General features: G+C 38.3%; 4 protein-coding genes across 5 annotated transcripts; 1 reads left to right on the top strand and 3 right to left on the bottom strand.

Annotated features, from left to right (window-relative positions):
* Positions 1-21912: 21912 nt before the first annotated feature.
* On the top strand, positions 21913-28195 carry Fcer1a (Fc fragment of IgE receptor Ia). 2 transcript variants are annotated; one of them, XM_042682029.1, is made up of 5 exons: positions 21913-21984; positions 22377-22397; positions 23679-23839; positions 25797-26057; positions 27734-28195. In XM_042682029.1, exons 1-5 carry the CDS (start codon positions 21947-21949, stop codon positions 27904-27906), a joined length of 654 nt encoding a protein of 217 aa, XP_042537963.1. In that variant the 5' UTR covers positions 21913-21946; the 3' UTR covers positions 27907-28195. The 2 variants fall into 2 exon arrangements, with proteins under 2 accessions (XP_042537963.1, XP_042537962.1); XM_042682028.1 differs by having other exon boundaries at positions 23585-23839.
* A 12752-nt stretch (positions 28196-40947) lies between these two features.
* Positions 40948-41889, bottom strand: LOC122109210 (olfactory receptor 10J3-like). The gene has a single exon (XM_042681463.1). It carries the CDS (start codon positions 41887-41889, stop codon positions 40948-40950), a length of 942 nt encoding a protein of 313 aa, XP_042537397.1.
* Positions 41890-54635: 12746 nt separating this feature from the next.
* Positions 54636-55577, bottom strand: LOC122109209 (olfactory receptor 10J3-like). Its single transcript, XM_042681462.1, has one exon. The coding sequence runs from the start codon at positions 55575-55577 to the stop codon at positions 54636-54638; it is 942 nt and encodes a 313-aa protein (XP_042537396.1).
* An 8059-nt stretch (positions 55578-63636) lies between these two features.
* LOC122109560 (olfactory receptor 10J4-like) lies at positions 63637-64578 on the bottom strand. Its single transcript, XM_042682026.1, has one exon. It carries the CDS (start codon positions 64576-64578, stop codon positions 63637-63639), a length of 942 nt encoding a protein of 313 aa, XP_042537960.1.
* Between the last annotated feature and the right edge of the window lie 7511 nt (positions 64579-72089).

Genomic DNA, 72089 nt, shown 5'->3' with positions numbered 1-72089 from the left:
GAGAGGAGGCATCCCAAAAGTTTATACAGGAATATCATAAGCGTGAGGAAGCTACTCAAAAACTGATACAGGATTTGCGTGAACAACTTGAGAATACTCAAAGAGAAAGGGAGGAATGACTTGAGCAGGCTGAGAACACTCAAAGAGAACTGCAGGAATCCCACGAATGGGAGAAAAGAGAACTGCAGGAATCCCACAAATGGGAGGAAGCTAATCAAAGAGTAATTCAGGAATTGAGAGACCAGATAGAGAACACACAAAGATCACTAAAGGCATTCATGGAATCCATTAACAAAGAGCTGAAGGAAGTCAGGGAGACCACAAAGGGAATGCTGTATGGAACCCAACAGAAGGAATGGGAGTCCAAAGAAACCATAAACAATCAATTAAGTGATTTGAGAACAAACACTGAACACCAAATTAAGGAAGTAAAGAAATTCATACAAGACCTAAAACAGAGCTTCAACAAAGAACTTGAAGCCATCAAAGCTGACCAATTAGAAGGAAAAGAGATAAAAAACAAAGTAGAGAGTCTTGACAGCAGGTTAGATCATGCAGAAGATCGTATCTCAGGGATTGAAGACAGCCTAGATATTATAGAGAAAGAACTTACAACCATCCAAGACAAGTCCAAGAAGTATGATAGATCTATCCAACACCTGGAAGACACCATCAGAAGGCCTAATCTAAGGATAATGGGTGTAGAGGAGCACCTAGAAACAGAAGTTAATGGTCTAGGAAATTTGTTTAACAGGATCCTAGCAAAGAACTTCCCAAACATGCAAAAAGATAGGCCTATTCAGATACAAGAAGCTTTTAAAACCCCAAATAGACCAGACCAGAATAGGACATCCCACCGTCACATTATAATCCACACAGGATCAACTCAGAACAAGGAAAAGATCCTTAAAGCTGTCAAGGAGAAAAGGTTAATCACCTATAAAGGGAAACCAATTAGAATCACCTCAGATTTCTCAGCAGAGACAATCAAAGCAAGAAGAGCCTGGAATGATGTATGCCATGCCCTAAAAACAAACAACTATCAACCAAGAATACTGTGCCCAGCTAAACTCTCCTTCATAACTGAAGGCCAAATAAAAACCTTCCATAGCAAAGAAAAATTGAAACAATACATCTCCACCAAACCAGCCCTACAAAAGGTTCTTATAGATGTCCTACACATAGAAAACCAACAAGACCGCAACAAAGGCCAAGAAACTGCACCCAAACTGAGAATCCAAGAACCATAGGAAGAACCCAGTTCTCGCAGCCCCCAAGAAGGTGGATAACATGGCAGGAACTCCCAAATACCTCTCAGTCCTATCTCTTAACGTTAACGGACTGAACTCTCCAATTAAGCGACATAGACTGTCTAGTTGGATTAAAAAACAAGACCCTTCTATCTGCTGCCTGCAGGAGTCACATCTTGCCCGTAAAAACAAACACATTTTCAATGTTAAAGGCTGGAACAAAATCTACCAAGCAAACGGCCCCCATAAACAGGCGGGAGTTGCAATCTTAATATCAGATAAAATAGACTTCAAATTAAAATTCGTGAGAAGAGATAAAGAAGGTCGCTACATACTAATTAAAGGATCTCTCCTTCAGGAGGATATTACAATTCTAAATATCTATTCGCCAAACAATGGAGCACCCAAATTTATCAAAGAAACACTACTTTCCCTCAAATCCCATATAGATCCAAAGACATTAATTGTTGGGGATTTTAACACACCACTCTCCCCACTAGATAGATCAACTCGGCAAAAACTCAACAGAGAAACCGCAGATCTAAACAGCTGCATAGATCAACTAGACTTAACAGACATCTACCGAACATTTCACCCAGCAGCATCAGAATACACGTTTTTCTCAGCAGCACATGGAACGTTTTCTAAAATAGACCACATTTTAGGCCACAAAGCAAACTTGTCTAAATTCAGAAACATTGAAGTTATACCTTGCATTCTCTCTGACCACAAGGGAATAAAATTAGAACTCAACACCAAAAGCCACCAAAGAAAGTCCGGTATCACATGGAGGCTGAACAGCACACTGCTGAATCAAGAGTGGGTCATGGAAGAGATTAGAAAGGAAATTCAAATGTTCATGCTATTCAACAAAAATGAACACACAAATTACCAGCTCCTCTGGGACACAGCAAAGGCAGTACTCAGAGGCAAGTTTATACTCTGAGCTCCTACATCAACAAATTGGTGAGATCTGAAACTAGCAATTTAATGACACATCTAAACCTCCTTGAAAAAGAGCAGCAAGATAAACCCCAATCCAGTAGACGGAAAGAAATAATCAAAATTAAATCAGAATTAAATGAATTAGAATCCAAAAAAACTATAGAAAGAATCAACAAAACAAAGAGTTGGTTCTTCGAAAAACTTAACAAAATTGACAGATCCTTAGCAAATCTTATCAGAAAAAGAAGAGAACACACCCAAATTAATAAACTCAGAGATGAGAATGGAAACATCACCACGGAGACAACCAAGATTCAGAACATTATAAGGGAATACTTCTCAAAACTTTATGCTAATAAGTTTGAGAACTTGACAGAAATGGACCTCTTCCTAGCAAATATTGACATGCCAAAACTAAACCAAGATGAGTTAAACCAGCTTAACAGGCCCATATCAAGCATTGAAATAGAAACAGCAATAAGAGACCTCCCAGCTAAGAAAAGTCCAGGACCAGATGGTTTTACAGCGGAATTTTACAAGGCCTTCAAAGCAGAGCTCACACCAATACTCCTCCAACTCTTCAATGAAATTGAAAGAGAAAGCTCACTACCGAACACATTCTATGAAGCCATCATAACCCTCATCCCAAAACCAGGCAGGGACTCACCAAAGAAAGAGAACTATAGACACATTTCTTTGATGAATATTGATGCAAAACTTCTCAACAAAATTTTGGCCAATCGACTTCAACAATTCAGCCAAAAAATCATACACCACGATCAAACAGGATTCATTTCAGGGATGCAAAGCTGGTTCAATATACGCAAATCAATTAATATTATTCATCACATCAACAGCAGCAAGAATAAGAACCACATGGTTATCTCAATAGATGCAGAAAAAGCATTCGACAAGATCCAACACCCCTTCATGATGAAGGTTTTGGAAAAATTAGGAATCCATGGAACATTCCTCAATACAATAAAGGCTGTATACGACAAACCTACAGCCAGCATTATACTCAATGGTGAAAAACTAAAGCCATTTCCTCTTAACTCAGGAACAAGACAAGGATGCCCACTCTCTCCACTCCTCTTCAATCTAGTATTAGAATGCCTAGCTACAGCAATAAGACAAGATGCAGACATAAAGGGGATCCAAATAGGGAAAGTAGAAATAAAACTCTCCCTCTTTGCAGATGACATGATCTTGTATTTAAAGAATCCCATAGACTCCACTCCCAAATTACTCAAGCTGATTCAAAACTTTGGCAAAGTAGCAGGTTATAAAATTAACCCCCAAAAATCAATGGCTTTTCTGTATGCCAACAATGAGAAAACTGTGGCTGAAATTAGGAAAGCAACTCCATTTGTAATAGCCCCACAAAAAATAAAATACCTAGGAATTAACTTAACTAAAGAAGTGAAGGACCTATATGATGAAAACTTTAAACTCTTGAAAAAGGAAATCAACACAGAACTTAAAAAATGGCAAAACCTCCCATGCTCCTGGATTGGAAAGATTAACATCGTGAAAATGGCAATACTTCCCAAGGCTATCTACAAATTCAATGCAATACCTATCCAAATTCCAACCTCATTCTTCAAGGAAATAGAAGAGGCAATCCAAAAATTCATATGGAACAATAAAAGACCCCGAATCGCAAAAACGCTCCTGAATGGAAAGAACACTGCTGGAGGAATATCAATACCAAACTTCAAACTCTACTATAAAGCCATAGTAATCAAAACAGCTTGGTATTGGCATAAGAACAGACCTCAGGACCAATGGAATAGAATTGAAAACCCAGAAATGAACCTACAGACCTATAGCCATCTAATCTTCCATAAGAGAGCTAAAACAATAGAATGGAAGAAAGACAGCCTCTTCAGTAAATGGTGCTGGCAAAATTGGTTAACTACATGTAGAAAACTTAAGCTAGATCCTTATATATCACCCTGCACCAGAATCAACTCCAAATGGATCAAAGACCTTGAACTCAAAGCAGACACTCTGAAAACATTACAGGATGGAATAGGAGAAACCCTAGGTCTCCTTGGCTCAGGCCGAAATTTTCTGAATAGAGACCCGGGAACACAACAAATCAAAGAAAGGTTGGACAAATGGGATTGCATAAAGTTGCAGAGCTTCTGCAGGGCAAATGACATAGCTAGCAAGATCAATAGAAAGCCCACGGATTGGGAGAAGATCTTTACTAGCCATACAACGGACAAGGGTCTCATATCTAAAATATACTTGGAACTCAAAAAATTAAACCACCCAACAACAAATCCTCAAAGAAACAACTGCCCAATAAATAAGTGGGCGAAAGACTTAAAGAGAAACTTCTCTGAAGAAGAAAGAAGGATGGCCAATAGACACATGAAGAAATGTTCAACATCCCTAGCCATAAAAGAAATGCAAATCAAAACAACATTGAGATATCACCTCACTCCAGTTAGAACGGCAAAAATCAAGAACTCTAACAAAAACAGATGCTGGAGGGGATGTGGACAGAAAGGAACCTTACTTCATTGTTGGTGGGAATGTAAACTTGTTCAACCACTTTGGAAAGCAGTATGGAGGTTCCTCAAAAGACTTCACATAGAGCTCCCCTATGACCCAGCAATCCCACTTTTGGGCATTTACCCTAATGTTTACAAACAAGACCACACTAAAGCTACCAGCACAACAATGTTTATTGCAGCATTATTTACCATAGCTAAGATATGGAACCACCCAGATGCCCCTCAGTAGATGAATGGATCAAGAAAATGTGGTATATATACACAATGGAATTCTATGCCTCCATCAGAAAGAATGACATTGCCCCATTTGTTAGGAAATGGAAAAACTTGGAAAAAATTATATTAAGTGAAGTAAGCCATGCCCAAAGAAACGTAGGTCCCATGGTTTCCCTTATTTGTAATATCTAGTATATGTATGAGTCAAGCGGAAAAGGTCAGACAATGTGATGTCAGGAAAATGAACCCTTAGATGTGTATTTTAATGTTTTTTTCTTTCATGCATGTGTTTCTAACACATTTATAAGAGTATCTCTTTGTTGCTTTGTATGTCCCTCCCCCACAGTATAACCCCCGCTTTCACTATATTTGATGTCAGTATAACTTGTGGAGGAGATGGGGAAAAACCAGTTGTTTAAGGTTACAGGTGGACCTGTTGCAACAATGAGAAGTACAAGTTGTCATGTCCAAAACGAGCTTTACAACGTTGGTGCGGGCGGGGGGGGGGGGGGGGGGGGGCGGGGGGGGGAAGTAGAAGGATTGGGATTACGGGGGGAGGGGGGAGGCTGGGAAGGGATGTGAAGGGTAAACAAAGGAGGAGGCTGCAATGCTTGGTAAGAAATGTACGCATTATCCTGCCCATGTAACTGTAACTCCTCTGTACAGTATGTTCACAAATAAAATTAAATTAAATTAAATTAAAAAAAAAAACAAAAAAAAATAATAAACACATCAAAATCTAGAACAAAACTGAAATACTTGGTTTTCCTCTAAATCTAGTAATTTCCCAAATATAGTCTTTCTCGGCCTTTGCCATATAATAAGTAGTATTATCACTAACCCGTTTAGTACAGGAGAAAGAGGAGCTATATTTTATACTTCTTCACATTCCAATCTGCTGACATAACTCAAATACATCCACTCTATGCTTTATCTCCTGTACCATCTTTCTAGACCAATCATCCTATTTTATTGTCACTGAAATCTTATTTAAACTATCTCTTGAAGTCTATAGTCCATACACCTGCAGATATACCTCTATATATGTTGGTTCATGTATGTGTGTATAGACATAAAGTATTGGCATATATGTAAAGCCTTCCAACTGCTATAAGCAAGGGGAGATATAGATATATATGAATATATGTGCATGTATACCTAGATACATATTGTAAACATGCACACACATGTGAGTGTGTGTTATGTGTGTTTGTGTGTTCCCTTGCTCTAAATGGTTTTTTGAAAGTGCTTTCCATTATCCCTCAGGAAAAATCTTGACACTGTTTTTCCTGGCCTTCATGATTTTGCCCTTATACACATTTCCATTTTCATTTTAAAATCTTTTGCCCTCTTGCTACCTTAGCTTCAGTCTCAATTCCTAGAGTTTTCCACAGCCACTCTTGCTTGGGAAACTTTGAAATTAGAGTATGTAATTAACCAAAACCTTGCCAACAAGCATTATTCTAATGCTAACTTTAAGGAGATAGTCATTGATAAATCTACAATCATTTCTTCTTTCTTGTAAAGAAAGGTTAGTATTGTGACATTATCGAAATGCAGAGCAAATTGCTCTAGATCCAATTTAGGGAATGAGAATATAATAGAATTTTATATTTAATATTATCTTTCTAATTAACTATAGCTCCTTGGACCATAAGAAGAGAAAATTTCCCTGTAGTCCTTTTCATATTGTGACTACAATATTAGCTATGATTTAAAAAAGTTGGTTGTGTTTGTAAGCGTCTTATACAGTATACTTTAGGATGATTTATTCTTCTCTCCATTTTCTCTCTATGAAATTCCTAGCAACCACATTCACAGGTGCAACAAGATAATTTGACAGTCACAGCTGTGAATTGTTAGCATAAAGGCAAATGTAGGAGCTAAAGGTCTCAAGTTTAGGTTAGGAAAGCCATCAAAATAATCCATAACACTTGGATATTAATTAATTAATTTCATCACCAATACAAATGTACTTTTTTTCTCATTAGTATATTTTCAATTCCCTAATAATGAGAAACAATGGCCTATAAGTTTGTTAACCCAAATATCCTCAGTTTTCTTTCTTTTTTCCCCCTCAGTTTTCTAATAATGCACCTATCTCTTAATACTCAGTCCAATTTTCAAGTCACAAGACAAGCCCTAAGCTGTGATTTTTCATCACAATCTCAATATTCGTTTGTTTTCTTGAACCTCTAATATTCTGTACATGTTGATTGTTGGGGAGAAAGTAAAGGAAAAACTGTAATGAATACTACTGGGAATGGAATTGTCCAGGGCCCTATTCCTCCTTTCTCTGATCCTTTTTTTCTGCTTCAAAATGTAGACTAATAATCATATTCATTTGGTATTATACATGTCTTCACATGCTCTTATTCGAACATTGGTCAATTATGAACTTACCTATAAGTGATGGAGTTACAGAAGTTATCCGTCATGAACCCTCACATGCATGGGCTCCTCCACAGCTCTGAATGAGTCCTCTATTTCTATAAAATTTACAGAAGTAAGATCTGTGTGCTAGTCAGTATTTTGTTACTATCACACAATTACCTGAGACAATCAACTCAAAAAGAGAAAAATAAATTGTTTTGGCTCACAGTTCTGGAGGTCTTGTTCCATGGTAGAGTGGCCCTGTTGTTTTGGTTTAGGGCATATGGTAAGGCAATATAGAACATCATTGCAGGATTGCAACTCCCTAACCTCATAGGGTTAGGGAAACAGGAAGAAGAAAGAGGAGGAGGAGAACAAAGAAGAGAAGGAGGAGGAAGAAAAGGAAAAGAAGTAAAGGGGGAGGAGGAAAGAGAAGCCAGGATCCCAATATTCCTTCCAGGTGCATATCCCAATGACCTGAGACTACCCTGGCCTCAACTCTTGAAGGATCCATCGCTACCACCCCCGTCTCCCCAATCGTACCAAAGGCTAAGTACAAAGCCTCTAACATAAGGCCCTTTGGTGGACACAACTGCATTTGGGTGTCACTACTGCCTTACTTCACTCACACTTCCCTCCTCCATTATATTTTTCTGTCCTATGGGTGGCATAGCTCCAGCTAAGAGGAATTTTAGTTGATCAGTTTCACTCTGGTTTAATGTAATAGATGGAAGTAGTCCACAGTAACTCCTAGGTATGTTAGTCTGCTGCATGCCATCCAAGCATAGGTATGGTTCCAGGAAAACCCCTTCACCAATGAGCCAGCTCTCCTGGCTTTATAAAACCATTGGCAGGTGTGGTTCTAGACAGAGGAATAAATCACAGTATAGTTTAGACTGGGAGCTAAAAGATTAAGGCTTCACCAGTTACCTATTAAAATGTAAATATTCTGGGTTATGCTAAGACCTGAGGTCCTTATCTGCTAATAGCCTAAGGGTTATTTTTCTAAGAGAAGTCCAGTTCCATTTTTTCAACTGCAATTTGGTTAGAAAGCATAAAGTAAACCTAGCCTGTTCTACATTTGACTGGAGGACTAACTGTGGATGGGAATTAGTCACACTAGTGTGAACACATCTTCCAGAGCTGAGCACTGGACACAAAGGCGAACCAAAGATGAAATATCTGTACAGAGAATAGAATAGTCCCATTGTTTTCTTTTCTTTTTTTTTTTTTATTGTAAAGCTACTATACAGAGGGTTACAGTTACATGAGTGAGGTAATGAGTACACTTCCTCTTGAACATTGTTACCCCCTCCATTGTTTTCCCCCTACCATCCCCTCCCTCCCTCCCTTCCCCGAGGTTCTTTTTTTTTTTTTTGATTGTGATTAAATGATTACATAATTTCAAAGTCACAAGTTCATTCTAACTTCCCTGGAGCAAATTGTCTACCACAGTCTGTAATATATAACAGTGTTCACATGTTATATACCATATTTGTGATCAGCAGCATGGGGATATTTAGTAGTGGTTCAACCAGATGAGTGGGAGTTCTTTGTTTCTTAAGTCCTGTTAGTTTTGTCGTATCACCTAACCTTTTGGATTTAGCATCCACTTATCAGGGAGACCATGTACCGTTTGTCTCTTCGTTCTTGGCTTACCTCGCTCAACATGATTCCTTCTAGCTCCATCCATTTCCCTGCAAATGCCATTATTTTGTCATTTCTAATGGCTGCATAATATTCCATTGTGTATAGATACCACAATTTTTGGATCCATTCATCTGTGGTGGGGCATCTAGGTTGTTTCCATATCCTAGCTATTGCAAACAGTGCTGCAATAAACATGGAGGTGCACGTGTCCTTGTATATTGGTTCCTGTTGTTCAGGGTAGATGCCTAGAAGTGGTATGACTGGGTCGTAAGGGAGGTCAATCTTTAGCTTTCTAAGGACCCTCCAGACTGCTTTCCAAAGTGGTTGTATAAGTGTACATTCCCACCAGCAGTGTAATAGGGTTCCTCTTTCTCCACATCCCCTCCAGCATTTGTCGTTGGCTGATTTGTGGATGTGGGACATTCTGACTGGGGTAAGGTGGTATCTCAGGGTTGTCTTTATTTGCATTTCCTTCACCACCAGGGATGATGAACATTTCCTCATGTGTTTCTTTGCCATTTTTATTTCTTCATTTGAGAAGTCCCTCTTTAGTTCCCTTGCCCATTTAGTAATTGGTTTGTTAGGTTTGGGAGGGATTAGTTTCTTGAGTTCCCTGTATATACAGGATGTTAACCCCTTGTCTGATATATTGCTGGTAAATATTTTTTCCCAATTAGTTGGTTGTCTTTCTAGCTTAGTTGCGATAGATTTAGCTGTGCAGAAGCTTTTTATTTTAAGGTAGTCCCATTTGTCGAGTCTCTCTCCAACTTGTTGTGACCCTGGGACTCTGTTCAGGAAGTTCCTTCCTGTGCCTATTAGTTCAAGTGTCTCTCCTACTCTGTCCTGCAGTAGTTTCAGAGATTCAGGTTTAATGTTAAGGTCTTTAATCCATTTTGAGTTAATGTTGGTGCATGGTTATAGGCTGGGGTCCACTTTTAGTTTTCTGCATGTGGCTGCCCAGTTTTCCCAGCACCAGCTGTTGAAGAGGCTGTGTTTCTTCCATTGTATGTCTTTGGCTCCTTTGTCGAATATCAGCTGGCTGTAGGCCTGTGGATTTATATCTGGATCTTCTATTCTGTTCCATTGGTCTTCGGGTCTGTTTTTGTGCCAGTACCATGCTGTCTTTGTGATTATAGCTCTGTAGTAGAGTTTGAAGTTCGGCATGGATAGCCCTCCCATATTGTCTTTATCCCCTAGAATTGTTTTGGCTATTCTAGGTCTTTTGTTGTTCCATATAAATTTTTGGACTGTTTTCTGTATTTCAGTGATGTACGTCATTGGGATTTTAATAGGAATTGCATTGAATTTGTATATTAGTTTTGGAAGTATCACCATCTTTACTATATTAAGTCGGCCTATCCAGGAGCATGGGAGGTCTTTCCATTTCCTAGTGTCTTCTGCAATTTCTTTCTTTAACTTTTTATAGTTCTCATTAAATAGTTCTTTTACATCTTTGGTTAGGTTAATTCCTAAATATTTTATTTTTGGGGAGATTATTGTGAATGGGGTTGCTCCCTTTATTTCCCTCTCTTCCTGTGCGTTATCAGTGTATAGGAAGGCAACTGATTTTTGTGGGTTTATTTTGTATCCTGCTATTTTTGCCGAAGTGACTTATGATTTCTAAAAGTTTGGGGATGGAGTTTTTGGGATCGTGGAGGTATAGTATCATGTCGTCTGCAAAAAGGGATAGTTTAACTTCTTCTTTCCCTATGCGGATCCCTTTAATGTCTTTTTCTTGCCTTATTGCCCTGGCTAAGGGTTCTAGGACTATGTTGAAGAGGAGTGGAGACAGTGGGCATCCTTGCCTTGTTCCTGATTTTAGGAGGATTGGTTGTAGCTTTTCCCCATTAAGTATAATATTGGCTATTGGTCTGTCATAAATGGCTTTTATTCTTTTATTGTTTTTAGAAATGTTCCATCTATTCCTATTTTCTCCAGAGCTTTTAGCATGAATGAATGTTGAATTTTATCAAAGGCCTTTTCTGCATCTGTGGCGATAATCATGTGATTCTTGACCTTGGCTCTGTTGATATGCTGGATTACATTTATTGACTTACGTATGTTAAACCATCCCTGTGTCTCTGGGATGAAGCCTACCTGATCATAGTGTATTATTTCTTTTATGTGTTTCTGGATTCTGTTAGCTAGAATCTTGTTAAGGATCTTTGCATCTGTGTTCATCAAGGAGATTGGCCTGTAATTCTCCTTTTTGGTTGGGTCTTTGCCTGGTTTGGGGATGAGTGTGATATTGGCTTCATAGAATGAGTTTGGGATAGCTCCCTCCTTCTCTGTTTCTCTGAAGAGCTTGAGGAGTATGGGTATTAGTTCTTCTTTAAAGGTCTTATAGAATTCTGCTGTGAATCCATCTGGTCCTGGGCTTTTTTTTTGTTGGAAGACTTTTGATAGCTTCCTGTATCTCATTATAGGATATTGGCTTATTTAATTGGTTAACTTCTTCTTTGCTATCAAAGTAACTTGTATTTTTCTAAAAATGCATCCATTTCCGCCAGATTTTCTTCCTTTAGAGAGTATAGCTTTTGAAAGTAGTCTGTTAGAATTGTTTGGATATCTTGGGTACGTGTTGTGATGTTTCCCGTGGCATCCCTAATCCTATTAATATGGGTTTCCTCTCTTCTTTTTTTAATTAATCTTGCCAACGGGCCATCAATTTTGTTTATTTTTTCAAAGAACCAGCTTTTTGTTTGGTTTATTTTGGTTATGGTTTTCTGATTTTCTAATTGGTTAATCTCTGCTCTCAATTTGGTTATCTGGCTTCGTCTAGTAGCTTTAGGTCCCATTTTTTCTTGTTTTTCTAGCTGTTTTAGTTGCAACATGAGATTATTTACTTGGTCTGTCTCCATTCTCTTGATGTGGGCACTGAGGGCAATAAATTTGCCCCTCAGGACTGCTTTTGCTGTGTCCCACAAGTTTCTTTGTGAGGTGTTTTCATTTTCATTGAGTTCTAGGAAATGCTTTATTTCTTCTCTGATCTCTTCTGTTACCCAGGCCTTGTTAAGGAGTGTGCTGTTCAATTTCCATGTATTAGAGAAATTTCTGCGGTATGCTTTGTTATTGAGAGCTAGCTTGATTCCACTGTGGTCAGATAGGATACAGGGGATTATGTCGATCCATTTGTATTTGCTTAAGTTCCTTGCATGAACTATGATATGGTCTATTTTGGAGAAAGTTCCATGAGCTGCTGAGAAGAATGTGTACTGTGTTGTTTTAGGGTGAAATACTCGGTAGATGTCAGTTAATTCTGCTTGAAGTATGGCCTCACTTAATTCGGTAGCTTCTTTGCCAATCCTCTGGTTGGTAGACCTGTCCTTTGGTGAGAGTGGCGTGTTAAAGTCACCTAGTATCATCGTATTGGGATCTATTTTATTCTGTAAGTTTGAGAGCATTTGTTTAACATATCTGGGTGCACCGATATTTGGGGCATATAAGTTGATGATGGTTATATCCTCCTCTTGGATTGTTCCCTTTATTAATATGTAGTGTCCGTCCTTGTCTTTCTGTACTGATTTTAATGAAAAGTTTATTTTGTCAGATATCAGGATAGCTACACCTGCTTTCTTATTGGGGGAATTTGATTGGTAGATCCTTTTCCACCCCTTCACTCTGAGTTTGTTTGTATGTTTGGCTGAGAGGTGGGTCTCCTGAAGGCAACAGATGGATGGGTCTTGTTTTCTGATCCAGTCCTCAGTTCGTTTTCTTTTAATTGGCGAATTCAGCCCATTTATATTAAGAGAAAGTATAGAGAGATGCATTGTTGTCCCTGCCATTCCGTTTTCCTAAGTTTTTCTTCTTTCCTTTCCTCCTGTGCTTGCTCAGTTAGACTTTGAGTAATGCCTGTTTGGGGCAGGTCCCAGTTCCTGGTTGCTTTCTTCAGGTTGTGTCCCCCCTCTTAGAATTCTTTGTAATGCTGGCTTAATGTTTATGTATTCATTTAGTTTTTCTTTGCTATTAAAAGTTTTCAGTTCTCCATCGAATGTGAATGCTAGCTTTGCCGGGTATATCAGTCTGGGTTGGCAGTTATTGGCTCTCAGGGCTCGTATGGTGCTTTCCCAGGCTTTTCTTGCATTCATTGTTTGTGTGGAGAGATCTGCAGTGATTCTAATTTTTTTCCCGTTGTAGTATAGCTCCTTCTTCATTTTTGCTGCATGCAGGATTGTTTCCTTATTATTCAGATCCATCATTTTTACTATAATGTGTCTAGAAGATCCTGGGATCTTGCTTGTTGGGTGTTCGATAAGCTTTTGTGATGTAGTTAAGATGGTCGTTTTTGAGGTGGGGAAAATTTTCATTGACTATCTTGTTAAATAGGTGTTGCATTCCCTTGCTCTGGAATTCCTCACCTTCGTCCACTCCGATTATGCGAAGGTTAAATTTTTTAGCATTATCTGCTTGCTCTTGAATTTCCCTTTGGTTTAATTTGAGTGATTTTTCCATATCTGTCACTTTTTGGTCCAGTTGGTGTATTCTGTCTTCTGTATCTGACACTCTACCTTCCATTTCATTCACTCTGTTGACCGTGGCTTCTATTGTGGTTTGCATGGTGGAAATGGATCCCTTTATGGATTCAATGTTGGTTCTCAGAGTACTGATCTCACCTCTCAATGAGGTGAGATCAGTATGCATTATCTCTAATTTGGCGTTTATCTCACTTCTTTCTGAGGTTTGTGCAGCTTCTATTTTTGCATCCAACTTTTGTTTGATATCCTGTATATCTTTTGATAGTTCTTCCTTGTGCTCTTTCAATTTCTGATCCATTTCTCGCTTTATTTCTTGAGTCATTGCCTCCAGCAACCCTTGGATGTAGCTTTTGTCTTCCATTCCTGCTTTGCTCCCACTGGGGCTCTCCCCTGCGTGGCTGCTGGCTTTTGAGGTGAGCTTGCTGTCCTGGGTAGTGGTAAACCTTGTGATTTTTCTCTGTGATTTTCGCATGGGGGTTCAGGAGACTGCTCCTCAATCTTGTTTTGGTGTGTCTGTCTTTGCTTGGTTGCTGATTCTGTATTGGTAGAGAGAGTCTCTGCCTGATCTGGATTCTGTTGGGAGCCTATTTCCAGCTGCTATTCTGACTTACTTAGGATTCTCAGCTCTCTGCTGTAGATTGCTGGCAATTCCCGCCTTTGGAAGGGTTGAGCAGCCTAGACTGCTTGTGTTTGCTCCTGCGGGTGCTCTTGGGAAGATCAGATGCTCTGGATGCACTCTCCCAAATACTGGAGTCTGGTATGGGCTCCTGATGTGTTTTTGTTTGTTTGTTTTGGGCTGGTTGTGGGCTTGAACTCTAGGTTTGGGTGCTGTCCCTCAGCTCTTCAGCTCAAGGCTGGCACCCTACCATTTGAGCCACAGCCCCACTTCTGACCCTTTTTGCTTTGTTCAGGCGCCGGTCCCCGGGCCTGGTTCTGGCCCCAGCCTGGAGCGCTCTTGTTAGGCCTGTGCTAATGTGTATACCACCTAGGTTATGCAGCCTGGAGGACACAGTTCAAATTTCTTCTACTGTTGGTAGTCTTGACCCAGGGGCGCTGTTCCTGGCTTGGGCATTTAAGCTCCCTTCCAGGGGCGCTCTTGCTCTGGCCTGGCCAACAGAGTGTGCTCCACCGGCTGGTGGAGCTCTCGAACAGCTCCCAGTTTTAGTGGGTCCTGTGGTCCGGGTGTTGGGGTAGGGAGTCTAGGTCAGGGTCTGGCGATTCCCTCCAGCTCTGGTTTCCCTTGATGGATTCACTGTCCCCTGTGGGGTACTCACCCTGTAGGTCGTCAGTTGTTGTTGCAATCCGAGTTCAGTTGGGGTGGTTGCGGGCTGGGTTGGGCGGCCCCCCGCCGGGTCGTTGCGATTGCGATTGGGCGGGTGGTCTGCCGACAGGTCCCTTTGTCGCGCTGCTGGTGCCGGGCGGCTTTGGCGGGATGTAGCCTCTCGGCTCCGGTGGAGAGTGAGGGGTGGGGGTGGGATCCTCGTGGAGACTCCCGGCTGGTAGGTTTCTCTGTTCCTGGCGATCCCCTGTTCTGCAATCCGGTACCTGGTGATCTGCAAGCAGCCCCCTGTGTCTCTGTGGCTCCGGCAGCCCCCGCCGGGCCGGCTGGCCGGCGGCTTGGCGCACTGCCGCGCGGCCAGTAAAGGTTGGGGGAGGGGTCTTCGCTCTTCTCTGTTCTGAATTTCTTCTTTTCCTCTCTTTCTTTTTTTGTTATTTTCCACCTCTGGTTTTTCTCTGAGTGTTCGTCTTTTTGTTGTTGTCGGTCTCTTGGGGAGATTAAGCGTTGGAACTCGAACTCTCTTTTTGGTTGGAGAGAGCTGTGGCGTTTCCCTACTGCCCCGTCGCCATCTTGGTCTCCCCTCTCCCATTGTTTTATTTTCAAATCAAGTATATGGAATCTGGTCAATGGAGAGCTTGGATTTTTTTCATGTCAACCAAAAATATAAGGCACCAGGAATCTGTTCAACAATGTTATTCAATAATGTAGAATACAAAATCTAAATTATAAGTGCATGATGTATGAGATTGTAGAGGATATTGCTCACCTCATGGTGTCTAGGAAGAAAGAGAGAGAGAGAGAGAGAGAGAGAGAGAGAGAGGAAAAAACAAATGATTTTGCCTTTTGTGATTGGGATTAGTACTAAAGAAGTCCCATAGCACTATGAGCATGCCTGTGCTTGTAAAGCAGGATTACAAACAATGAGGATATCACATATGAAATGGCATTTAAAAGACATACTGATCAATCATTCCTAGTAGAATGAATTGTATTTCTAGTTTCCCTATCGAGATACAATATTACTCTGATAAACAGATCAAATAGTATGTACAAAGATTTGTAGGAAAAGGAATGGTAGTAAAGTATATGAGTGACAATTGTTTTCTGCATTTCATTTATCTCATCTGTCAGCTTTTGTCCTTTGTAATTTGTTATGATTTATTTTCTAGTTCAAATTAATATAATTTAATTTCTAACCTTTAATGTTTAATTTATAATTTCTTATTGTATTTTATTTTTAAAGAAGAGTCCCTGATTCTGGATCTACCTCTGTGTTACCTACGTAGAAATGTATTTTAAAATCAGTATGACTTGCAGTTTTAATATAAAGAAGCAATAAAGTAAGAAAACTTTACAACAAAAAAATATGAACTTGGTGAGTGCTGCAAGCTAGCCTGATACGAGGCTGACACAGTATGCTGAGTGGTATAGCTACTGGGAATCTGGTTCTTAGAAATAGAAGATTCAAGGATGCTTTTCTAGGAAAAGTGAGGAACAATCTTCCAACAGGCATGACAATATTTCCTGAAAAATCCACTCTATATGAAAATAGTCCCCAATGTACTTCACACTTATTTGTCAAAGTCAGTTACAAGGCTCAAATAATTATAAAATATCTAACTGGACACTCAAACATGTAAAAGGCCAGGATAAATCAGCATACAAAGCAATCCAGGATATTCACAAGCATTTGATTGTCTCATAAATCCATCTTTGAGACAAGCAACCTCCAACACACACACACACACACACACACACACACACACACACACACACACACTTCCACAAATGGTAACACCCTTCGGGAGTATGATGATCAGAAAGATTCAGAGCAAAGCTGGGTGTAGATGACTCAGGGTGTAGCTACTCAGGAGGCTGATATCTGAGGATCATTGTTCAAAGCCAGCCCTGGCAAGAAAGTCCATGAGACTCCAATTAACCACCAGAAAACTGAAAGTGGAGCTGTGGCTCAAAGTGGTAGAATGTCAGCCTTGACCAAAAAAGCTGAGGGACAGCACCTAGGACTGAAGCTCACATCCACTTCCTTCTACTCCTTAGAAACACATCACAGTATAGTTTAGACTGGGAGCTAAAAGATTAAGGCTTCACCAGTTACCTATTAAAATGTAAATATTCTGGGTTATGCTAAGACCTGAGGTCCTTATCTGCTAATAGCCTAAGGGTTATTTTTCTAAGAGAAGTCCAGTTCCATTTTTTCAACTGCAATTTGGTTAGAAAGCATAAAGTAAACCTAGCCTGTTCTACATTTGACTGGAGGACTAACTGTAAAACTAGAATTCCTCTGTCTAGAACCACACCTGCCAATGAATTTCTGACTCTCTACCCTTACCCCTGCAGGCATGTGCATGTGAGGAGGGATCTTTCTCACTGGCAGGAATAGACACAGAAACGGTCTCCTCTGTTACTTAGAAGTTTTAGAAAAGCTCCTTAGAAACCAATTACTATCGTAGTAATTGCTAATGTAGACAGTATGTCCAATCTGCCCTGCTTTGTTCTAAGAGCGTCACTAGATAAACTTAAGCTTAAAGCGAGTTCCATTGCTATCTCCCTTTTACAGGTAAGCAGACTGAGGCAAAGAGAAATTCATTACCTCATCCAATGAGAGATCGAAGCTGAGAAACAAACGTAAGACCCTGTTGATAGCCTGGACTCCTAATCAATCTTACACTGAATTTCTTTGAAATATGCCTGGATAATGATTGTTTTCCTTTTAATTTTTGCAATTTAATTATAATACTCTAGCATTTAAAAGTACCTCTCCTACCAACACAACCTTTGAGAATCTTCCTCAGTAGGGTCATCAAGCAGTTCTTCCTGTATGTCTTTAAGTCTATTAGACTGCATGAAGGCAGGCCTGAAGCCCATTGGATCCTTTGACTTGAATATGGTGTTTATAAGGCTAGGGTCATGGTCAATTTCTTTGAGAATACATTATGTTCAGATTCCTTCATAAACTACAAGATGACACAAGATCACTCATCTACAAAGTGTGAGTAGTTGATCACACATCCTGAAGTTAAACAACTTGATTTGATGGATGTTCACACCTACACAAGAACTGACTGTGATGTGAAATCAATTATGCTCAGTTGTCCTGAGGAAAAAAGTCTAGGGAGTTTATAGAAGAATTGTCTCTATATTTAGTAGTTTAGAAGGTTACCCAAGAACTGTAACACTAGTTTGGAAAGCTTTTCCCAATTTATTGGATTTTCATGTCCATGAAGATACACCTGAATGGTTTGGTTTCATTGACAATATTCAATTGCTAACTCTGATAGGATCTGCCTATAAAGTCTTCACTACATTGGTGCCTGCTAAATATATCTGTAACACCAAAGTAGTATGTTCACTTTTAGATTTGAGTGACAATATCATTTTTTATTTAAAAAAGAAATCATGTGCTAGCAGTGTGTTTTGTAGATGATCTCCATTCAAATACAATTTCTGGGGAAGGAAGGTCCATCTGATTCTCCTTTTGTGTTAGGAGAGAAATTAGTCTCCAAAAATGGAAGGGAAAGGATCATTCTTGGCAGTATTTCTTGAAGTCTCATTTTTCTTCTCCTGAGGGAAGAATCTCTACATATACCCAAGGCTACAACTGTGTAATCCCTGTCTTCATTTCTTTCTGAGTGGCATTTACTTTGGCAGTCCTGGGAGTTTCTATTTATTTCGTTCAGATTTATTATTATTTTTTGACCTAAAATGAAAGCAACCATTCATGTCAAGACAATAAGTAAAAAGTATTAAAGCCATTGCATTTAATATGAAAATCCACCAGAAAATCAGCACCTACTACTGTGAGCTCTTTCTTCAGCAGATTCCTCTTGCTAACAGTAGAGGGAAGATGACCAGGTGGCTACCTTTTGGCTCTAGAGGGGGGTTGGGAAGGCAAGGATTTCCCTGTCTTCATTTAGAAATGGTTGCAAAATGCACTCAGTAACGGCAGCATCAACCCCACAACTGTGGATTGAGAAGGACTTGGTGACTGTTAATTAAATGGACATCTCCTTAAGCTGATAAAAGGAACTTATAACACAAGAATTAGAATTAACTAAATTAAGATTTCTACATTTGTAGATAGTAGACTCCTGGGAATCCAAAAAGGTTTTGAATGAGTATTGTGAGTCCACATGAACTTCAATCACAATGAATAAAAATACCTTAGATGCCCACTTTGGCCTCACATATACTAAAACTAGTATTCAATATATATGTCAGTTGTATGGGCCTGGGTGCTGTCCCTCAGCTCTTCAGCTCAAGGTGAGCGCTCTAACACTTGAGCCACAGCACCACTTCCATCTTTTTCTGCTTATGTGGTGCTGAGGAATCAAACCCAGGGCCCCATGAATGCAAGACAAGCACTCTACCACTGAGCCACCTTCCCAGCCCTATTCCATATATTTTTAAGCCTTATGTATCTGTCTAATATCTACTCACAAGTGTGAACTCTTTAGCCAGATTGCCTGGATACGAATTTTAGTGCTTTGCTTAACAGCTACAAGTTTTCAAACAGGTGCTTATCCTCTTCTTGATTTGGTTTCCTCATTCCTCACCCTACAGATAGATAAGACACAAATAGATAAGACACAAGGCATACTTAGCTTTATCCCTATTCCGCAGGGAGATACCTTAGGGAGAGATTTATTAGGTATATACCATGAACAGATAGACATTTTGTTCTTTCAATATTTCATGCCTAATATTACTCTAATTGTATAGAACTTAGAGAACAAAGAATCATAAGGTTGGCTCTTCTGCTTCCCTGTTTTGAAGGAGGTTACAAAGACCAAAGCATTTATATAAACTGAGTTTGGATGCCTTCTCTTTCAGATATATCCCAAAACACAAACATTCCTGTCAAAAGCTTCTCACTCTGAATCCATCTGCAAAGACACCTCTTAGTCTACATGTCCATGTTTGTGCATGGTCATTTGAGTTTAATTTCATCACTGGTCATAGAGATGCTGTGATGCATTGGGCACATGTGTACCTGGATTCAAAACTTAGAAATGAGTTAAAGACGTAGCCTATTGATTTCACTAACCTCATAGTAATTTTCTTTCTTTCTTTTTTTTTTTTTTTGCTGGTCCTGGGGCTGGACCACAGTGCCTGGGTGCTCTCTGGGCTTTTCTTCTCTACCACTTGAGCCACAGCTCCACTTTCCAGCACTTTGGAAATAAATTGGAATGAACTCATATTCTTGATGTAAGCAAGGTAAGTAGAAGAAGTGAGAAGATTCTATCCATATAGTAGTTATAAAACTTGGAAGACATAAAACTTATGTTTTAGGAATTCCACATAAAACTTGTAGAATTTAACCAGTTTGTCAATCCATTCTGTTAGGGCAGTGTGGAGCTCTTGTTTAGTCTTAGTGTTTATGTGTTCCTTTATATTTGTGTTTTGTTCCTGTGTACCTATAGTTATTTATACAGTTTGGAAACCATATATTATTCTTTCTGAGCTTCATGTAGTTGGCCATTGTTTTTAGATGATTTCTTTTCAGGGTTGGACAAATAAGTGATAGGGCTTGTTTTTTTGAATTGTTTTTTAGTGATTGCTTTTGTGGAACTTGTGAAGTCTTTGGTGTCACTGTTACCAAAACATTCTCCTCATTTCAATGCTAAACGCTTCTGCAAAAGCTTTAGAATGGTAAAGCAAATGAAAGTAATCTCTAAAGCATATTCTTCCCACCAGAACTAGTACCTGTTTATGCGCTCTCTCCAGTTTTCACCCAAGTAGGAACTACTTGGACAGTGTGAAGACTTTAAGGGAAGCCTATGAGTCAGCTATTTGAGCCATAGTAAAGCGACAGTCTCTGAAGGACAATTTGGTTTTATCTTGAAAGCTTAACGTACTTAATATGTATACACTTTGTTTTTATTTTTAAGTAGCCATCCAAAAGGCTTCCATTCAACATATCAATTTATATGTATAATGCATCTTCGTCAATGTCAGTCTCTGAAAGACATTTCACTGTAGGTTCACTGTCCTAGCAAGAAGGAAATTCAAACATCTCTGGACAAATCCTCAACCAAGTGGTAAAATAGGATCTATCTCTGTGTCTAGGATCTCTCCAGGGTCTAGGGATTCAAATGTCACTCAGACAGCAGCTCAAACCCATATCCTCTCAATTCTTTCAACTCTCCTCCAATCCATTTGGACTTTTGTGTTCTGCCCTTCCCTGATCCTGCTGTTTTCTTCCAGACTATGGAGAAGATTGAAATTGCTTAATTTGGCTACACAAGGTAACTAGTGCAAATACCAGCTATTGGATAAAATATCATATGGTGATTTCTGATTACCTTTAGAAGATAAAATTCATATTTCTCCTGAATGTCTTTCATAATACTAATAAAGAAGATATGTTTACTAATCATCTTTTGGCCCTGAGTTTAAGTTCCAGTACCAGCAGAAACACACGAAAGAAGGTACAGTAGAGGAAGAGTCTAGGAAAATATCTCCAGTTTAACCAGTCAGATAGTGTATCATTAGTCAGTCAGATGAAAATTTGTGGATTTGTAAACCAAATAGGTCAGCAGGAAATTGAGTAACAAGAGCATTGTTACTTAAAATTAGATGAGTAAAATTCCAATGGCATTTTACTGATGTTTGGCCACAATGAGACATGCATAAACAGTATACCAGAATGGGAAAAAGATTGACATGGGCTAGATCTTATGAATTTGAATATCAAGTTTTCATGTGCCAGATGGTAACAAGTTCATGACCCTTTCTAAGACACAGTTTTCTTATCTGTAAAATATAGTGATAACACTTAATTTACAAAAAAATTTTTTGTGAGAAATGTCAGTTCAATTTAACATTAGTGCCTGTCTTGTGCTAAGGTATTCAGTCATTAGATTTTGTTCTGTTCTTACTTGTATCACTTTTCCAAGTTGCAAATTAAACAATTATTCAATGATTGACATTGTAATGCAACCCTGTGGGAGTGCCTAGAACCATACCCCTTTCCTTACCAGGTTCCGGGTATAGGTGAGGAGAAAGTGAAGGGAGTCAATAGAAAATTGCTCAGTTTTGTACAACCCTGAATATTGTCTCTGGAGAAAGAACCACAGCTGATGAGTTAGCCAGATATGAATCAAAAAAATATTTCCTTCTCCTTTTTGCTTTCAAGCCTATTTTTGGAGCCATAGATCACTCTAGCCCAACTGGCACCAAAGTCAGAGAGGAGATGGCTACTGCCAGGGTATGGCCTGCACTTCTGTGGATGGCTTTGCTGCTCTTCTGTAAGTAGAGTTTAGTTAACTATCCTGGAAAAACCAAATGGATTGGGAAAACAGGCCAGGGGGAACTAGGAGAGTTTTGGTGTTGACTTTTTTGACTATATATGCAAACCATGGGTCATTTCTAGGGACTCTGGGGAAAGAGAAGAAATGGGAATGCACAACATATAGTGGGGAAGCTAGACTAAGAACTTGGTTCTTTGCAATCCTCTGGCGCTCCCAGAGTGCAAACTCTGCTAAAGAAGGAGTATCAAGACAAGACAGGAACTCCTTCTTCTCTATACCAGTTTGTTTAAGAAGATATTTAGTCTTTTAAACTCCATGGAGATGGATTCGTACTCTGGAGTCTCAGAAGACTGCAGAGACGCTAACTTATCCTCTCTGGAATTTTGCAGCTCCAGATGGCATGCTGGCAGGTGAGTCCTCTGTCCTTGTTCCCTCAGCATTTTCCTCAGCATTCTTCTCTCCTCACTACATTCCTTCATCCCATCACTTCTGCTCCTCCCTGTCCAGCTCGCTTTTCATTTCCACCTGCAGTCTTTCTTCTTTCCTCCTGTTCAAGAGTTTCTCATAAACCATTGGACCCCCTCAGGTCATCTTCCTTTTCTGTTTAAGGCAACAGCATCTCAGCTGTACACTTACATGACTTAACATCTCTTTCAAGTTTCATACACTCATTCAAGTTCACATTATTATTATTATTATCATCAATTATTGCTCTATTACAGCAGGGTGCAAAAACATTAAATGTCTTGATGGAGTGACATAGAAAACAAAAAGGTAGACTCAAGCATAATAAGATCTTCAGATCTAAATACATTTCTCCTTTAACTATATCACCATTTTGCCATCTCATCTGTTCACATTCAACTCACATCCTTTTGCTCTATTTCAGACTGGGTCTCGTGGTGCCTTTTACTACCTTCCAGAATGGCCACAAATTTTATATTCTATGTGCACTTCCAATTAAAGAGCCATAAAAAATTAGATCTTAGAAATGTACATCTTTCAACTAGTCTAATTTATTTGTTATCCACTATTTCTGCATCCATTTTCCTCAATATGTTTTGTTTTTATTGTGAAAATACTGTACATAGGGGTTACAATTACATGGGCAAGATAATGAGAACATTTCTTATCAAGCATTGTAGCCTCCTCCTTTGTTTCCCCTTCCCATCTCTTCCCATCCTCCCCCCCATATGTTTTTAATGAACACTTACCATGATCTGCCATTGTACTGAGCAATAATCAAGTGTGACAACTTTTTCTACCTGCAAAGAGATTTCAATTCTTGCTTATGCATACTAACATTGAAATGAAGAAAAATACAATGTATCTCAAGTCATTTAGTAAATTAATTTGTGTTCTCTCCCCTGAGGTTGGGAGCCCTCTAGAGACACAACACTATGGCCTCTATTTTTAATGCCTTCCCTAGAAATTAAGACAGTATCCTATATCTTATCATTCTCATTGTAAGGGGACACCGACCATTAGTTGGCTATTGGCATGTTTGTACTTGTGAGCCTAGATGCTTTACAATACTTTTTATTTTTGCTTCTTTATTTTGCTTCTTTGTCTCTTTCCATAATTTATCTTCTTTAAGCCACTCAGAAATCTATAGTGACTTTGAATCCACCATGGAACAGAATATTTAAACGAGACAGTGTAACTCTTTTATGTCATGGGAACAACTCTAGTAAAGCCGGCCCCACTGAGTGGATCCACAATGGCACCATTTCCAAAGTGACAACTTCACATTGGGACATCGTGAATGCCAGCTTTGAAGACAGTGGGACATACAAATGTAAGACCAATGGACTTTATCAAAGTGAATCTGTGCACCTGCAAGTGTTCAGTGGTAAGTTTGTTGGGATTTGGAAATGTCTGTTTTCCATGAGAGGAATGGCTCATCTGAAGATGGAGAGAAAGGAAGTTATTCAGAGACTGAGAGCACCGGGGGAAACTGGGAACTTCTCATTTAAGTATCTTCCTCTCTCTTTCTCTTCTTCCTCTTTTCTTGTTCTCATCATCCTCTTTCTTTTTGTTGCTCTCCTCTTCCTTCTTTGTTTGTTTGTTTGTCAGGCAGCATTTTGCTATGTAGTGTAGAAGGGCCTCAAACTCAAGATCCTCCTGCTAAGAGCCTTATATATGCTACAATTACAGGTTTGCACCACCATGTCCAACTTCTTCTCTCTTCTAGAACCCACACCTTTAAAATCCACTTTCAATACTCCAGTCATCTTTCAATGTCTCTCTGCCATTTTCCTCCATCTTTTCTGCTTAGATGTAGATGTAGGTTATGTTGACAGATGATATGATGGATCGGTGGATATTGCAGAGAGATGTGATTCTAGAATATGATAAAAAGATCTGATTCAAAGATTTGTTCTGAACAATCCACATGCTATGACCTGAATATTACGTTTATTAGGAAAGCTATCCATTATTTCCTCTTGTTATCTACTGTTAATGAAACTGATTCTAAGAATGTATGTATCATCTTTATTATTCTTCCTCTTGCCAACAATTAGCACAATATACTTAGGTGTAGGGGAGGGTTAATTTGTAAATGTTGAAGGAGCAAACTAATGATTTCTTTTGGGTAAAAAAGCCATAGATATATTTTATAGTGTCCTCTCAAGCAAAAGGAAGTGTTTCAACACCCATACACAAGTTGCAAGTACAAATTAAAGCAATGTTGAATAGTTTATTTTCCTGCAATAGGTTCAAAAGAAGACCTCAAAGGTGTCTCCTAAATCAAGGTGCTTGCACAAATCAACCATGATGTCCCTGTCTGAAATTCTCCTATCATGAATATTTTACAATTCTTACTACAACCTTAGCCTTAGAACCTGACTCTTACCTTTTACTGACTCATTACTGACAAATTGCTGAAAATTATTTGTTGAGTATCTGTGTAGTCTTGGGCATCATATCTGCCATTGAAGGTATAATAACAAGACATTATCACCAACTTCCTGAAAGAAGAAGAGGAAACTGAATAAAGAACTAGACAAGCTGGGCACTGGTGGCTCATGCCTGTTATCCTAGCTACTCAGGAGGCTGAGATCTGAGGATTGAGGTTCAAAGCCAGCCCGTGCAGGAAAGTCCCTGAGACTCCTATCTCCAATAAATCACTAGAAAACTGGAAGTGGTGCTATGGCTCAAGTGGTAGAGTTCTTGCCTTGAGCTGAAGAGCTGAGGGACAGTGCCCAAGCCCAGAGTTCAAGCCCTATGACTGACAAAAAAAAAAAAAAAAGAATTAAATAATTGATTAAAGTTGCTATGCATGTTTTAAGAAAGTATTGAGGCCAATAGCAGAGCTAAGAAGCCTCCATAAGCTATGAGAAAACAAAACAGATTCTCCTAAATTATAACTTTCAGTTTTGTGAATAGAGCCAACAGTAATAAATCTGAAGGAAATTCTGGGCTGGGGGCCTTTCATTCATAGGCTCAGAAGAAACATGTGAGAGACTTCATGGCTCCAGACTAACTTTTCAGGAAAGAATATTCATTAGTACAGAAGATAGATTCTAAACCATATTTTTGCTCATTGTTACTGGCGTTATGAGTCAAGAAATAAATTAATGATAATCTTTGATTTCTGGCATTTCAAGCATAACCTCATATATATGTATATATGTACGTATGTATGCATCTATCTATATCTATCTAGATATATCTATCTAGATAGATATAGATAGATAGATAGATCTATCTATCTATCTATCTATGTATCATTTTATCCATATTTCCTCCCTATCTTCCCTCCTTCCATCTATTGTTAAATTAATAACATAACAAATGCTCTTTAGATTGGCTACTCCTTCAGGCCTCTGCTGAGATGGTGATCGAGGGTGAGCCCCTCATCATCAGGTGTCATGGCTGGAATAACCGTAATGTGTACATGGTGATCTACTACAAAGATGGCACAGCTTTCAAGTATGTGTACTACAGTTCAAACATCACGATCACAACAAGTGCCTCACTTAATGACAGTGGCACCTATCACTGTGATGGCAAAGTTCAGAGGTGGAGACGTCACTCAGAGGGCCTAAAAATTACTGTGATAAAAGGTGAGTTTGTATGTGTGTAATCCTAGCTACTCAAGAGGCTGAGATCTGGTAATCTCAGTATATCTGCCAGCCTGTGCAGGAAAGTCCCTAAGACTCTTAGCTGTTTCCCAGAAAAAATCTGGTTAATTGAGCTGTGGCTCAAATAGAAGAACACCATTCCTCAGCAAAAAAATCTAAAGAATAGAACCCAGGCCATGAGTTCAACCTCCAGGACTGGCACAAATAAAGAGAAATAGTTAAGGAAAAATGGTTCATGGTGGGGAAGGCAGAGAGAACATCTGTGTTTGCAGCTATTAGAATGGAACCATCTGGGCTATGCTACTAGCGTGGAGATGCTACCAGACTTGCAATGAAGAGGCCTAGGTGCTAGTGTCTGTCTCAATTGTAAATTCCTTGTTTGTTAAATGCTAATAGTAATACTGCCCACACGATGGAATTTTATGAAGATTAATGAGGTAATTTTGTTAAGTGGCTTTGTAAACTATTAAGCACTGTCCAGGCATAATAGATTGTGATTACTGCTTTGATCTCAAACTTAACTATTGTCCCTGAGGTGAGCACTCCTATTTATCAAATTGAAAGTGAGTTTCAAAGTTGAAGTTACAAGGTATGTGCAAAGCTTGAAGATTCCATTCTAGGTTAGGGGGCTGGGGAAGGAAACCAAATAGTCAGTAAGCTGCATGTTTGATCAGAAGAGGGCAGGCAGGTAAGCTGCCTCCTATGGCTTAAAAGAGAAAGAACTACTCTATTCAAACTTCATGTAAGAGGGAGAGCCTTTATAACACTTGCTTTGCAAGGAAAAAGTTAGATGTATCTTGGCCTTGTTTGCAATATTCTCTGAAATAGCACTTAACCAAAAGCCAGAATTAAGCTCTGATGGCAAGTCTCAAATTATTGAGGCCAAACTGCTAGTTAATTGCCTCTGATCTTCCAATATCTCTCTATATAAATTAAAGGAAGAAGTTATTCTAGATCCTACTACAATCATCTAAGGGACTTCAAAAGATATTAATGTCTATGGTTCAGCTCTCTAGAGTCTGATTTAAATGGTTCAGGGTGAGACATGGGCATCAGAACCTTGCAAATCTCTTTCAAGTGACAGTAAAGTGAAGCCTGCCTTGGTTAAGAGCCACTGGCTTAGATCATCACTAGGTGACTGAGACATTTTAGCTCTATAATTTTAGAACAATAAGAAAAAAATCACTACTATTTAAATAACAATATCACAACAGAATGGCCCCAAAGCAACAATATCATTGCAATATCATTATTTAACATGGTAACCATGCAAGAGTAATAAGAAATAAGACACTGGTGTCTGACACTACCCTACCCCACATCCTGGCTCTATTGTTTCTATTTCTAGATTGTATATGGATGGTAGTCATTTCAGCTCTAGGAAAGGGGTCATTTTTCCTATGACTTTCCTTGGAAACAATGACTAGACAAACAGCTGAGCAGGAGTTATTGGGGAATACTTAGCTTCAACTTTCCTTAACACTCCAGGAAGGACAGACTGTGAAACTCAGTCTCCTAGGTATTTGCTCTTGGCTCCTAGATGCAGTAGCATGCTAAAATGGGGGACCATGCTTGGCCCCTCTCATAGGAAGATATATTTCTCATTCTTTAATTGTTTATTTGAATTACATTTCTTTTTCATCTATGTTCCTCTCTAGCTTACCAATCCAGGTATTCCTGGCTACAACTTACTGTTCCATTGGTGGTGGTCATGCTGTTTGCTCTGGATACAGGGATATTGTTCTCAATCCAGGAGCAGTTCAAAACAATCTTGAAGATTCGGGAGACTAGAAAAAGTGACCAACTTAAATCCACTCCTCAAAGTAGCTAATGTCTTTGCTAGAGAAACAATGTGCCCTAGAAACACTTTACAGCCTACTCAATAGCTTTGCAAATGTCAAACATAAGTCACACTATACACTGAGAAACCCATATTCAAAGATGTGCAGTGTTTCAAAGATGTGTGTGTTTCATTAAACCACCTGGAACCGGTTAGCAGCTTATAATATAACTCAGTAAACATTGGTAGAATATGTGAAGAAATGAGTAGATTCATGTAAGTGTTTGTAAAATAGATGCATAATTTAAACAAAATAAACATGAAACTGTGTAACAAGATACTTTTAGAGATTCAAAACTTTTTTTTTTTGGCCGGTTGTGGGGCTTGAACTCTGGGTCTGGGTGCTGTCCCGTCAGCTCTTCAGCTCAAGGCTAGTGCTCTACCACTTGAGCCACAGCACCACTTCCAGCTTTTTTCCTTTTGCTTATGTGGTGCTGAGGAATCGAACCCAGGGCCTCATGCATGCAAGGCAAGTGCTCTACCACTGAGCCACCTTCCCAGCCCCAAGATTCAAAACTTTTAATTCAGTTTCTTCTTGAAGAAAAACCAACCAGGATCTAGATTTCAAATGTCATCTCTTGACCGTTATAAGCATGAGCTCAATATGAATAAACACGAGAGGACACTAATTAGAGGGGTAATTCTTTGCTCTATATTCTTACTACAGGCTTTTAGTTCTTGACAGCAATGGGGCTGATCTTGAGCCACAAGATACTAGAGATGAAATTCAGTCCAGGATTTGTGTGTGATTGATTCACTCCTCCAATATCTCTCAAACATATATCTTCTGTCTTAACAGAACCTTGTAAGCATTTTGGAATGTTTTTCAATCAAACAATTGTCATCATCTCTGAGTATAGTGGAAGATTGAATGAGTTGTGGGGCCAAAGGCTAGATACTTATAGTTCGTTTACTTTCCATTTCATCTTATGTCTTTACACTGTTTATTGAAGGCCCAAGTCTCTCTTACACAGTGAATGGAATGAAAAGTTATCTATTAAAGCTGGTCATGCTGGCACGTGGCTGTAAGTCAAAATCTTTGGGAGGCAGAGGTAGGAAGATAACTATCCAATACCAGCCCAGGCAAAATTGCAAACTTTATCTGAAAAATAATGAGAGCAGAAAGGGCTGGGAATATGGCTCAAGTGTTAAAGCACTGTAACACTAAGGGTGAGGCCTTGAGTTATAATCCCTTTACCACAAAAACAAACAGACAACAAAAAACAACCACCATTCCATGGGAAAACCATAACAAATTTGGACTCTTCTACTTTCTAAGATTGTAATTTGAGAATATCTTCTTATAACAACATAGGCCACATACTTCATTTCTCAAAGACAAGTGATGATAGTCATCCTGTCTACCTCTGTTACTACCGCTGTCCATAACTAACTGAACTAGAGACTTAGGAAGTATGTAAGGGAGAGAAGAATGTGTTGTCAGGGATGAGCATCAGTTTCAAGTCCTTACTGACATCAGATGGCCCCTATAACAGTGGGTATCAGGAGAAGGATATCTGGGAAGAAAGATCATAGGGATATATTAGTTTTTCAATTCCAGTTTTTCCAAGGAATGTTGTGAGGAACTAAAAAAAGGGAAAAATTTTTCTTTTTTTCTTATATATATATATTTTTATTGTAAAGATACTGTACAGAGGGCTTATAGTTACATGAGCAAGATAACAAGTCCATTTCCTATCGAGCATTGTTACAACCACCTTTGTTTTTCCCCTACCACCCCTTCCCTCTCCACCTCCCCAACTCCTCCCTCTGCAAAGTTATAAAGTTCGTTTTCAACATACTGTCTTGTGCATCTATCTCATTATTACAAAGGGTCATCTTGAATCCTTTCAGCATTTTGTTATTTCCCTTCTCCTCTCCAAATTAGAAAAATGTATATACAAGAGGCAGGACACCGGAATCAAATACAGTGACAACAGGGATTGTACCATGGGGGAAGAACATACAAAGAAACAAAAAAAATGACATAGTACATAATAAGTACATTAAAAAGAACAGCAACAAAGACAAAACCTCTTGTGTTCCTATTTTGTGGTTCATTTCATTTAGCATCAGGTTATATGGTCATATGTAGTACATAGCTTTAAAGCTCCTCTGCTTGTCCCAGACATATACTAGTTATTGCAGATAAGGGAAACCATGGGACCTATGTTTCTTTGAGTCTGGCTTGCTTCACTTAATATAATTTTTTTCCAAGTCCATTTTCTAACAAATGAGGTGATGTCATTTTTTCTGATGGAGGCATAGAATTCCATTGTGTATATATACCAAATTTTCTTGATCCATTCATCTGCTGAGGGGCATCTGGGTTGGTTCCATATCTTAGCTATGGTGAATAACACTGTGATAAACATAGTTGTGTTGGTAGCTTTAGTATGGCCTTGTTTGTGATCTTTTGGTTAAATGCACACAAGTGAGATTGCTGGTTCATAGGGGAGCACTATGTGGAGTCTTTTGAGGAAACTCCATACTGCTTTTCAGAGTGGCTGAGCAAGTTTAGACTCCCACAAGCAATGCAGTAGAGTTTCCCTCCAGCCACATCCCCTCCAGCATCTGTTATTATTAGAGTTCTTGATTATAGCCATTCCAACTGGGGTGAGTTGGAATCTCAATGTTGTTTTAATTTGCATTTCTTTTATGGCTAGAAAGGTTGAGCATTTCTTCATGTGTCTAATGGCCATTCTTATTTCCTCTTCAGAGAAGTCTCTCTTTAAGTCTTTAGCCCACTTATTAATGGGAGCAGTTGTTTCTTTGAGGATTTGTTGTTGGGGGATTTAATATTTTGAGTTCTAAGTATATTTTAGACATGAGAACCTTGTCCATTGCATGGCTTATGAAGATCTTCTCCCAATCTGTGGGCTTTCTATTGATCATGCCAGCTATGTCCTTTGCCCTGCAGAAGCTCTGCAACTTCATGCAATCCCATTTGTCCAATCTTTCTTTGATTTGTTGTGTTTCTGGGTCTCTCTGAAGAAAATTTCGGTCTGTGTCAAAGAGCCCTAGAGTTTCTCCTATTCCTTCCTGTAATGTTTCAGAACGTCTACTTTGTTTTTGAGGTCTTTGATCCATTTAGTCTTGATTCTGGTGCAGGCTGATATATGGGGATTTATCTTTAGTTTTCTACATGTGTTTAACCAATTTTGCCAGCACCATTTACTGAAAAGGTTGTCTTTCTTCCATCCTATTTTTTTAGCTCCTTTATCAAAGATTAGGTGGCTATAGGTCTGTGGGTTTATTTCTGGGTCTTCAGTTCTATTCCATTGGTTCTCAGGTATGTTCTTGTGCCAGTACCAAGCTGTTTTGATTACTATGGCTTTGTAGTAGAGTTTGAAGTTTGGTATTGATATTCCTCCAGCACTGTTCTTTCTGCTAAGGATTGTTTTTGCTATTTGGGGTCTTTTGTTGTTCCATATGAATTTTTGGGTTGCTTCTTCTATTTCTGAAGAATGAGGTAGGGATATTGATGGGTATCACACTGAATTTGTAGGAAGCCTTTGGAAGTATTGCCATTTTCACGATGTTTATCCTCCTAATCCAGAGTATGGGAGGTTTTTCCACTTCCTTAGTTCTGCTTTAATTTTCTTTTTCAGGATTTTAAAGTTTTCCTCATAGAGGTCCTTCACTTCTTTAGTTAAATCCTATGTATTTTATTTTTTGTGGGGCTATTAGAAAGGAGTTGCTTTCCTATTTCAGCCACGCTCTTCTCATTATTGGCATACAGGAACAACATTGATTTTTGAGGGATAATTTTGTATCCTGCTACTTTGCCAAAGTTTTGAATCAGCTTGAGTAACTTGGGAGTGGAGTCCATGGGGTTCTTTAAATACAAGATTGTGTTAGCTGCAAAGAGGGAGAGTTTTACTTCATCTTTCCCTATTTGGATCCCCTTTATGTTTGCATCTTATTGCTGTAGCTAGGCATTCTAATACTAAATTGGAGAGAAGTGAAGAGAGTGGACATCCTTTTCTTGTTCCTGAATTTAGATGAAATGGCTTTAGCTCTTCGCAATTAAGTATCATGCTGGCTATAGGTTTGTCATACACAGCCCTTATTATATTAAGGAATGTTCCCTGGATTCCTAGTTTTTCCAGAGCTTTCACATAAAGGGGTGTTGGATCTTGTCAAATGCTTTTTCTACATCTATTGAGATAATCATGTGGTCCTTAACCTGCTCTTGTTGATTTGATGAATTATATTAATTGATTTACATATATTGAAGCAGATTTGCATCCCTGAAATGAATTCTGTTTGATCATGGTGTATGATTTTTTTTTGATGAGTTTTAGTTTTTCTTTGCTATGGAAGCTTTTTATTAGAGGTTCTGTTATAAAGGAGAGTTTAGCTGGGTACAGTATTCTTGGTTGATAGTTGTTTGTCTTTAAGGCATGGCATACTTCATTCCAGGCTCTTCTTGATTTAATTGTCTCTGCTGAAAAATCTGAGGTGATTCTAATTGGTTTCCCTTTACAGGTGATTGATCTTTTCTCCTTGACAGCTTAAGAATCCTTTGCTTGGTCTGAATTGATCCTGTGTGAATTATAATGTGACGGTGGGATGTCCTGTTCTGTTCTGGTCTATTTGGGGTTCTAAAGGCTTCTTGCATTTGAATAGGTCTATCTTTTTGCATGTTTTGGAAGCTCTCTTCTAGAATCCTGTTAAATAAATTTCCTAGACCATTAACTTCTGTCTCTAGGTGCTCCTCTACACCCATTATGCTCAAATTAGGCCTTCTGATGGTGTCTTCTAGATGTTGAATAGATCTATCATATTTCTTGGATTTGTCTTGAATAGTTGTCTGTTCTTTCTCTAGGCTGTCTTCAATCCCAGAGATTTGATCCTCTGCATGGTCCAAACTACTGTCAAGACTTTTTACTTTGTTTTTTTTATTTCTTTTCCTTCTAATTGGTCAGATTTGATGGCTTCAAATTCTTCATTGCAGCTTTCTTTTAGATCTTGTATGGACTTCTTTACTTCCTTAATTTGATTTTCAGTGTTCATTCTCAAATCCCTTAGTTGATTGGTTATGGTTTCTCTGGAATCCCTTTCTTTCTGTTGGACTTCATTCAGCATTCCCTTTGTGGCCTCCTTGGATACCTCCAGCTGTCTGTTTGTGGATTCTATGAATTCCTCCATTAATCTTTGTCTATTCTTATCCCACTCATGCAATTTCTCTATTAATCTTAGATTAGCCTTATCATGCTTGTGATATTCCCGTATTAATCTTCGGTTAGCCTCATCATGCTCAAGCATTTCCCTATCATGCTCACATTGAGACCTTTTGCAAGCTTTCAAATTTTTCATTAGCATGTTTACCAGTAGTGTTTGTAGAGCATATTTAGAACTCTCCTCTGAGGGGCTGGGAAGGTGTCTCAGTGGTAGAGCGCTTGCCTTGCATGCCTGAGGCCCTGGGTTCGATTACTCAGCACCACATAAGCAAAAAGAAAACACCAGTAGTGGCGCTGTGGCTCAAGTGGTAGAGCGCTAGCCTTGAGCTGAAGAGCTGAGGGACAGTGCCCAGGCCCAGAGTTCAGGCTCCACTACTGGACCCCCCCCAAAAAAAAAACTCTCCTCTGGGTTATTCATTGTCTGCTCTGTTGCCTGATTGTCATGAATGGGAGTTTAAATACCTGGACTTGTCAATTTTCTTGTGTTTCTGCTTTTTCTGCGCATTTGGGTTTGATATCCAAACCAATTCTGAGCTAGAACACTATTTTAAGACAAGCATCAATCAGAGCCCCATAGTTGCACAGATTGTTTGATCCAGTTAAAATGGGTACAGCTACATCTAGTTCAACAGATACAATCTAGTTCAACAACAACAACTAAGGATCAATAGACTAAGAAAGGTCAAGGAATGGATCAGCAGATTACAAATTAATAGATTTAGGGAGAATTGTGAGGAGAAAATAAGATTGGAGGAATTTAGTGAGGGAAGGTGAGAGAGCAAGTCAGAGAAAGTCAGGGATAAAGAAAAGGAGAAGAAAGATAAAGAAAAAGAAGAAATAAAAAATTAAAAATTAAAATGGAACACTTTTTTTTTTTTTGTCAGTCATGGGGCTTGAACTCTGGGCTTGGGTGCTGTCCCTGCACTCTTCAGCTCAAGGCAAGCGCTCTACTGCTTGAGACACAGCACCACTACCAGTTTTCTAGTGTTTTTTTTTTTATTGGAGATAAGAGTCTCATGGACTTTCCTGCCTGTGATCCTCAGAACACTTAAAAATTATATAAGTATAAAGAAATAATTCTACAATTAATGGAATTAAGGCTGGGAGTTTGTGAATTGCGTAATCAATATTTGAATTAGGTATGCACACAATGAAGCATAAGGTCTAATAATCAAAGGCCGGTATATAGCTGGGGATGAACAGAATAGCAATTAAACAAGGCAAAAAAACCCCTAAAAGGGACAAAAAGAGTATAAAGAAGATATTTGTCGGAGGTAATGACTTGAAAGACCCCATCTGAGTTCCTGTGTGCCGTGAGGGTGCATGCTGGCATGCATTCCTCTGGGGTGGGGGAGGGAGATGCCCCTTCCTCCATGCAGGCTCAGGTGGTGTTTTGCAGGATATGCAATTCGTACTCCTCCTAGTTAACTGTGTAGAACTATGCATCAAGATTACTTTTGTGACTTTCTAAATAGATCTCAACCTGCACCTTGCCTCCTCTTTTGTTGCCCTGAATGATTCTTTTCAGTCACAGATTAAAAATTTCTAATCCTCCATATCCCCCAAGAGTTGTTTACCTTCAAGATGTTTAACTTCAAGTTGTTTTCCTTCAAGTTGTTTACTTTCCTGTCTTGGGATTGGCCCCTGACTACAGCCTTGTCTTCTATGCCCCTATGCCCTATATAAGTGTATGATGCTTGAATAAACTTTGTCTATACCCTTTCTGCCAACCAGACACCAAGTTCCCGGGTCTCGCTGTGTGAACAGCATCAAATATTAAGAAATGAATAAAAAAGAAACAACAACAATAACAACAACAATAACACCAAAACCAAAAACTAAAGCTATAATAAAAATTTTTTAAATAACAGTTAAAAATTAGGTATAGGGGCTGGGAAGGTGGCTCAGTGGTAGAGCGCTTGCCTTGCATGCTCGAGGCCCTGGGTTCGATTCCTCAGCACCACATAAGCAAAAAGAAAACGCCAGTAGTGGCGCTGTGGCTCAAGTGGTAGAGCGCTATCCTTGAGCTGAAGAGCTGAGAGACAGTGCCCAGGCCCAGAGTTCAGGCCCCACAACTGGACCCAAAAAAAAAAAAATTAGGTACAAAAAGTTCTTCAAATTTTTGGGGGGACAGGAGCAGATCTTGTGTCTCCTGTGTGTCTGTAACCAGTCTCTTGGTGGTGGAGTTTCTGGTTTGCTCTGTTGTTTGGTTGTCCTGTGGCTTGGTTGGCTTCTTAAATTAGTTTGGGCAGGTTGAAGGAAGCTCTGACTTACCTATGTCACTCCTCCCAGGCTAGTTCAGAGAGAGGGTGATCTACTTTGAGTATCACAAAAGAGCGAGATGGCTGTTTCCTCTAGCTTGGAGTTGCTGTGAGGGGTGCTAGGTTGTAGGTTGGGCCTGTCAGTGATCAGTAGCTTTACCCTGATGGGCTAGCTTCTGAGACACTCAATTAGCAACCAGTTTCCAATTGCTCAAGGGCTGGAGTTGCTTCCTGTGCAACAGCTAGGTAAGGTAGCCTGTGGCTTTGTTTACCCACTAAGGAGAGTCTGCCACGCCCACGCCAAGCTAACTCTGGTTGGGAGGAGCATCTCTTCCCAGGGGTGGAGCTGAGCTCTGGGCAGTTCAGATCCTTTTGACCTGTTAAATGGCTCCTTTTGTCTTCTTCTAAGGTTTTCTAGCTGCTTTAGCTGGGTCTGCTTACTGTCTCAAAGATGGAGTTTTTCTCCAGTGGTGGGGGAGGGACTACCTTCCCATCACTGCTTCCTACCTTCCCACCGTGAGAAGGAGTGAGGATGTCTTGGGCATACTCTCAGGTTTCCTAGCCGTCCACGGTTTGCAACTGTCTGTAGTTGGCAGAATGAAGATTTCCACTCCTTGTTGGTTCTTCCTGGCAGTGAGTAGAATCTGCTCACACACTGCCTCTGGTGCCTCTGTTCCTGGGTCTCACTGACCATATGGTTGCCAGTGGCAGCAGCTGCTGCAGAGGCGGCTGCTGTGAATCGGTTTGCTCAAATCTGTGTCTTTAACTAAGTTGCCTGAGTTTTTCCTTTCTGGCCAAATTCTCTGTACTATGATAACACAGTTGGTGTGACTCTCTAGCCTTGGATTTTCCACTGGAATACTAATACTGGTTTCTATGGGAGAGCATGCTTAGCTGCCAGCCTCTCCTCCGCCATCTTTCTCCCCACATTTAGGAATACCTTCATATTCTCTTGAATTTTTTTTTTCAACATGCTTCACAGAGGTAAAACTAGATTCCCCGTGAGTAGCTTGTAAATAGGCTTTTTGAATAAAGACTCAAAGGTGAAAGAGAGATTACTCATGAAACAGTATGAAAGAAAATGACTCCATAGGAAGCTTCCCTGGTGCCGTGCCAGGAAATTTCCTGCTACTTCCACTATAGCAGGTCACAGCGTTCAGATCACATTTTTGCCACCATACATATTATGTGCTGACACCATGTATCAGCACACAGGCATTAGGCTAAAGAACAAATCACTGGTGGCTGATACCTGTAATCCTAGCTACTCAGGAGGTTGAGATCTGAGGATCACAGTTTCAAACCAGCCCAGTCAGGAAAGGCCTTAAGACTCTTATCTACAATTAACCACCAGAAGTGGCACTGTGGCTCAAGTGGTAGAGTGCTTGCCTTGAGCTGAAGAGCTGAGGGACAGCGCCCAGGCCCAAAGTTCAAGCCCTACAACTGACAAACAACAACAAAAAAAGAACAAGCCATTCTCTTAGAATTAAGGACTGAGAGGTACTTAGTATGGGTAGGAAGTGCAGGACTGGTCAACTTGAGATCCATTTTCTGAGAGTTTTGAGGATCTTAGGTGTCCTAGTTCATGGCTTCTTTCAATTCCCTCCACATCCCAAGCCCAAGCTTGGGGAGGGTTTGGCCTGAGCAGAGATATTGAAGAGCAAGCTACTACTAATTAGAGGTGTCAATGGACTAGGTGACTTGCCTAGCTCTGAGATCTTAGTCTTTTTTTTTTACAAAAAGAGGTTTGGACAAGGTAGCTTTTGTGGTCCCCTCAGTGCAGACAGGGGTCACTCAATACTCTATCAGTCTCAGTCTAGGTCATACACAGTGTCAGTCAAAGCACAGACACTCATCAGGCTTCCTGCAAGCAGTGGCTACACCTGCTGCATTCCATGCTGCACACACTAGTCACTTACTGTACTGTGCTCTTCTGATATATGAATCCAAACTTATTTCAGACTGTGTCACATTTGATTTTTTCCTCTTTGTTTCTTGATAGTCATTCATATTCTATTCCAGGATAAATGTGGAGCAAGAAATAATATTATGTGGATCTGTAAGATATGCCATTCATAAACTGATCTTTTTACTAGAATAGAAATATGGATTATATTATATACAATTATATAGATTATACATAGGTAGGTGTATATATAGGATTATATGTGGGATATATATAATCTATCTATATATAATATATTGTATATAATACATAGTATATGTAACATATGCAATAATATATTAAATATATTAATTAATTATATTAATTAATAATAGATATTTTATGTAACATATACATTGTATGCTCTATGTATATATGTGTATATATTGTATATGTTACAAATATGTTACAATAACATATAGTGTATATATGACACATACTATATATTATTTAATATATTATGTGTAAATATATAATACATATATTATATTACATATAACACATAATATAATATATACTATAATATATACAACATATAATATTATAACATATAATATATAATAAATATTATATAAATATATTTTAAATAAATATATGTAAATATTTATTATTTAATATATATTTGATAATATATGATATATTATTATGTAATATCTGTTAAATATATTATACAATAATATATTATATATTGTATGATACATATTATATTATATATTATATGAGACATATACAATATATTATTTAACATATTACATATAATAATATATAATCTATGCCAGAGAAGGAGTGTATTATAGAGATGACAAAAAGTCATCTCTGACTCTGACTCACCTCCATTGTCACCTTTGATCTATCCTCAGACATAAATTCTGTTGTAAACTACAATATACAGCAATTTGCTTGTTCTATATTAGCCACTACATCTTCTCGTGAGTTCCCATTAGTTAGTGAGGAGTTTTCTGAAACCAAATCAATAGCTCCATACTTGTACCTAGTGAAAGACATAAGTTGATAAACTAACTCCAGAATGGAGACTCAGTACAAAGATTCATCTGGTAAGCATGTTAGAGAACTAAGTCATTGAAGGAGGGCTGTGTTCCTCTCTTCTTGTTCAGTAGTAAACGAAGCACAAAATAGCAACTCTTCTTGTTGTAGAAGGCAGAGGCACAGACAGCAAAGATCTTTGGAAGACCTAAGGGAATAGAGCTCTCTTCTACCCTCCACCCTAGGTTATCTGCCCTCCTTCCAATAGTCATTTACCAAGTCAATGTCCCCACTGGTACTTCATCAAATCCCACAACATTCCCATACAAAAGATTTGACTTTACACATGTGTCCTAAATCATTTTTTAAAAAATTTTACTCTCCCTCTTGTAAATCAGAAAGGTATAGACAACCCATCAGTCTCCTTTTATTGTGGATGGCCAATATAGTACCATCAGTCCATAGCGTAATAGCACTGAGCAGATGAGTGTGAAACTGCGCACTTCTTACAGATTCTTAGAAAAATACAGAATTTTGTATTTATGTATTTCTAAAAAGATGAATTTCTAGTACTGGCAAGAAAATTTAGTCATGTAATCAGAGCTTAATAAACATAACTAAATAATTTAAAAAAAATTAAAATGAGCAACAACTAACCTTCTCTTACTGAGTTTTTTATGGATAAAAATTAATCAGTTGTCTTATGTAAATTACTATCCTGCGCACAGAATTCTTGGGAAACCTAAGAAAGAAACTGAGACACAAGCTTGAATATAGAAGTTTTATTCCAGGGGCTCTCAGTATTACACTAGGGTTTGAGTGAAGAATGCAGATAGAAAACAAACAAAAGGTAATTGAATGAGATGCAGTCCTAGCACAATCCTCAGATCCCTCACATGTCTGGATTTTAAAAAGATCTTTCTGATTGTCTCAAACTCAGGAAATACCCTGAAATAAGCAAATCATTGGGAGGAAAGGGTTCTGAAAAAAGATGAATTGAATGAAAAAAAAAAAAAAGCTTCGTAGCACAAACCTTTCCTGAAGGAGACTCACTGAGAGCTCTGAGCCAAGGTCTCCCAGGACTTGAGGAAAGCATAGGTGCGGCCTGAAGATATAACCAGGCAGTGGACTTCAACACCTACTAAACACACCTTTCAGTAAAGATGTGATTATACTTCATTGAACCATTAAACCTTTATTCAACAGCTCTGAACTGGATTTATAAGAACAGCTAGGGGAAAAAAAAAATCTTGTATTGGTCTTGATCAGCTCTCATTTATGGAAATTTAGACACTAGAGAAAAGTAACCTTTTATTATTTTTTTTTACATGCCAGATTGTCTTTCTTTTCTTTCCTTTTTTAAAAATTTTTCTACAAAGCAGCTAATATTAACCTATGCAGAGATGCGCTGATGACTCTTTTGCCAATGAGAGCTTGCCTCTGCAGTCTTATGCTTAGGGTCAAGCAGATTCTGGCTACTCCACAGCTGTTTGGCTCTGGATATGCTCATGTGCACCCCATGCAGAGCGAAGGACGAAAGAGCATTTCTTGCACCAGAACATCTACTTTGGTTTTCTGTGATGTGCAGACATGAAATGATATTTTGAACTCAGATTTAAAGTTAAAAGGATTCAAGAATATTTGGAAAATTCATGACAGCTGGTTTAGGGTATTCCTGTTGGCAAATGGAGTGTCAGTCTTCTGTCCATTAGTAAGAATTGTAGATGTTGTAATATGTGTAACATTATTGCAGAGAGCTTAGGTGTGACTCACAGAAAGCACTCTACTTTCATTTGACTCCTTCTCGCCTTTATTCTCTTGAATGCTGTGGTAAACATTAAAAAAGAATAGAACTGTTCAGCGTGCTCCCTTTCCAATCTGAGTTTTCTCATATGGGCATCTCAGAACTTTGGGCACGCCTACTCAATGTTCTCACTTGTTGCTTTCCAACATTTCATTCTATACTTCCAGTCGGTGAGAAGATCTATTCATGTCAAGAATGTATTTCCAAGGCTTTGATGATTCTTGGTTGTGGTGTAATTTAGATAGTATCAAAACAAGAAAACAGACAAGCCTTGGACAGAGAGGCATAGAGGACCCTCAGCTACAGCAATGTTTGAAATATTTCCTCTGACACCTCGCCAACAATGAAGAGTTCTTCCTAAAATATCACAACTACTTGGGGAGCACACAGACACATCCTGAATCAAACAATCATTAGTTGTGATGTTTTAGAATTCTATCAGAAGCTGTGAATCACTACGTTTGTATAACTGAAACTATTTTCTTATGTATAGCTTTGTGCCAGTGTGTATCACAGTCCTCAGGGAGTAGTGTAGAGATGCACATACACTCGTGCTTTCTCCTATATATGCCTGTTCATCCTCACTGTGTTAGAAAAGAAAACAGAGAGATGGAACTGCATCAAAAGGATGCTTCTTGTTTTTGAACTCAATTCGTCTAGACTGCATTTCTTGAACACATAATTAAAAGCACCATAGAATCAGCACAAATTAATACAAATATATAAATGATATATGATATAAATATATAACTTTGTATACATGCATATCTATCTGTTTATTTCTGTGTGTGTGTGTGTGTGTGTGTGTGTGTGTGTGTGTGTGTGTGTAAAGGTCTGAACAAACAACCCTGATTAAGGAGAGAGGATTTTTAGCCCCAGAACTCTGCGCATAGCATCTTTGACTTCCTTATTCCTCAGGCTGTAGACAACAGGGTTCAACAGGGGGGTGATGACAGTGTAGGTCACTGAGATGAGTCTGTCCTGCCCCACGGAACTCTGAGACTTAGGCTTGAGGTAGACAATAGAGGCACAGCCATAGTGGATGATGACCACTGTGAGGTGGGAGGCACAGGTGGCAAAGGCCTTCTTCCGCCCCTCAGATGAAGCAATCTTAAGGATGGTGGAGATGATGAGGACATAAGAGATGAACACCAGGCACATGGGCAGAACAAGAACACAGACACTGACAACAAAGTTGATAATCTCATTGACAGTGGTGTCTGTGCAGGACAACTTCAGCAGGGGTCTCACATCACAGAAAAAATGAGAAATGACAAAGCCATCACAAAAGGGCAGGCCAAACACAGAAGTTACTTGGACAATGGCCATGCCCAGGCCAATTCCCAGTGACCCAGATGCCAAGTAGAGACAGGCTGTCTTACCCATGATGACTGAGTATCTTAGGGGGTTGCAGATGGCCACATAGCGATCATATCCCATGGCTGTGAGCAAGAAGCAGTTGTTGATGCCAAAGGTTAGATAGAAGAAGAGCTGGGCGGCACAGCCCTGAAAAGAAATAGTCTGCTGAGGGCTGAGGAGGCCAAAAAGCATCCGTGGAATGATGGTCACAGTGTAGCAGGTCTCAGAGATGGAGAGCATGCTCAGAAAGAAGTACATGGGAGTGTGCAGGTGACGGTCCAAGCGAATAATGGTCACAATAATCACGTTTCCGGACAGGGTCAGCAGGTACAATGTCAGGAACACCACAAAGAAGGTCAACCTGTGGTGCCACTGAAAGTTGGAGAAACCTTCAAAAAGGAACTCAGTCACAAAAGTGGAGTTTGGCTTTGACATGGAGGCAGGTACATGTTTGAAGGGTCTAGGGAAAAAACAAAAGTAGACATGTTATGTGAACCATGAAACAGAGTAGAGTGGATCATACTTTTCATGAAGAGGGTGTTCATTTGAGCAAGGCTCCAGATCCCAGATAATTAATATTCCATTTGTAACTAATACTTCCATTTTCTTTTATGCCCATCCTCTTCTTTGTGACTGTAGAAAGGTTATCTTAAGATGCTGGGGATGAACACACAGATAGAGATGGGAGGCTTATAAGGAATAAGTTGTAAGACATTTGTAAGAACAGCTAAATGACCTCATTTTTATTGATTATAAAGCAAGAATTATCATTTCTAGATTATATTGTACTTCTATATTTACATTTTGAGGTATTTTTAAAAAATGGTTTTCAAAACCTTTCAACATTTGCTATTATTTGATAATACCTTTAAAAAGTAATCCATCCTTACTGTTGAGCATTATCTCCCTGTGGTTTGATTTCCATTTCCTTGAGCATTAGTGATTTTGAGCATCCTATTATATCTTCAAATTGAAATCACAACCTTAAAATGGTGTCTGTATATTCATGTTTATTGAGGCACTGTGTATTATACAAAGATTATGAAAACAACCTAGACATCCGTAGATGAGTGAATAAAGAAAATGTAGTTTACACAGAGAATAGAGAATACATATAACAGAATAATACAACTTTAAAGAATTCTTCCACTTGTAACAACTTGGAGAAAGCTAGAGGCTCTTAGGCTCTACATTACAAAAGAACAAATGCTGCATATATATGTGGTACCTAAAACACTTGCCTGACAAAACAAGCGAGTAACATTTATCAGGATAAAGAACAAGGAAAATAGTGAATCTGCCCTGCTCTTCAGATCTTCAATTCAATTCAAATTCCTCAAGGCCTCAGCAACTTGTGACCTAGTGAGATTTGAAAGGTTTCTGAAACACATCCTCTTTCTACTCTGCAGCAGTATTCAATGCCTACTGTCCTAGAAGTTCCCTGAAACTCAATTCCCGGAACTGTCACCTTCCTAAGATTAGCCCTTACCATTACCTGTTATATTAAAATCCTAGCAAAGAGAGAATTTTCCTTACCTAGTCTTCCCATAGACCCTGTTAGAACTGTGCTATAATATCAAGAAAAATAATTGCATAAGACAATGTCACTAGTAAGTTTATGTTTTTGACTCTTGCCATAGAAAGAGATTTAAGTGGGCCTAGTGCCGTCCCTTCATATTTCTTTGTATGGCAGCAAAGAAAACATGGTTTTGTTTTGTTTTTTCAGATAAAAACAGACAGGTAGGGCTGGGAAGGTGGCTCAATTGTAGAGTTCTTGCCTCTTATGCATGAGGCCCTGGGTTCGATTCCTCAGCACCACATAAGCAGAAAAAGCTGGAAGTGGTGTTATGGCTCAAGTGGTAGTGTGCTAGCCTTGAGCTGAAGAGCTGAGGGGCAGCACCCAGGCCCAGAGTTCAGACCCCACGACCGACAAAAAAAAAAAAAAAAAAACAAAAAAACAAAAACAGACGGGTAATTTGCTTCATTTTCTGTTCATTGTATACTGGGTTAGAGATAGAAAGGAATTTGCTCATCTACTTTTTATCTTGTTCCCAGTTAATCCACCACAGGAGACCCGTGCAGGCAGGTTTAACCTTGTGCCTTACCAGGTTTTACATTACTCCATTTACAGAACTGAGAGTTAATTAAATTGTTTCCCTTCCCTTCAGACTCACCCCAAAGTTAATAGCTGCTGAACTCTCTCCTTTATTCTGTTTTCTTTTCCCTACATACCATTTTAATTTTCAGTGTGTATTAGCACAAGTAGATGCACTAAGAGGCTTCATTGTGAACTTTAACAAACGCATAGAAGGTATTTTTTTTTACCAATTTTCTCCAATTTGGTTAACTTTATCTTACGTTTTCCCCTCATCCTCTTCAAACCCTGCATTCAAACACGGTTTGGGCCTTTCAATATGCTATTTCCACCATACTTAATATACATCTGTATTATTTACCCTGCTGTCAGTCTTTCTTTTCCCCTTCCCTGCACCAAGTGGCATCTTCCCTTCTACAATCGTGTCATACTCTTAATATTTTTAGGATATTTTAGTCACCATGAAAATCAGTTTGAAGATTCTCCAAAAACTAAAATTAGAACTTGGTAAATTAGTAAATCACTAGGTGCTGGTGGCTCACGCCGGTAATCCTAGCTACTCAGGAATCTGAGGATCATGGTACAAAGCTAGCCAGGGCAGGAAAGTCCCCATGAGACTCTTATCTCCAATAAACCACTCAGAAAAATGCTGGAAGTGGCGCTATGGCTTAGGTGATAGAGCACTAACTAGCCTTGAGCAATAAAAGTTCAGAGCACCCAGGCTCTGAGTTCAAGGCCAAAGATCAGAAAAAACAATTGTAAGATTGTAAATCACATACAAAAGAGGTACCTGAACATCCATTATTATGTTAGCACTAAGATATAGAACTAGACTATTATGATTATATTAATGATTATATTAAAAATGTGGTACATATATACAATGGGGAATTTTTCAGCCATAAAGAAGAGTGTAATTATTGTATCCTTTGCAGGAAATGGATAGAACTGTAGAGTATGATGGTCGGTAAGATAAACTGAGAATAAAAGAGTCCTAATTTCATTATTCATTCTACCCACACCCACATCCCTTACCTATCCTTACTCCTATGCCACTAAGATTGGCTCCTAAACCATTTTCCTCATTTCAGTTGGCCATACCCCAGCTCTTTCCTTTGAATGTAGCCATTATGTTCTTTTACACTTTCTGCTTACTGTATAAATTCCTTCAATAGCTCTCCAAAATGTTAAGCACAGTCTTCACACTGATTTAGTAATTGATTATAGTTACACAAGACAAAGACTTCATAAATATTAGATAGGCTAATGCACTGGAAGAATTTCACCTGAACTTTGACATAAAAGAAGTGATTAATATATAAAAATGTCATTAGTTGTTTTCCTTTTTACTTTTCATGAGTGAGTCAGCTTAAATTTGTAAGAGGAAAAGAGTAGGACTGGAAATGAGAGATTTAAGGGAATATTTCTGAATTTGTAAATTTTTGAGTACATTTGTTTACAGATTTTTCAGGTTACCTTCCATGTTTTCATATGGCCTTTTTCATTCTCTTTAAGAACTTTTAGTCATGTGTATGCACTGCTACAATGCTATTCCGACATAGGTACAGATTAAGGAGACACACATTTCAGCTCTGTTTTTAATCCTTATCATGGTACTGCTCAATATTTTACTCCTCCCTTGGGTAAGAAAAATCTCACCTTAGCAGAAATGATATCCAGATCTTTGTTGTATCGTAGTTGATGGCTCGAGTTCTTTTCATGTTACATCACAATTTCATTGTACTTGCATACACAGAAATTCATGGGCATTGTTTACTACACTTCATTACACTCTATTGACAAGAGTACCTGTTCATGTCTGTGGCCTGGAATATCCTTTTTGAAGCATTCCTCCAGAAGATGATCAACTGTAAATTATAAACACTCTGAAATTATTTTTGCCTTCAACACCATGCAGGAATAATTAACTGAGTAACAGTAAAGGGAACAGAATGGAATGGCAGATTTAAACAGTGGTGAGAGCAGGGTTATTCACAGAAGCCTTAGAAAATTAAGTGAAGAAGGAAAGACATAGAGAAAGTAAAGATGGGCAAAATGCACAGCATTCAGATAGTGTCTTTGAATTTGAAATTTGTATTGCCTTTATTTCTTTCAAATAAATGACACATAAAAGAAAGCAAATTAACCAGTCACTGATACCTGTAATCCTAGCTGCTCAGGAAGCTAATATCTGAGGGTCACAGTTCAAAGCCCACCTGGGAAAGAAAACCTGTGAAACTCTAATCTCCAGTTAAGGGAAGAGAAGGAAAGTAAAGGAAAGGGAAAGGGAAGGAAAGGAAGAAAAAAGAAAAGATCTGGCCTTGGCCCATCCTATAAAAATGGACTTTTGATAACTTTCCCTAGAAACAAAAATTTCCTGTTTTTTAATAACTTTAGCTAGTGTTTGATTTATATAGCCCCAAAATTTTACTTAATTTTACCCAGAAAAAGATTTTATCCAGAAAATTAGTTTCATCTACTATTTAATGTGTTCAGTTGTTACAAAGTCTAAGTATTATACTGGAGAAAAGAAAAATGGCAGAAATGGTCTTTGCAATCATGTTTGCAAGCATAGGTTCTTGACCACCTTTCAGGGTCTTTCAAGAATATTATGCCTCTCTTGTTTATATTACACTGTGCATTCATCTGATTTCCAGATTCCTGAATGTCATTTTCTTTCCTATGAGAGACTGCATTTCTTCTACAGATTGTCACACAGTGTGGGATAGTTTACTGTGTACTCTAGTAATACCCCTTCTCCCATTCTTACCCATAAAAGTGACACTCACCAGACAGCTATTTGTTTCTTGTAACTTATAGAGAGTTGAGTTGAAGACTGAGTCATGGATATGCTCCTGAGAGATTCAACTTCTGAAAAAAATAGAGTATAATTGTTTACCTATAAATATAGAATATTTCTAAAAAATTTGAAGAGGCTTGTCATAAAATTATTTAAAACCCACTAGTTACTTCACTTTAAGTCACACTTAAGTTATACTTAAGTCACCATGATATTTTCCTGAACCAGTCCATGGAATTTCTTATTTCAGGGTCACAGAAGTATTCTGAGCAGAGATTTGGAATAGGAATGCTTATGAGTAGGTATCGTTAAACTGGATATGACCCAGAAATCCATATATAATACGTACTACTTAGATAGGAAAGGAATAATGACCATCTCATTCCTCTTGTATCTGGGATCAAAGTGAAGGACAGAAAATATCACAGTAAGTTCCTCCAGATTTTCATCATCCCACCTGCTAACAGAAGCTTTCTTTGTGTCAAAGACCAACTACTGGTTTGGAGATTCTTAATAAGGTACCAAAGTTCTGTCCCAAATATTGGGCATCACGTTCCCAAATAATATTCAATATTCCCAAATGAACAATGGCAGAAGACACAACGTAAATAACATAGTATCTGGAGACCTTGTTACTGAGGAATCTCATTCCCGATCCTGAGAGAACCACTTGGGAGTAGGAGTTGGATAAGCTATTACAAGCAATCTCTGGGGTAAAAGAGCTAGTTTTTCTTCTTAGGGTTGACTTTTGTCCTGCTAGAATCCATACCACGTTTTTGTCCATTTCTCCAATGTCAAAGGAAGGGATTTTAAACACCTTGTGGAATGTGTCTTTATGATTGAGTAGAAGTAACAACCACCATGTAGAGTTTCAGTAAGCATGAACCTCTGCCCTCAGGAACACACAAGGACAATTTTTCCATTCTCTGGTGTTTGAAGTAGTTTTAATTGGCATGGTTGGTGCTAGGGGCACACACCTGTAATCCTAGCTACTCAGGAGACTGAGATCTGAGGATCACAGTTCTAAGCGAGTCCAGGTAGGAAAGTCCATGAGACTCTTATATCTTATATATTATTCAGAAAAAGTTAGAAGTGGTGCTGTGGCTCAAGTGGTAGAGCACTACTAGCCTTGAGCACAAAGAAGTTCAGGGACACCCAGGCCCTGAGTTCAAGCCCCAGCACCAGCAAAAAAAATTGTCATGGCACAATATAGCCAAAGGCAATATACTAATTCCCTGCAATTCCCATCAAAATCCCAATGTCATTTTTTGCATAGAGAAAAGAAATGCCATCTCAAAATTTGTATGGAAGCACAAGCTTTGAATAGACAAGAAATCTTGAGATTATACTATAAAATTACATTAAAAGAAACAGCTTGGTACTGGTACAAAACAGTCTTGAAGACCACTGAAATAGATGAGATGACATAGAAATTACTGCAACTAACTGATTTTTGATGAAACAGTTCAAAATCTATGCTCAAGAAAAGATAGCCTCTTTAATCAATGGTTTGGGGTGAACTGGTTGTCCAAATGCAGAAGACTGAAATTGGACCCTTAAGTCTCACTTTGTATCACTGTCATTCAAAGTGGAACAAAAGCTTTAATTTAAGATTTGAAACTGAGACTTCTATTGGACAGAGTAGGGAAAACACTAGAACTTATGGGTTTGAGAAATAACTTCTGAATAAAATTCTAATAGCTCAATAAATAGAATGCAGGATTGAGAAGTGGAATAACATTTCTGTATAGCAAAAGATGTACTCATTTGACTAAAATGTCAACCAACAGAATGGGGTGGGAATATTTACCAGCCATATATACAACAAAGGACCAAATACCAGAATATATAGGAGCTTAAAAATTAAGCCCTCTCTAGGGCTCCTGGGCACAGGTCAAAACTTTCTAAGTCCAATGCTTGGTAAGAAATGTATGCATTATCCTGCCCATGTAATTGTAACCCCTCTGTACAGTATGTTCTCAAATAAAATAAAATAAAATTAAAAAAAAAACTTTCTAAGTAAAGTTACAGAAACATAACAAACCAAAGAAAGACTTCATAAATGGGATGCATCAAGCTTAAAAGTTTCTTCACAGCAAAGGACATAGACAACAAGCTGAAAAGAAAGTCTACAGAATGGGAAAAATTTTTAGCAGCTAAGTATCAGATGAGGGCCTAATATCCAGAATATACTTAGAGCTCAAAAAATGAAAACTTCAAAAACTAAACCCTAAACAAAACTACAATTCAATTAATAAATAGTCTAATGACTTAAAGAGAAACTTCTTAGAAGTAAAATTGACCAATAGATACATGAAGAAATGCTCAACATCTCCAGCCATAAAGGCAATGCAAATCGAAACAACACTGAGATTCCACCTGACCCCAGTTAGAATGGCCATTATCAAGAAAACAAATAATGACACATGCTGGCAAGGATATGGTCAAAAAGAACTTTAAATACACCGTTGACAGGAATATAAGCTTGTTCAACTACTCTGGAAAGCAGTATGGAGGTTCTTCCAAAAACTAAGCATAGAACTATCTTATAACCTAACAATCCCTCTCTGGGACATTTATCCAATAGATCATAAGCAAGGCTACAGTAAACTAACAGCATAACCATGCTCATGGCAGCACCATTCACCATAGCCAAGATATGGAATGAGCTCAGATACCCCTCAATGGATAAATGAATCAAGAAAATATGGTATATATACACAATTGAATTTTACTCATCTATCAGAAGGAATGGTCTTATACCATTTGTAAGGAAATAGAAAGACTTGGAAAATTATTTAAGTGATATAAGTCAGACCCAGAGAAACAAAGGTTGTATGGTTTTCCTCATTTGTGGCAGATAGAATGTATGTATAAATCTGTAAGTAAATACATTTGGTGGTATGCAAGTGGTTACTAATGAATTAACTGAAATATAGCAGACTATAGGGAAAGCTCAAATAGTATAATTTTTAGAAAGACAAAGTCAAAGCCCAACAAAATAAGAACCAGGAAATGGGTACTTACAAGAGGTGGTAAACAGAAGAAGAGTAGACAAATGAAGAATACAGTCAGCAATCCATTGTATATACCACAAAAGAGATGTAAGGGAAGGGGTGGGTCAAAGGGGATGAGAATGTTGAAGGGGTGAAACTCATCAAGATGCACTGAATCCATTACTTCTTTGTTAGGTAGCACCTCTTTGTACAACTACTTAAAGATAATAAAAAAAATTAAAAAAATTACTCCCCAGAGACTCAATAACCCAATTAATATATGGGCAAAGGATATGAATCAATGCAACAGCGATATTCATGAGACAATATGTTAGAGATAATCTATACAACTTGGGGGGATTGGGGGAGGGAAAGAGGAGAAAAATGAGGGAGGGCATAACAAGTTTGACAAGAAATGTACTTACTACCTTACTGTAACCCCTCTGTACATCACCTTAACAGAAAAGAAAGAAAACAGACACTTCACAGAGGAAGAAGTACAAATGGCCAATAACACATGAGGAAATGCTCAACATCCTTAGCCATAAAGGAAATACAAATGAAAACAACACTGAGAGTCCATCTCACTCTAGTTAGAATAGCCAGAGTCAAGAATAGGCACATCAACCAATTTTGGCAAGGAAAGAGGAAACCTAAATGACAGTTAGTAGTAATATGAATTACTGCAATCACTAGGTAACTCAGAATGGAATTTTTCAAAGAATTAAAAATAGAACTAACTCCCTTATGATTCAATGATACCAGTTTTAGAAGTTTACCTGAAATACTGCAAGTCCAGACACAATAAAAGTTACCTGAAATCCTATGTACACAAAGTACTATTCACTATAGCCAACTTATTTTGCTAACAGCTCAGAGGCTTTATAAATGTTAATTAATAGACAGTTTAACTAAATAAATGTTAGGAAACGGAAACAACATGTCTTGACTCTGTCTGTGTGTGTGTGCAAGTGCACGTGTGCGTGTGTGTGTGTGTGTGTGTGTGTGTGTGTGTAAGCTAATGGGAAAAGGTTGGGGCAGGATGAATGGAAAGAGAAATGTCAGGTGAATACAGTCACAAACTCCAATGTAAACACATGAAAATGGAGCTAGGAAGCTTGATAACATGGGTGGGGAATTGAATAGGGGTGGCGTGTGAAGGATGTGGAAGGGAGTAATTCTAATCAGGATATGTTGTGTACATGAATGGCTATACTCAATTGCTACCTTCTTGTGAAATTTTTTGAAAAACCAAGTTTATCAGTTCTGTTGCTGAATTCTGGTGCATGAACTTTTATGGTTTTAATTTGATCTATCCTCTGGTCACCTCATATCTATATGAGTTTTACTTCTCTTTGGAGTTTTACTTCTCTTTGGTCCCAGCTTTCAGCCTTGCCAAATCATCATGCTTAAATGGACTCTATCTCATTTTCCATATCTAAAACAGATTTAAATATGTATCTATAGCCTAAAAATATGTATGAGTTTGTCACTCGATTAACAGCTACTAACTAGCTGCAGGATTGGATTCAGTTACTTGCCAGGCTCTGAGATTCTATTCATTTTTTTTTATGAATAGACTAAAAAGAGGTTGAACAAGTTGGTCTCTGGGCTCCCTTCAGGGCAGATAGGGGTCACTTAATACTCTGTGAGTCACAGAGAGGTCATACTTATCCAGGCACAGAAGCTCAGTGGTCTTCCCTCAAGCAGTGGAAGCACCTGCTGTATTTCATGCTGCACACACTATTCACTGCCTTTGGTGTGCTCTTCTGTATATCTAAATTCCAAGTTTGTTTTTTGCCTTTGCTTTTTTCCTCTTTGTTTCTTGATAGTCATTCATATTCTATTCCAGATAGAACGTGGGACAAACAAATAGGACCCCAATATGCTGTGGATCTTCAGGATTGCCATTCATAAAGACATCTTTACTAGAATATGTATGTATATACATAATATTTTCTGCCTATGCCAGAGAAGGAGTATATTATAAAGACAATGAAAAAAAGTAATCCTTGATCCACTCATGTAGCCTCATCTGACACCTTTGATTTATCTGTAGACCTATAATTCTGGTTGAGGCTTGAATACTAAGCAACTTGGCTCTTCCATATTAGCCACTACAAGTGCTTATGAGTTCCCATGAGTTAGTGATGGGTTATCTGAAAATCAAGACAGATGCTACTTACCTGTGTCCAATGAAAGGCACAAATGCTACTTGCTGCCTCCAGGAGACTCGGGACAAAGATTGACCTAGTAAACATGTTTGGAGACTGAGTCATAAAGAGGGCTATGCTTAATCCCTCTTTTCATTCCGTAGTAATTGATGAGCTCTAGACCACCCCTGTAACACTACAAGTGAAGCTTCCTGTTGTGCAAAGAAGATTTACCTGCACCATGGTTCCTTAAATACTCCAGCCCCAGCAAGTGGAGCTCTCTTTTGTCCTGAGGTTATTTGTCCTGGTCTACACAGTGATTTACCGAGTCCATATTTCCTGTAGTGCCTCATCAACCTCCAAAGCGTTCCCAGGCAAACCTTTCATCGCACACATGTTTCCTCAAACACTATTATTTTAAAAAGTATTTTCCTTTTTCTTTCTTGAAAATTGGAAAAACAGAGGCCAACTCTCAGTCTCTGCAGTATAGTAGCATTGGATGGCACTGGTGTGAAACTACTCATGCACAAGCTTCAGAAGACAAACAAACAAAAGACCTCTTGCCTTAAGGGGTTAAACTAGTGGTAGAAAACTTGCTTATCCTGTGCAAAGTTTGGGTTCCGTGTCAAGTACTAGAAAAGAAATAAATCCACAATACCAGAAAGAAAGTTTTTTTAATGAATTCTGAGAAAATAAACTTTTAAGATTTTTAATCAGTTCTTTAAAAAAAGAACCTGTTCCTCACAACTAAATTGAGTCACCCTAAGTATAGCTTAATAAAGCTAACGGTGAAGGCATTACATTCTTACACAGAATATATAATAAACATGTAATCAATTGTCTTGTCAATTATTGCTTTATACATAATGTTCTCCAACTGTACAGACAGGGAACTCAAGAAAGGGACTGAGACATAGACTTGAGCACAGAAATATTATGGAAGGCTTTCAGCATTACACGTGGGCATGAAGAAGGAAGCATGTGGGGAAACCAACTGAAATGAGACGCAGTCACAGTACATTCTTAGATGCCTCACATGAGAGATATGGCCCTCAGAGCTCTTCATATATGTCTCCAGACAGGAAATGCACTGAAAAAAACAAATCACTGGCAGCAAACTTTCCTAGAAAAGACAGCATGAAAGTGAAGAAAACAGCTACATTAGAAAGAATTCCTGAAGAAGACTCACTGAGACCCCTGGCTCTCCTAGCCCCTGGGGTAGACATGTATAGATCCTGAAAAGGCAATATGGAAGTAGATAATACCTACCAAACTCATCTGCAGAGAGGACATGGCATTTCATTGAACTATCAGGCATTTGTTTATTCAACATCTTTGAAGTGGAGTCAAAGGACTTGCTGAGGAAAATACTCTTGAGTTGTGTTTTGACCATCCTCACAGACATGGATTGACACTATCATTTCTTGAAATCTACAGGCTTACATTTCTGAAGATCTAGAACTTTAAACAAAGCTATCTTTTAATCTGGATCATAGTTCACATGCCATTGACCACCCCCCGTTTTCCCCAAAGCAGCTTGTGTTAATTTACATAGTGATGATTTGATGACACTTTCACGATGATGTCATGCCCCTACAAGGCCATGCTATGCGATCAAGTGGGTTTTGGATGCCATATGTAATTTTTGATGCAGAATGTGCCTGAATGTTCCTTAGAGTGGTGGATGGATGACAATGACAATCATCCCTTGCACCGGACATCTACTTCCACCTTCTATGTGGGGCAGACATGAAATGCTGTTTTGAATGGAGATTTAAAGAAACTTCTGGCTGGGTGCCAGTGGCTCACGCCTGTTATCCTAGTTACTCAGGAGGCTGAGATCTGAGTATCACAGTTCAAAGCCAGCCCGGACAGGAAAGTCCATGAGATTCTTATCTCCAATAAACCACCAGAAAACTGCAAGTGGTGCTATGGCTCAAGTGGTAGAGCACTCACTTTGAACTTTAGAGCTGAGAGACAGCACCCAGGCCAAGAGTTCAAGCCCCATGACCGACAAAAAAAAAAGAGAAACTTCTGAAAATTAACCACAACAGTCTTCTTTTGTTCGTTAATAAGCATTATAAAACTTGAATTTATAAGGCTTATGTATGTATTATTTCAGAGAGCTTAGGTCTACCCTCAAAAGGTGCTCTGCTTTTCCTTGGCCTGTTCTGGCCTTTATCCATTTTAATGCTGGAGTGTAATTTTTTAAAAATTCAACTTTTCAGCCCATTATCTTTCAGTTTGAGTTTTCTGAATTGAACATCTCAGAATTGGGGATGACTCAACTGAATCTCAGGTGTAGCGGATGCTTATTGTTTTTCAAACATTTGATTCCATACTTCCAGACAGGGAAGAAGTATCCACCCAGAGACATATTTCAAATATTTTGATTTCTTGGTCATGGTGCAATTTTGACAAGTATCAAAACAAGAACATGAGAAAGCCTGGAGAAGAGAGGCATATGTACGTCTTTACTGAATAGAATGGTTGCAAATTTGACACCCTCAACAACAATAAAGATTTCTACCTCAGAAGTATTCAAAGTTATTCATTATGATGGTTCCATAACCCTATTGGAATGTGTGTGTGCCATCATATCTGTTTAAAAACTTAAAAGTAGGCCGGGAAGGTGGCTCAGTGGTAGAGCGCTTGTCTTGCATGCATGAGGCCCTGGGTTCGATTCCTCAGCACCACATAAGCAAAAAGAAAAAAGCTGGAAGTAGCGCAGTGGCTCAAATGGTAGAGTGCTAGCCTTGAGCTGAAGAGCTGAGGGACAGCACCCAGGCCCAGAGTTCAGGCCCCACAACCGGACCCAAAAAAAAAAAACAAACTTAAAAGTATTCTCACATAGGTCACATAATTATGTACATACCTAAAAGTATTCCCAAAATGTGTGTAGTTTTGTGCAAGTTTGTATGTGTGTATTTGAAAATAATTATCCACTGCCTTCAGTGCATGCCTATCCATTTTCTCATTGCTCCAGAGAAGTAGAATTATTCCAAAAGGAAGATTCTTGTTTTACAATCATTTAAACCAGCCTTCTTTTCTCAAAGTTGTAATTAAAGGTACCATAGAATTCACGAGTTCAATATATATCTAGAAACTCATTAAAATCACTGAATAAACAACCCTGATTAAGGAGAGAGGATTTTTAGCCCCAGGACTCTGCGCAGAGCATCTTTGACTTCCTTATTCCTCAGGCTGTAGACAACAGGGTTCAGCAGGGGGGTGATGACAGTGTAGGTCACTGAGATGAGTCTGTCCTGCCCCACGGAACTCTGAGACTTAGGCTTGAGGTAGACAATAGAGGCACAGCCATAGTGGATGATGACCACTGTGAGGTGGGAGGCACAGGTGGCAAAGGTCTTCTTCCGCCCCTCAGATGAAGCAATCTTAAGGATGGTGGAGATGATGAGGACATAAGAGATGAACACCAGGCACATGGGCAGAACAAGAACACAGACACTGATAACCAAAGTGATAATCTCATTGACAGTGGTGTCTGTGCAGGACAACTTCAGCAGGGGTCTCACATCACAGAAAAAATGAGAAATGACAAAGCCATCACAAAAGGGCAGGCCAAACACAGAAGTTACCTGGACAGTCGCTATGCCCAGGCCAATTCCCAGTGACCCAGATGCCAAGTAGAGACAGGCTGTCTTACCCATGATGACTGAGTATCTTAGGGGGTTGCAGATGGCCACATAGCGATCATATCCCATGGCTGTGAGCAAGAAGCAGTTGTTAGCACCAAACATTAGATAGAAGAAGAGCTGGGCAGCACAGCCCTGAAAAGAAATAGTCTGCTGAGGGCTGAGGAGGCCAAAAAGCATCCGTGGAATGATGGTCACAGTGTAGCAGGTCTCAGAGATGGAGAGCATGCTCAGAAAGAAGTACATGGGAGTGTGCAGGTGACGGTCCAAGCGAATAATGGTCACAATAATCACGTTTCCGGACAGGGTCAGCAGGTACAATGTCAGGAACACCACAAAGAAGGTCAACCTGTGGTGCCACTGAAAGTTGGAAAAACCTTCAAAGAGGAACTCAGTCAGGAAAGTGGAGTTGGGCTTTGACATTGTAGCAGGGATATGTTTGATGAATCTGGAAAAAGGGAGAAAAAATAACAGGGGTGCTACGTGAACCATGAAACAGGGTAGAATGGACCATTCCTTTAATTAAGTTTGTATTCATCCAAACAAAATTTCCAGACTCCAGGAACATCAGTGGCCAGCTGTTGATCATTTACTTAGTAGTCTTCTTTTTTGCCCATTCACTTTTTGGTACAGTAAACAAATTACCTTAAGATCTTTAGGACTGAGATGGAGATGAGAGAAAATGTAGAAAAAAGTTGAAAGAAATTGTGGAAATTGCTACCTTTGTTTCAAGTATTGATTATAAGACAAGAAACTGTAATTTCTAGATAACATTGTAGTTGTACCATTACATTTTTTAAGATATCTTAAAAGCAGTGCTCCAAACCTTCCAACATTTGTAAAATGTAAACTTTCATAAGAATAATGTCCATTGACTGTTGAGAGTTATTCCCTGTTGTTTCAATTGGCATTTCCCTGAGAAATAGTATTATTGAGCATCCTATACCATTCCTGAATTTAAGTCAGAATCTCAACACTTTGAGATTCATATTTGGCACTATGCCTTTGATCCTCTTCAACACATCTTAAATTAGTACCTGAAAGAATGACTAAACAATGACCTAATAAAAGAGAATAGATGTCTAGGCTGATATCCTTTCTACTCTACAACACTAGTCAATGCCCGTTGTCGTACATGTTCTCTCCTATCTAGTTCCTGGAATCATAGTTATCCCTGCCCAGTACCCCATCATCCACTGCCATCTTGAAAGACTAGAAAAGAGAGCACGTCTCTTGTCGATTCTTCTCATGGATCATGTCGGGATTTTCCTCTAATATCATGCAAAATAATTAGTTAAGGCAGTATGGCTGTTAAGCTTATCTATTTGACTCCTGCCACAGAAAGGAAGAGTCTGCATTGAACCTGATGATGTCTTTCAAGAAGGCTCCGAGTTTTTTCTCATGTGACAGCAAAGAGAAAATTTATTTTCTCAAAAAAGACCATTTGTGTAGTTTACTTCATTTCTACATTCTATGCTGGGTTAATGGTAGGAAGAAGTTGGTTCCTTATTGTCTTACTCCAGTGAACTTGTCTTGAAGGCCTCTTCTAGGCTAATTTAACCTTGTATCTTAGCTAGGTTTCCACCATTACCTCCACTTACAAATCTGAGAATCAATGGAATATCTTTCTTTTCCTTTCTGTATATTTCAAAGGAAGTGTCTCCTCCAACACCTTTCCTTTTTCTGATGTTCATGTTACCTTTTGCAGTTTTAGAACAAATAATTGTGAAAAAGAGGATTCATTGTTGTTTATAACATAAATCATGTGCTTTCATCAAATTACCTCCATTTGTGTTATTCTTTCTTAAGGTCTCTTCCTCCTTTCAACTTTCTTTTTTTTTATTGTGAAAATACTGTACAGAAGGGTTACAATTACATGGGCAAGATAATGAGTACATTTGTTATCAAGTTGTAGCCTCCTTCTTTGTTTCCCCTTCCTATCCCTTCCCATGGTCTCCCCACCCCCTAACCCAATCCTCCTACCCCCTGCCCCCCACCAAAGTTGTAAAGTTCGTTTTTTGGCATAACGACTTGTACATCTCATTGTTGCAATGGGTCTACCTGTATCCCTATTTAAACGATTTGATTTTCCCTTCCCCTCCACAAATTATACCAACATCAAATACAGTGAAAGCAGAGGTTATAACGTGGGGGAGGGACATACAAAGCAACAAAGAAATAATCTTATAAATGTATTAGAAACAATCACATGAAAGAAAAAAAGTTTTTGAATACATATCTTGGTATTCATTTAATCAGGTTTTTATAACTTCCATTTACTACTTTCATACATGTACAGTATATGTCTATAATATCCAACTTCCAGTAATTCTCTATTTTCTCTTTCCCCACCAAGTGGTTTCTTCCCCCAAAATAGTCTGTCTTTTACAAACATGCCATACTGTTACAGTTTTTGGAACTAGATTCCACATTTGATTCACTATCAAAGTCCATATTATGGTTCTCAAGAAAACTGAAAATAGGGGCTGGGAAGGTGGCTCAGTGGTAGAGTGCTTGCCTTGCATGCATAAGGCCCTGGGTTCAATTCCTCAACACCACATAAGCAGAAAAAGCCAGAAGTGGCGCTGTGGCTCAAGTGGTAGAGCCCTAGCCTTGAGCTGAAGAGCTGAGGGACAGTGCCCAGGCCCAGAGTTCAGGCCCCACAACTGACCAAAAAAGAAAAAGTTAAAAAAAAAGAAAACTGAAAATAGACCTACCATATGATCCTGCTGTGTGACTCTTGGATATATCCAAAAAAAATTCACATACAAGAGAGATACACCTATGATTGTAATAACACTATTCACACTTTTCATGATATGGAATCAGACTCATTGTCTAGCCATCAATAATTAGAAAACAAAATATTCTGCAATGAGGAAATATTCAACCATAAAGAAAGGTGAAAATTATTAAGTTATTTGTAGAACTGGAGATCATGATTCTTGGTGAGATAAGCCAAGCTCGAAAAAAAATGAATCCTATTTTCTTTATACATTTACCAGCACCCAAATTCCATACCCAACAACACCCCTCTGCTACTGTGATTGCCTTCTAATTACTTTTCCTCATTTCAGTTGGCCATGTCCTATGATTTCCTTTCGAATGTTATCATATGTTCTCCTGAAATATCTCTTTGCCGAGCACTGCTTCATAAATTTCCTCACTGCTTCTCTAAGCATGCTACTTTCATACATGTACAGTATTTCTAAAGAGGTTTTGGTAGTATGTTAAATTGTCATGAAGATCAATGGTATAATACATTTGAAATATATGACCTGAACCATGATACACAGGAAGTACTTAATGAATAATGTATTTATTAGTTGTTACTCTTTTTCAGTTTTCATGAATCAGTCAGTTTCAATTTGTCATAGAAGAGTTGGATTGAAGATGGGCAATTCAAGGAAACAATCTTGGATTTGTAAATAATCTTTTGAATACTGAAACTTGACTTTGGGTTTTGCCATTCCTCTCCACGTTCTCATATGATCTTTAAGAACTTTAAACTAAGTGATTGATGCATGTGCATCAATCAGATTGTACTCTGTTGCAATTTGATCCTAATCCTAATCCTTATCATGGTAATGCTCCACATTTTCTGCTTCCTTGCATCAGAAGAGCAAACCTAATTACTATAGCTAGGAGAACTGTGAAGTAATGTCCAGATCCCTTGCTGTGTATAGCTGATAGCTGGAGCCCCCTAATGTCAAATCATAGTTTCATTGCCCTTACATACACTGAAATTAAAACACATGGTTTTAAAAACTTAACTCCATTCTATTGACCAGAAGACCTATCTGTTTATATTTCTCATCCAGACTGTCAGTCAGCAGAATATTATAAGCACCCTAAGAAATGTTTTGCCTGGACCACCAGGTGGAAAATTCTAAGAGAATAACCAGTAAAGGGTGAAAAGTGGATTGACACATCCAAATAAGTGCCAAGAACAGGTTTGTTCATGTAGATTCTGGGAAACCAAGGTAAGAAGGAAAAGGCAAGAGAAAAACAACAGAGAATCTAAAGACCAACAAAAAGCAAAAACCATCACATGATTTTTAATTTCGAAGTTTTTATTGTCTTTATGTTCATTCCAATAAATGGCCCACAAAGCAAAACATGATCTGTCCTTGGCCTAATCCTAAATGAATGTACTAATTATGCTTTTCCCTAGAAACAGAAAATAACCATGTTACTTCCTAATTTTTTTACTTACACTATATTTTGGGTTATTTAACTCAAAAATTTATAGAATTTTATTTAGAAAACCTATTTTTCATGAAAATCAGTTTCTTCTGCTGTTTAATGTGTTCAGTAGTTACAATGTGTTAGTACTGTGCCAGTTCTAGGGAGAGAAAAATGGTAGAGATGGTCTTTGTACACATGGTTCTTGTATTCCTTAACAGACTTTAGTAGAGACCCAATTAAAGGCTGTTTAAGCATTTTATATCCCTTGATTTTATATTATACAACTCAATTACCTAGTTTTCCAGATTCTTCTTTTCCTTCACTTTACTGGAACTCTTGTAAATTAGGAACATGATGTTTCACTATTCAATTAATGAAATCACATCACCAGCATAATTTAATGTCACAATGCAATATGATGGTTTTCCAGATTCTTAAAGGTCATATTCTTTTGATGAGAGAATATATTCTTCTTCTTTAAAAGACTCTCACTGGCTATGCAATAGCTGATAGTATGTTCTAGTAAGCTCTCCTGTCCTGATATATAAAAAAGTGATATCATGTTTCCTGTATCTTATGAAAAGTTGAGCAGAAGCTTGGGTCTTACATACTACCCTAGACATTTGGCTGCATATATTAGATAGTTAACTAATAGTTATGTTGCCAAGGCCCATAAAATTATTAAAACCAAACACTTCATTTTAGATCACGTTATAGAACACTGATATTTTCCTAAACAGTTCATGACTTTTCTTCTTTCAGGTCACTAAATTTCTTAAGTAAGCTATGGTTTATTAGCAGTTACCTAGTCAAGACACTATCCAGAATGTCATGCATTAAACTTACTGTTTAGATGGAAAGGGAATAATGACTATCTCATTTCTGTGACTGAAATCAAATTGAAGGATAGAAACTGCATAATTCTTCTGATTTTCATCATCTACCTTCTGAAAGAAACTTGTGAGTCACAGAGCTCTCACTGGGAGTCGGGTATTCTTCTTAATAAGGTAACAAACTTCTGTTCAAAATGCTAGTCACCTGTTTTCCAATGCTATTTACTATTCCCAAATGATTAATGGAAGAAGACACAATCTAAACAGCAAAGTGCCTGGGGACCTCGTTACTGAAGCAGCTCCTTTGCCAATCCTGAGTGTAACATTTGCGAGTAGGAGTTGTCTAAGTTATTAGAAACAATCTCTGGGGTACAAAGGTGAATTTTCCCTCTTAAGGTTAGCTTTGGTTTTGCTAAGATCCATAATGCTTTTTGTTCACTTCTCCAGGGTCCAGGGAAGGAAGTATAAGACCTTGTGGCATGTGTCTTCTTGTGTGGAAAATTCCAAGGAGCAATTCTCAAGTGGGGCTTCAGTATGTGTGAATCTCTGCTATTATGGACACACAAGAACAACCAATGCTCTGATGCTTTAAATAAAAAGTCTCGTAACATAATATTGCCAAAGACAGTTTACAAATTTAATGAAAGGTCTATTAAAAACCCAATGTCATTCTTGGCAGAGATTTAAAAAATTCCTATAAGCTGGGTGCTGGTGGCTCATGCCTGTAATCCTAAGATATTCAGGAGGCTAAGACTGAGGATCACAGTTCAAAGCCAGCCCTGGCAGGAAAGTCCATGAAACTCTTATCTCCAATAAACCACCAGAAAAACGGGAAGTGACACTGTAGCTCAAGTGATAGAGTACTAGCCTTGAGCTGAAATGCTGCGGGACAGCACTCAGGCCCAGAGTTCAAGCCCCATGACCACCACCACCAACAACAGCATCCTATAATTTGTTGGGGTTTTTTTGTTTGTTTGTTTGTTTTGGGTCCGGTTGTGGGGCCTGAACTCTGGGCCTGGGCGCTGTCCCTCAGCTCTTCAGCTCAAAGCTAGCGCTCTACCACTTGAACCACTGTGCCACTTCCGGCTTTTTTCTTTTTGCTTATGTGGTGCTGAGGAATTGAACCCAGGGCCTCATGCATGCAAGGCAAGTGCTCTACCACTGAGCCACATTCCCAGCCCAACATCCTATAATTTGTATGGAAAGGCACAAGGTCTCAAATAGCAAAGCAATCTTGAGGAAAAAAAAAATGCTGAAATGTCACATTTTCAGACTTCAGATTATACTATAAAACTACAATAACAGAAACAAGTTGGAACTGGCACTAAACAGACTCAAAGACTGTCAGAACAGACTAAAAGACCCATAAATAAATCCACACTACTGCAGCCAACTAACTTTTGACAAATACAAATTCAAGAAAACATAGCCTCTTTGACAAATGGATCTGGGAGAATTGGATGTGCAGATAACTAAAGTTGGACCCCTTGCTCACCCTTCACCCAATATCATTTCAAAATTTTAATTTGTAACATTACACTTTGAGACTTCTACTTGACAGTAAAACCATAATCTTCCTATGTTGGATATCATGAACTGTTTAAAAAAACGAAGGGAAACAAAGAAAAAAGGAAATAACACTTCATAGATTCTGAGGAAAAAAGAATACAAACTTTTATTTTTAAACAGTCCTATAAAGATAAAATTGCAGTTGGTATAATTTGTGGAGGGGAAGGGAAAAACAAATCGTTTAAATAGGGATACAGGTGGACCCATTGCAACAATGAGATGTACAAGTTGGTTATGTTGAAAAACGAACTTTACAACTTTGGGGTGGGGGGGAAGGATCGGGTGGGGGGGTGAAGGTGGGATGGGAAGGGGAAACAAAGGAAGAGGCAACAATGCTTGATAAGAAATGTACTCATTACCTTGCCCATATAATTGTAACTCCTCTGTATGGTATTTTCACAATAAAAGAAAAAGATAAAATTGCAATGAATTGAGTCACTGTAACAAGAGCTTAATAAACCTGATTTAATTTTTTTTTTTTTTGATGCAGGTCCTTGGGCTTGAGCTCAGGGCCTGGGCATTGTCCCTGAACTTGTTGCTCAAAGCTAGCACTCTACCACTTAAGCAATAACTCATTTCTGGCTTTTTGGTTGTTATCTGGAGATAAGAAGCTCACAAACATTACTGCACAAATGTTACTACTCAGGCTTGTTTTAAACCTCAATCTCCATATTTCAGCCTCCCGAGTAGCTAGGCATGAGCCACTAGCACCTGGTGCCATCACATGCTAGTTTCTTTCATTTGTTTTCTTTTCCTTTTTCTCAAACTAACCTATGTTAACTTACATGAAAGTAATATGAAAACACTTTCATAGATGATATCTGCCTTTTCAGGGTCATGCCATAAATCTGGTAGATTCTGTATGTGATACAAACTTCCTGGCTCAGTGTGAATGAGTGTTCCCAGATGTAGGGCAAGATGAGAAAGAGGATTCTTCCTTGAACCAGAAACCTACTTTCACCTTTTATAAAGTACAGCCATGAAATTTCATTTTGAACTAGATAAAGAGTTAAAAGGATCCATGAAACTTCTGAAAATTAACCATGGCAGGCTTAGGAATTTCATGTTACAGTCACAAGTAAATCTTCAATCTTCTGTTCATTAAAACATATCATGAAAGTTGAATGTAAAACATTTATGTATATAATGTCATTTCAGAGAGCTTAGGTCACTTCTACAAAAAGCATTCTACTTTAACTTAGCTCATTCTATTCTATCCTCTTTAATGCTTTGTTGTCTTTTTTAAAAATTCAACTTATTAATATCTTTATTTTTCAGTCTTAGTTTTCTCATCTGAGCCTCTCAGACCTGAGTACAGCTCTATGCCATGTTTTATGCAAATTTGATTCCATATTTTAGTCAGGCAGAGAACATATATTCATTTATAACATGGTCTTCCACTAATGTTTTGACAATTTCTTGAATGTAATGCAGACTTGGCATTTATCGAAACAGGAGCACAATAAAAGCTGGGATAGGGAAACATATGTAGCCCCTCACTTACTGCAACAATAAAGAGTTCATCTTGACCTGTGCTCGAACTATTTGTTATGGTATTTTACAACACTTTCGGATTTTTGTGACACTAACTTGTTATAAATCATTAACACTATTCTCAGCAATTATGTAGTTTTGTGCCATTATGTCTGAGTGCACTTGGGGAGGAGTAGTAGAAAGACACACCCTTGTCCATTGCCTAATTCTACATCTGCTTATTTCTCACTGGTGTAGAGCAGAACCCAGAGAAATATGAATATTCCAAGAGGAAACTTTATTTTCATACTCAATTCATCAAGTTTGCTTTTTTTGATCTCATAATTGAAGGCAACATAAAATTAACATAACTTGTATAAATATATGTACAAACTGAAGGCCCAAATAAACAGTCCTGGTTATGATGAGAGATATTTTAGCCCTAGGACTCTGCACATAGCATCTCTGACCTCCTTATTCCTCAGGCTGTAGACAAGAGGGTTCAGCAGGGGGGTGATGACAGTGTAGGTCACTGAGATGAGTCTGTCCTGCTCCATGGAACTCTCAGACTCAGGCTTGAGGTAAACAAAAGAGGCACAGACATAGTGGATGATGAACACTGTGAGGTGGGAGGCACAGGTGGCAAAGGTCTTCTTCCGCCCCTCAGCTGAAGCAATCTTAAGGATGGTGGAGATGATGAGGACATAGGAGATGAACACCAGGCACATGGGCAGAACAAGAGCACAGAGACTGAAAACAACATTGATAATTTCATTAATAGTGGTATCTGTGCAGGACAGTTTCAGCATGGGTCTCACATCACAAAAGAAGTGGGGGATGACAAATTTATCACAGAATGACAATCTAAACATATATGTTACATGAACAGTGGCTATGATCAGGCCAATCCCAAGTGATCCAAATTGTATATGGGTGCAAGTTGCTTTGCTCATAATGACAGAATATCTTAGGGGTTTACAAATGGCCACATAGCGATCATATCCCATGGCTGTGAGCAAGAAGCAGTTGTTAGCACCAAACATTAGATAGAAGAAGAGCTGGGCGCCACAGCCCTGAAAAGAAATAGTCTGCTGAGGATTGAGGAGGCCAAAAAGCATCCGTGGAATGATGGTCACAGTGTAGCCGGTCTCAGAGATGGAGAGCATGCTCAGAAAGAAGTACATGGGAGTGTGCAGGTGACGGTCCAAGCGAATAATGGTCACAATAATCATGTTTCCGGACAGATTCAGCAAGTACAATGTCAGGAACACTACAAAGAAGGTCAACCTGTGGTGCCACTGAAAGTTGGAGAAACCTTCAAAGAGGAACTCAGTCACAAACGTGGAGTTTGGCTTTGACATTGAGGCAGGTGTAGGTTTTAAGGAAAAGAAAACATAGTTGTGCTGTGCGAACCATGAGACTGATCAGGGTGGACCATGCCTTTACTGTTGTTCCCATGCAGAACAAGTCCTCAGACTTCAATAATATCACTGTTCAGTTGATCAGTTGCTCCATCTTCCTTTTTGCCCACTCCCTTCTTTGGTACTGTGAAGAAGTTTCTTTAGAATGCCTAGAATTAAAGGCAGAGACTGAGGTGAGAAGGAAAGTAGAGAGAAATTGAAAGAAAATTGTGGAAAAAGCACTTGATTTCAGGTTATTGATTATATAGCAAGAAATTAAGATTGATATCTTGGGGGCTGGGGATGTAGCTTAGTGGTAGAGTGCTTGCCTAGCATGCATGAAGCCCTGGGTTTGATTCCTCCATACCACATAAACAGAAAAGGCCAGGAATAGCATTATGGCTCAAGTGGTAGAGTGCTAGACTTGAGCAAAAGAAGCTCAGGGACAGTGCTCAGGCCCTGAGTTCAAGCCCAGGACTAGCAAAAATGATCAATACCTTTTATCTCTGTGTTTAAATTTTTAAGCTATGTTTAAAAATGAGATTCTAATCCTTCCAAAGTGTAACATCCCTGGTAACATATATATGTATCCATACACACACACACACACACACACACACACACACACACACACATATATATATATGTATATTTAAATAACATTCCTCCTGTTGAGAAGGCACCTCCTTGTTTTGATTTGCATTTTCCTGGAAATTTACTGATTTTAGAGCATCTTATTTCATTTCTGAATTATACTCACTACCTGAAGGTAGTATCTCTATCTGCATGTTTTTAAAGTTGTTTTTAATATTATTATAAAGGTGATGTTCGGAGGGGTTATAGTTTCATAAGTCAGATGAAGAGGACATTTTTTGGACAATATCACTCTTTCCCTTTCCCTCCTGTTCCCACTCACAAGTTGTTTCTTTCATTTTTACCATAGATTCTAGTGAGTGCTGCTGCTACGTTTGTTCACTCTTTGTCCCTCCATTTCTGTGCCCCTATACCCTACCCAAGACAGATAAACAAATAAACAATACAAAAAAGAAATAAAAACATCAAAGGAACAAAACCTCATTTCCATTTCATGCAGTTCATTTTGATAATGTGTGTGTATCAAGGCATTATTTACTATGGAAAGCTTATGAAAACATGGCCAGATAGGTAAATGAAATGTGGTTCCTACAGAGGATTGAATAATAGATGTTCTGTTTGACAGCTTTAAAGAAAGGAATTCTTACATTTATAAAACATAGACAAACCTAATAAGTAGTAATATTAATTAATAAAGTACAAATATTGTATGATTTCACTAACATGAGGTACCTGAAATGGTCAAGTGACAAAACAAATAAGTGGCATTGACCATTGGAGAGAACAAAGAAAATTGAGTATTGTAATTCAAGTGCTGTAAAGTTTTCATTCTTCAGCAGGAATTAGTTTTTCATCTCTTCTGTGCAACATACTAATGCCTATAGTCAACAATACTGTATTTAAATTTAAAATTTTTAGAGATAGTTGATTTCTTGTTAACTGTCTTACTACAAAAGAAAACAAAATACCAAGGAACATAAGGAAACACTTGAAGGTGGTAGATCTTCCTTTACCTTTATTTTTGTGATCGTTACATGATAGAATGTATATACAAAATGTATTTAGTTCATTGGGTATCAATTATCTTTCCCCCCAACTGCTAAATAGGTCAAGAAATAACCACTTGGCAATTGGAAAGATGGTTAGGTAGAGATGGAAAGGTTAGATAGAGATAGGTTATATATCAAGTGTCCAACTATTTACATCCTCTCCAATGCATCTTCAGTTGGTACCACAAGGACTCAGACTGATACCTGTTTTGTCCTGTTAGTCTTCAATCCCCAATGCCAGCAATGTTTAGTTTGAAATCTCCTGTCATACTGAAAGCCTAGAAAAGCATAATCTTCTTGTAGACTCTGTCAGAACTAACCTCTGATATCGTGAAAAAATAATTGCATATTAGTATAAATATTAAACTTCTCTTGACTCCTGCAATTGAATTGCGTCTGCTGATGTTCCTTCAAGTAGGCCACAGTCTTTCCTATTGTGAAAACAAAGACAAAACTGGTTTTATTAGAAAAAAAACAGATCTTCTGTTTAACTTTATTTCTACACATTCTACTTTGGCTTTGAGACAGAAAAGAACAGGCTTACCTACTTTTTGTCTTATTTCAAGTGAACCAACATTGGGATTGGCAGATTTAAGCTTGCACCTTATCAGATTTCAACACTACCTCTGTTCATGATGCTGAGCATCACTTGAATAGTTGCTTTTACTTTCTACCCAACCCATAAACTGTGCCACGTGAGACTTTCTTATCAGTCCAATCTTTTTTTTCCTGTATTTCATTTTATTTTTGTTAGCATATCTAATTGTACAAAGGGATTTCATTGTGTTACTGCAGGTATACAACATACTTTGAGCCAATTCATTTCACCTATATTACTTTTTATACCTCTTCCTTTCCTTCAAACATATTTTGGTGGCTTTCATCATGCTACTTTCATATATGTAACTATAATGTACATATCTAATTTTCATCTTCTTATCATCTTCTCCCCCTTCAAATGTTTATTTCCCCACCAAGTGGTTTCTCCCTAAAATCTCTTTGTTTACAAGTATCGTTTTTAGGACTAAAAACCATATTTAAGTCACTGCCAATATATATATGAAGGTTCTTCAAGAAACTAAACATATAACCATCATATTGTCTTGTTCTGACATTTGGGGGTATAAATCCAAAAGAATGTAAATCACATACAAGAGAAATATCTAAGCATCCATTATTATGGCAGTACTCATCACAATAAGCCAAGTTATAGAACCATACTATTTGTCCCAAACCAATGATTAGATAAAGAAAATGTCACACACACACACACACACACACACACACACACACACACACACACACACTGAGTTATTCAGCCACAAAGAAGAGTAAAATTATTATGTCATTTCTGGGGAAAAATGGATAGAACTGGAGATGGTAAATGAAATAAGCCAAATTCAGTAAGAAACTATTCCTGTTTACATCATACATTCTACTAACACCCAAATTTGATACCTATCATCACCTCTATGTGATAGGGATTTCTTCCTAACTCATTTTCTACCTATCAATCAGTCATACCCTATGTCTTCCTTTTGAATGTTGCCATTATGTTCTTCTGAAATATCTGTTTGCTGAGCATTCCTGTAAAACTTCCTTTAATTGCTCTCCAAAATCTTAAGCACAATATTAAAACTCATTTGTAAATCAATTATGGTAACATAAGAACAAGTCTTTATGAAGATTAAATAGGTTAATGTACTTCAAGTATGGGATCTGAACCTTAACACACAGAAAGTCCTTGATGAATAGTAGTGTCATTAGATGCTATTCATTTCTGTTTTTCATGAATGAGCCAGTTGAAATTTAGAGGAGGAGAGAGTAGAATTGGAGGTGTGGGACTCAAGCAAACATTCCTGATTTGTAAACAATTCTTTGAATACTTGGCTTTTTACCATTATCTTTGAATACTTGGATTTCTCCATTATCTTCCCACATTCTCATATGGCCTTTTCGTAGTATTTTTTTTGTCAGTTGTGGGACTTGCCTGTGCGCTGTCCCTTAGCCCTTCAGCTCAAGGCTAGTACTCTACCACTTGTGCCACAGCACTATTTTTGCTTTTTCTGCTTATGTGGTGCTGAGGGATTGAACCCAGGGCCTCATGCATGCAAGGCAAGCACCCTACCACTGAGCCACCTTCCCAGCCCCTTTTCATATTTTTTAAAGAAGGTTTGTGTAAGTGTACCAGTGGATAAAATTTTATATACTGCTGAACTACTCCCGAATGTAAGTGCAGATTAGATGGAATATAAATTTCAATTTTGCTTCTTTCTATTCCCTGTCCTGGCAACATTCTGCTCAACATTCTGCTCTTTCCTTTGAGCAAAAGAGCTCATCCAGTTACTATATCTAGGAACAACCAAAAGTGATATCTATATTCCCTTGTGGTGTTATCATTGATATCTAGAGCTCACTAATGTCAAATCACAGCTATATTATACTTGTACACAATGACATCTACAAACATTGTTTTAATAACAACTTGACCGAAGTACTTTTTTGCATAAAGTATTCTTTTTGGTTCTTGATTCAGAATGTTAACCATATGTAAATTACCCTAAAAGGTTTTGTATGAACAAGTATGTGACAGACTCTAACAGAATAACCAGAAAAGGGTACAGAGTGGGCATCAGGCTTAAAGCAGTATCAAGAGTAGGACTATGCACATAGGTTCTAGAAAATGTAGGTAAGGAAAGAAAGACAAAAGAAAAACAATTGTAAGAAATGTAAACATGAACTAACTGCACAAAATTCAGAGGATTTTTGTTTGCTTGCCTATTGCCTTTACATGCTTTTCAATTAATGACACACAAAAGTGAAACAGGATCTGGCCTTGATGAATATACTCTTTATATCTTTTCCTAATTTTTTTCAACTTGCTCTATATTTTGGTTTATTTAAGTAAAAAATTTACTAGATTTTATCCAGGAAACAGGTTTTAGTGAAAATTGGCTTCTTCAGTAGTTTAATGCATATAAGTGGTATATGAAAGCTAGGAAGAAAAATATGGCAAGGATAGTCCTTGCGATTATATTTGCAAACATAGATTCTTTGCCAGTCTTTGGTTCAGAACCAATTCAGTGTCTTTCAAGAATTTTATGCCCCTTTTCTCTAGATTACACAGCCCATTCACTTTGCAAGATTCCTGAAAGTCATTTTCTTTCTGTTGAGAGACTATATGCCTCCTCTTTTACAGATGTTACTTAATGCATCACAACGGATCATATGTTCTTCATCCCTCCCCATCCTGGCACATAAGAAAGCGAAATTCACCTAACCATTGTGTTTCTTGCTGCCTAGAGAGAGAGTTGAACTCAAGCCTGATGCATCTGCACCATGTTAAAAATTGGCCACATGAAAAATAAAATATAGATATTTACCAATAGGTAGAAAAATGTTACCAAGAATTTTGCTAAGGCTCATCATCACACTAGTTTTTTCACTTTAGGTCAGATTGTAGAGCAATAATATTTTTCTGAACAGCCTATGTGTTTTCTTACCTTGAGGTTACTGAAAATTCCTGAGTAGAGCCACAGTTTAATAGAAATTTCCTAATCTAAACACCACCTAGAAAGCCATATATGAAACTTGCTGTTTAACCAGGAAGGGAATAAAGCCTGTGGCAGTCCTTCTGCATCTGAGAACAAGTGACACATGGAAAATATAAAAATAATTCCTTTCAATTTTTGCCATCCCATCTGCTGAAAGACACTTTCATTGTGCACAGAAGAGTAATTGTGGATTAGAGATTCTTAAAAGGGTAACAAACTTCTAGCCCAAATGCTGGACATCTCTTCCCCAAATAATATTCAGTAGTCCTAATTGATCAATGGCAAGAGACACAATCTAAACAGCAGAGTGCCTGGAGACCTTGTTACAGAGACATCTCATTCCCAATCCCAAGAGAACCACTAGGAGTTGGCTAAGATGTTAGAAACAGTCTCTAGGATGCAAAGGCTAATTTTCCATTTTAAAATTGGCCTGCTACAATACATGTCATATTTTCTGGCCAATTCTCTAGTCTGAGGAGAGGAGTTTAAGACTTTGTGGAGTGCTTCTTCATGTGTGAGAAATTGGAAGTAAAAGTCCCCAAGTAGAGTTTCAGCATGCATGAATCTCTGTTGTCATAATTCCCAAGGACAATCTTCCATTACCCTAATGCTTGAAGTCAGTTTAAACTCTCTTGGCACAATGCTGCCAACATCAATCTACACATTTAATACAACAGTCATCAAAATCCCAATGACATTTATCACAGAGTTAAAAGGCAATTTGTATGAGAGCATTATAGGCTTCAAATAGTGAAGTAGTTGGCAAAAAGAATACTGTAGGTATCAAAAACACAGGCTTCAAATTATATTACAAAATGACAAGAATAGAAACAGCATGGTAATGGCACAAAACAGACAGAAAGACCTGTGAAACACACTAGAAAATCCAGAAATAAATTCACATGACTATAGCCAACAGATTTTTCATAAAGGAGCCCAAAACATATGTTGAAGAAAAGTTAGTCTTTTCAACAAATTGGCAACAACATATAGAATCTGAAATTGAACCCTTATTGCTCACCTTGTACCAATACAAACTCAAAGTACTTTATGACTTGAAACTTTGGGACTTCTACATGATAGAATAGGTTAAACACTAGAATTTATCATTATAGTGAATAAATCCTTGAATAAAACTCTAGTTGCTCAACAGATAGAAATGAGGTTTTATAAATGTGATTACATTATGCTACTTTGCTTCTGAACAGCAAAGGATGCACTCACTCGCTAAAAAGTCAACCAAGAGAATGGGAGAAAATCTTTGTCATTATACATTTTTCAAAGAACCAAATCCCAGAATATACAAGGAGCTTTAGATTATCTCCTCAAAGAATCAATAATCTAATTAATAAGACAATGAATCTAAACAAACATTTATCAGAAAAAGATGTAGAAATGTCCAATGATACATGAAGAAATGTCCAACATTCTAGTCATAAAGGAAATAGCAACCAAAGCAACATTGAAATTGTATCTCACTCCAGTCAGAATGATCACCATCAAGAATATGAAAAACAATAAATGCTGGCAATGTTGTGAGGGGAAAGAAAACTCTAAAACATTGTCAGTAAGAATAATGAATATTGCAACCACTATGGAAATCAATATGGAGATTCCTCAAAAAATTAAAAATCCACCTAGCTTATGATTTATTGATACTAGTCTTGGACATTCATAAGAAAGATTTCAAGAAAAGATACAGGAAAGGTACCTGCACTCCTCATTTTCACTGAAGAACTATTCACAGTGGTCAAGTTATTGAAATAGCTCAGGTGCTCTACAACAGATTAACATTTAGCTAAAAGCTAAATGAATATTAGGAAGTTGAAAGAAAATACCTTGCCTGTGCGTGTGCATGTGCCATGTGTGTGTGCATGTGTTTGTGCGTGTGTGTTTATGTGTGTGTGTGAGTGTGTGTGTGTGTGTGTGTGTGTGTAGCCTAGTGAGAAGGGAACAGATGAATGGAAAGAGGAGTAAGTGTGGAATAAATTTGTAATGGCTAGAGTAAATATGTGATCATGGAACTAGAAAACGATGACGGGTATAAGAATACATACATGGAGAAAGAGAGGGAAAATGATGGAAGAGGTGACTGATGAAGATGAAATATAAACATAAATAAGGGCATTAAGAGAACTGGCAACTAAAACTAAACCAAGATGAGTTAAACTATCTTAACAGGCCCATATCAAGCACTGAAATAGAAACAGCAATAAGAGACCTCCCAGCTAAGAAAAGTCCAGGACCAGATGGTTTTACAGCGGAATTTTACAAG

The sequence above is a fragment of the Dipodomys spectabilis genome, unplaced genomic scaffold (genome assembly GCF_019054845.1).
Source record: "Dipodomys spectabilis isolate Male_0828 unplaced genomic scaffold, ASM1905484v1 ptg000069l, whole genome shotgun sequence".
Classification (NCBI taxonomy): Eukaryota; Metazoa; Chordata; class Mammalia; order Rodentia; family Heteromyidae; genus Dipodomys; species Dipodomys spectabilis.
Note: the sequence above shows the minus strand (reverse complement) of the source record. Positions and strands in the feature narration are given on the sequence as shown.

Coding starts and splice junctions, on each gene's coding strand:
- LOC122109210 (XM_042681463.1), bottom strand. CDS start 41,889: ATGTCAAAGCCAAACTCCACTTTTGTGACTGAGTTCCTTTTTGAAGGT.
- LOC122109560 (XM_042682026.1), bottom strand. CDS start 64,578: ATGTCAAAGCCAAACTCCACGTTTGTGACTGAGTTCCTCTTTGAAGGT.
- LOC122109209 (XM_042681462.1), bottom strand. CDS start 55,577: ATGTCAAAGCCCAACTCCACTTTCCTGACTGAGTTCCTCTTTGAAGGT.
- Fcer1a (XM_042682028.1), top strand. CDS start 21,930: ATGGCTACTGCCAGGGTATGGCCTGCACTTCTGTGGATGGCTTTGCTG. Junction 22,398..23,584: donor TCCAGATGGCATGCTGGCAG/GTGAGTCCTCTG, acceptor ATCTTCTTTAAG/CCACTCAGAAATCTATAGTG. Junction 26,058..27,733: donor AAAAATTACTGTGATAAAAG/GTGAGTTTGTAT, acceptor GTTCCTCTCTAG/CTTACCAATCCAGGTATTCC.